The sequence below is a fragment of the Battus philenor genome, unplaced genomic scaffold, assembly GCF_028537555.1.
Source record: "Battus philenor isolate CCGP_79_NKW_IND1 unplaced genomic scaffold, ilBatPhil1.0.hap1 SCAF_12, whole genome shotgun sequence".
NCBI classification, from domain to species: Eukaryota; Metazoa; Arthropoda; class Insecta; order Lepidoptera; family Papilionidae; genus Battus; species Battus philenor.
Genome location: NW_027181674.1, coordinates 11,533,620 through 11,605,708, shown reverse-complemented (window position 1 = coordinate 11,605,708; position 72,089 = coordinate 11,533,620). Strand labels below are relative to the sequence as shown.

At 32.6% G+C, this 72,089-nt stretch overlaps 1 protein-coding gene across 1 annotated transcript; it reads left to right on the top strand.

Annotated features, from left to right (window-relative positions):
• The first annotated feature begins 47,981 nt into the window (after positions 1–47,981).
• 7B2 (Secretogranin_V domain-containing protein 7B2) lies at positions 47,982–52,563 on the top strand. Its single transcript, XM_068776780.1, has 5 exons — positions 47,982–48,065; positions 48,861–49,084; positions 50,043–50,200; positions 51,808–51,992; positions 52,489–52,563. Exons 1-5 carry the CDS (start codon positions 47,982–47,984, stop codon positions 52,561–52,563), a joined length of 726 nt encoding a protein of 241 aa, XP_068632881.1.
• The last annotated feature ends 19,526 nt before the right edge of the window (positions 52,564–72,089 follow it).

Genomic DNA, 72,089 nt, shown 5'->3' with positions numbered 1-72,089 from the left:
TTTTTGCTAGTACTCAATGAGAAAGATTCATTATCAGATACTGAATATCAAATATGGAAAAAGAAAACAATTATTGAATCTAACCTAATTATATGTTAATTATTAAAGAATGTTCTTCAAAATTGTGAAAACTTATCACCAAAATATATAAAAGTGCAATCTATGAACATTTGCCTTGGAATAGCAAACACTTTTGTAATTTTCATCAGTTTTGAAGCTCTGCTAAATAATAAAGAGTAACAAAGACTTGCTTTGTAAGATCCAGTGTTTTAGGATAAAAAAAAAATGGTCTTTTTGGTCTATGCTGAAGGCAATTGTTGCTGATATCTTTCACTTAGTATTGCACTATATATATATTTCTATTCTCCAGGAGTTCATGATCAAGCACAGCCCACTGAATAATCATTTACTCTCAAAACTTTAGCCATGTTAATTTCAATGAATTGAAAAGAATAAGTGTTCATAAGTTCTATTGTACTATTCATGATTAAGAGATCATTCAGTTATCTAATGGACAAATAGGTTGAGGATTCTCAAATTGGAGAAATAATTGCTCATGTTAAATGTGCGTTGGAATAATTTTTCCTTAAAAATGTCTACTTCTTAGTAATTTCCTTATTAGCTATTTTTTTCTCTTCCTATATTCCTTATAATCTACCAATACAAATATTATTGAGATATCTATTATGTAGTCAAAAAAGTGGCTAAGTATTATACCACATTTAATTTTTAACTAGTAAGACTAATTTATTCCAGTTGAAATGGATGCTATAAACTTTTTTGCATCTTAATGCCTTAAGTTATAGTTTTTGATGAGACCTTTTCATGTAATATAGCTTATGTTACTTATGTAATATAAGGTATAACAATATTTTTTGTACTTACCCTTTAAAGCTACTCTGGCAACAAAGATAAATAGATGTGAGAATTTATCACAATTTAAAATATTTTTATTGTCTCATTGTCGCCTTACGCACGATGTCCCTTTTATGAGTTTGTGGGAAACTACTAGCGCCATCTACTGGCGCAGGTCGAAACTACAGAGTTCTGACATCTTAAGAGTTCTATATTTTTATTTCTGTAAACAAATGTAATATTTTTTGTAATTTCATCAACAAATGTTCCTTTACCTTAGTATTAATTACTTTCACTTAGCTTAAACTTCTTTAAATAATTTTTTTGGCTCTCATAGAAGTCTCAGCTGGTAACATTATATTATTTAGACAGCGAGGAGTCTAGTTGAAGAAAGATAACCACAGGGTATAGCAAGACCTCAAGAAACCCGTTAAGCAAGTTGTTGGCCAAGGACATAATTCCCAGCAACTCTCTCTACAAAAAGAGAGGGAGAAACGTAACCATGATCAAAGCAAAACCTGTAGATATATTTTATAACTATGTCATAATAAAACAATTTAAAACAAAGAATTGAGCCATAATAATAATTAATGGTGCTAAACGACACTTAGAGCGAACAATTCTGTCAGGGTACTCTAGTTAGCTATTTGCTAAGAGTAAAATTTTATAACTGAGTGCCTAAAGCTTTGTTGCATGTGTTTCCTTACCTACTATCATATTTTGAATGGTAAGACATGGTCAAACACAAATTTGTGCTAAACATTTTGATTTTAATACAATATTTGTTATCAATGGCAAAAAGTATGAGATAATCATGTTAGATACTGTCTTAATCAAAGTAGTATATAAGTAATTATTTGGTTACATACCTCAGAAATTGAATTGCATTTATGTGCATACTCTTACAAGTCACTTTATATAGCTCCTTTAATGAGTTTATTCATTTATTTAGGTAAACCAGCAGTACACAAAAGTTAAAACATTAAAAGTTGTCATGCCATACAAGTCTTTGAATAAGTATGTCTGAAATATCTGTAAATAAGTAAAATAAAATCTTTTGTTAAGATAAATTTTGTTTACTTCTCAGTAAAAACTGTTTAGAACATTTACTAAGGAACTTCTGAGCTCATGTTTATATTTGAAAGAATTTTTTTAAATTTTTTTATTGAATTTTATTGAGTTAATATAAAAATATTACGGAACATATTACTCAATATACAGGATTTCAGAAAGAATATAACTAAAATGAAGTGAACTATAAACAATAACAACTTAAACAGTGACTGACTCTGACTTCCCAAGATTGCTCTCCATACTTAACAATTAAAATATACTATATTTCTATCATTTCTAACATTATACTTTACAGACTTCCATCCAGAATATTTTACTCTATAATTTTAATTATTGTCAACAGATTTTACCAAATATTCAAGGTAGTCAATATCCCATGTAGTATCAAATTTTATGTTACCCTAATTTTGATTAAATTACATCAAGAGCCAATTTGATATACAATTTAAATCAAAAAGTTTTCGAGTTGCAACCATGAACCGGTGGGCGCGGGATAGACCCCATTAGGTGGACCTGAGACATTGTTAAGCTGCAGGAAGTCTTTGGTGGCATGAAACCATTCATCATGACAATCTTTGGGTAGGTCTATGCCTTGCAGTGGGCGTCTATCGACTGAAAGCAAGAAGATATTAGATGAATAAATTATATACACCTCGATTTTTGAGACTTTAAATACATGAATGTAATATCGTTTCTCTTTTTTAACTAAATCCCTTTAAGTAAATCCAATAATGATAAAAATGCATTACCCCACTTGTCAATATTTTTTTAAGCTGGGAGTAGTAAGTTGCTGCGAACATTGTGAGCTTTCTGAAAAAAAAATGTTAGGCTTTTTAAATCACGACTAATAACAACATAAGGGATTACTTTAGCAGGAGAAAGAAGATATTTAAAAGAAAACATGTGACTTAGTTTTGTATAAATTGTTTACCAACTTGGGAAATAAAATTTAAAAACAAAACGAAAAGATTGTACTTAATAAGTCGAAGTTTTTCGTTTCTAGACAATATACAAGTTACTTAATTACTTACTAAAATTAAGTAGAAAAAACTAATCTGAAATTGTACTCTTTATCACGGTCAAACAACGAAATCGTAAAAAAGGCAAATTACAATTTCGAATATCTACCAAACAAACCAGATATGGTCGACATTTATAGACATAGAAATATGTCATACTTGACATTTATATCATAGACAAAAGAAATACCCAAGATAAACCGAATAACCTGATTAGCAACAAAAATTATTAAAATGACTTTACTATTATTCACTTTATTATATTCATATTTACAAACATTTATTATAGTTTCCTTTATTGTAATAATCGGGCAAAAATTATAAGTTTAAAATAAACAGTACCGGGCCGCTAAAAAAGTTTTGCACTAAAAAGTATTTTTAATCAATACTGGCTAGTTACAATATATAAAAAAATCGAATTTATAATTTTTTGCACATTACTTTACCAACATTATGTGTATTACGTTTCCCTTAAAATGTCGATTTCAAGAAGATCGAGTCAGTGAGAAACTTTTTGCAGACTATAAATGTGTTCTAAAAATTAATTAACAGGCAAGAAACATTATTTTTATATATTTTTTTAATTAATTTTTTTTAACATAAAGGTTTTAACAGGTCTAAATAGCAAACATCAGCACATCTATGTTAGGGAAGATAAAGGATTGCATAAGCATGTCTGTCTTGGTTTTGATCGGAAGAAAATTCTTTAGGCGATAGAGACTACGCAAGGCACCGGTTATATTTTAAGAAATATAATTCACCTGCGGACGCCAAGTTGGTATTAATTTGCAGTCCAAGATCCTTAATACACTGGCACCAATAATAACCACGTCAAACGTAAATCAGGATAAACTAGAAATATTCAGTTCAGTCAAAAGTCACGGGCTTCCTACAATTATGTCCTGAAATTTTGTGCGATTACCTGAAATATTGTATTTTTAAATATTTCAAACAACATGATATTATAAAAATTAAAGCAACTATTATGTGAGATTCAATAATGCTTTATAGAGTACAGAAATATCTTAATTTTCTTTAGCCTTAGTCAAATAAGTGACAAGGGCGTTGAAGACAAAGTGGGTGGTTATAGGGTGGGCGTTGAAATGTTTAGGCAGAGAACTCACGTCGAAACTATCTTTGTGTTTGTTTTATTGTTTTTTATTTTATGAAAATACATTAGCAACGGATATAGCACATTTTTATTATAATATTACTGCTAGGATTAGCTAAACTAATACACCGTTATTGTCACTCCTTTGATATTTATTGTCACTCATTGATAAAAATTGAAACTTAAAACCCCTAAAATGTCATAAAGTAACATATATATTACGTTACGTTATATATTTTACTTTATTGTTTATTACGATATTGCGCCTATAACCCGAGTGTTTGTTAGTATAAAGATCTTATATTTTTTTTCTATAAAAAGTTACATTTACTAATAACACTTACATAATGTATTTATATAATTATTACTGTGTATGCATAAATACATATACATAAATATTTACACCCTTAATTAAAAAAAAAAATTAAAATTGGTTGCAGATATACAGGAAATTAATTTTGAACTGTATAAATTACTATAAAAATAAATGTTTTTCGTTTTGTTTAATAAAGACAAAATAATTTTCATTTCAATTTCATTGAAAATTTTATTGGATTACCCCGTGTGGAGTGATAGCGTAGGGCAATCGATTACGAGCGCCATCTATCGGCAGCGTCCCAGTTAGCCATTTTCTGGTGAATTATTTTGTTTCTTTTACATTAACACAAATTCTAATGTTTTAATTTTTTCTATCACCTCACAAAGAATATTGAGCGGTCGGCGTCAGTGATTGTTCATCAGACCTTGGGCATGCATGTTGGGATGGTTTAGGTTCTGTCTTGTGATTCTCTTTGTTTGGCGATTTTTTCCTTCACCAGACACGAACCATGGAGGGTTTGAAATTATGCGCAGCTCTTTATCTTGGAAAAGCTTAGAGTAGGAAGACTTTCTCCATGGCTTTTGCGCGACCTTATAGTAAAAGAATTTACGTTCCAGTGGCAATTGGAACTTTCCTCCGATGTGCCAATAGGGTTCTTAAATCTTAAACCCTAGTTGTTACGTTTGGTGAATATATGCTTTTATTATATAATACGTTTTTAAATAAGTCTTTTGTCCAGGTGTTATCCGAGGCTAGTTTATAGAGACTGCTTGGGTTAATTCTACGTTATTTAATGTAACTGGAGAGCAATTTTATTATTCAAATGTGAATGTAACGTTCACCGGTTTGCCTACATTCGCGTTGATCCACCTTTTTTTTTAAACCAAATAGCTACATTGTTATGTCAGCACTGAAACCTGTTTTGCTGTATATGTTGGGTCACTATGTGAAGTTAAGATAGCAATTTCATCTGTGAAAGTTACAGTTGTAAATATTGGGCACGTTTGGAGATCTGTGTTGTAGAGTTGTTGTAAAAGACCGTTCCGACCATACTGCCTCGTGCAGACTACCCGATGCAGAGTTTAGTCATCTTAACAACGCGTTGAACCGCGAAATCTACCTCCATAATTATTGTTAGAGGCATAGAATTAAAAGAAGAAAGTTTGTTTCGTACAGTAAAATGTCTTTATAATACGAGTATAAGAATGTTTGTGTTCGATAGTACTTTGTGATAATTAAATTTGAAAAATTATTAAATCACGCTTCTAAAGATCGAAGAAAAGCTTATAGTTATTTAGGAAATCGCAAGTAAACATAGTTATACCTTATTGCCAATTAGAGGTCTAATAGAGGTCGTATAGCTGTGTATAATACCCCCTGTTGCTTGACTACGTTACAAAATATAGCTAGTATGTTACAGTAACTTAGAAACTGGTTATTTATACGAAATAAAACTAACGTAATTAACGAAAATTAAAGCTTAATGCCAATAACTTAAGTACGTAATTTGTCTATCAAATTTGAATCTAATGGAAGAATTTTACCTGCGTAGTTACCGTAAAGCGCATGCGCTGAAACATTGATCTCGCAGCAACTACCAGACAAGGTCCATTTGCCTGGCGGTACCGAATCGGTGAGTACTGTCGGCGTCAAGTTTCCTTGTTATTTTTTTGAATAATTTGTCTTTAAAAAACAAGTGCATGTACCTTGCGGTGGCCCTGATCATCATAATAGCGAGCTTGGTACGATTGCAGGTAAGTTTTTGTATGTCGCTTTATATGTCGATCTCTTTGTTTCCATAGCGTTAGTCAATTTTTTTTTTATACCAGTAATTATTATTTTTAATTTATTTATTATTTGCAAGGTTGCAGCTACCGCCTTTTGGTCAGATTCTTCGCCTTCGTTGTCTTCGAATACCAAAGGTATTTTTATTTTTTATTTATAATTTAATTTTTATACTTTTCTTTACTCGTCCATTTTAATTTTGTTGATATAAATTTTGTTCTATGATTTGAAATATTTATTTATTTTAAATAACAATTATTGGCGGTCCTTCAACAATGCGCAACAGGTCAAATTATGGGTATGTATACTCGTACACTATAAATAAACAGGTTGACGAAAAGACGGAACTAAATGTCTTCATGTTCAAAAAAATGTTTTTTGTTAAAAAGGAATAAGCAACAAAAGCCACGCCCTAAATTAATTTTGTAGTTATATATAGCCACATTCAGCGGTATTGATTATTTGTAAACGTTGATTGACGTGGTTGAAACTAGGTTCAAAGTTTTTTATCTTCGTGACAATTTTAGGGCTTATATCAATTTTTATCCACAATTATCATGTCTTGTCCATAATATATAGGTTATAACTTAAATTTATTGACTTAATTACCACATTTAGGTCCAAAAAGATATTTTTTACCATCAAAGGTATTGTGATTGTTCGTTGAAAATAAGAATATAGGAATGTTATCATAGACATACATATATATTTATGAAATAATTAAAAGTATTCTTGTATTGCAACAATTTTTAGAAGGCATTAAAACCCTAAAGTAAATTCAAATAATTGCAACATCTTGGAATCGAATATTATTATTTAAAAACATAATTATAAATTCAGAGATGGAGGCAGGAAGTCCTGTATAAAAAATAGGAAGTACAGTAATACATTCTATAACAATATATATTAGTTCCGCATTTCACATACGCAAGCCGGTGCTTTGCACGTGCTAATCTGCGCGTCATTTGCAGACACAGCCTCAGGCGTAGGGCAACGGGTGCGCCGTGGTACGTACGTAATAAAGACTTGCATGTTGACATGGAACTGCCAACAATCTGCCAGTTCCTCACACAGACATCAATTCATAACTTTGACTTTGCCGCTTGATACAAATCCATTGATTGTAGATGCCGTCACCTACAATATGATCACACCCGGTGCATTTAAACGTAGTACTGTCCTGAAACCGAGACACGTACTCGAATTTCCAGACAACGCGATGACTATAAGACAAGCCACGTACACTGCACATCGTCATCGTTGCTACTCGACTACTAACTGATCTACTCGGAAACGATCATACTAGATGGAAACGTTGCTAGAGCTTCTTCTACCTGGCGTTGACGCTTTCCAAAGTGGTAGTAGTGATATTAACCAAGCAATGGCAACCGACTAAGCCCAGGTTTTTCCCTTTCGGGCGCCTTTGTGTCGGAATGCTAAGCGAGGATTATCAACGACCGACGGCCCAAGTCACAGTCCCCTCGTGGGGGCCCTTAGTTATTTCATGAAGTTCCACCGAAGCGATCTAAAAGCTCGGCTTCCTACCAATTCGTTGAAATAGTATTACGTAACGGCCCGAGCCGAGACTGCCCCGAGAGACCACGAGTTTCGCTTCTTTATAAAAAATCTTAGGTTGCGCGCATTCTGAGCCCTGCCACTTTATACCTGCGAAATCTGTAAATGCCATTTGGGCAGCAACGAGAGTCCCTTATAAAAATTCCGCGTTATAGAAATGCGTCTTGTACGTTATTTCTCGTCAAAAGCGCTCAGACTTCTGTGACGCGTTATGTGCAAACGAAATTTTTTTAACTTTTTTCATTTAAGGAATACTAAGTCTTATATTACAAAAACAATGTTATGAAAATAGGTATGTGTGCATTTTATTAAATATAGAACATTTTAAATATAAAAAAATGCACGTAACTATTTACTTTTTTAATTATTAGTTAATTTCAAATAAATACATGATTCCAATAACAGCCCAATACAAGATAATTCACTGCACATGATTTCAGCATTTAAATTTTTTTTTCATATTTCTCTTTATATAACTTTCGTCTGTATAAATTATTATTTCACCATCTGATAAAATTCAGTACACCGTTCAACATTCACATTTCGGGAGAAGTATTTCAATTTTTTTATCCTTTTTTTATTTATTCAGGATATATATACATAGATCTTTGTAAACTTCAACCCTTTGTGTAATTTTTCGTATTGTTAACTTATTTGGCTGCAGATACTTTGCTGTTACCGTTGATGTATTACAATGTTTTCGCCGGCCGAAAATAAAAAAAAATGATTTAAGTAAAATGGAATTGACGGCTGAGATTTAATTATTTTATAAAAATTTTGAAAATGAAATTTTACACGGTTATGTAGATAAATATGCAATAAACGTCCTTAAAACAATGAAAACAAATTGTAGACATATAAGGAATTATTTTTGAATTGTATAAATCACTATGTTATAGCCCTATTACAGTGTTGTGTATGTAGCACAAAAAATAAAAATAAATACTTATTGTACCTTTTATTTAATATAGAAACAATAATAATTTTAATTGAAACTTATATTTCGTTGACTTTTATTCCTTAATTATGATATAACTAAGCGGTGCACTTATTTGCAATTATCCGACGTGCAAGGATAGCGCGAGATAATCGGCTACGAGCGCCATCTATTGGCGCCGTCCAAAGTAACCGCTTTTTGACATGTGTATACGTACAAGATGTCCTCCGCCCTCGTCGTGAGGCCACTGCCTATCGTGGCGGTAATTACATAAAATCAATTTTCGTAGTCTTTAACATGCTATGACATTTTATTTTGCGCACCGGGATAGATACGATGAAACCTCCTTTATTTGTGATCGAAAAATACATGGCATCATAGTGTTCGTATGAAAAGGGAAAACGATGCATTAAAAGAAAACATTTCAATAAATCCTGTCCGAACCGCACCAAGACCGATGTTGCGTGTAAAAGATGTTGTCGCGTTAAAAGATGACTTAGGACTTGCAGCTACAAGAGACAGCCACTAAAGCGATACGCAAAAGTAGGTAACAATATGCCCGTATTTATGCTAAAAGCTCTAAAGAAACTTCCTGATTAGTCAAGAGAGTACAACGTGGACAATATCCGATTTCAGTGATGGTTTGGCGGAGTGTTAGCTATGAAGGAGTGACTGAGCAATAATTTTGTGAAAAAGATATCTAAATATAGGGACAAGTTTTTCAAGATATGTTTCCTGAGAAACTAAGATAAGTGTCTTAGCAAAATCATCTCAATAACCAAGAATGGTCCTTTCAGCAATACTCGGCTCCAGGTCATAAAGCTCGCAATCATGGTTAGAAACGAACGTTTCGGACTTTGACTTTGGAATTGACATAGCTTTTTGATTATACTTGAATCTTATTTTCTTGATAAAGACCTGGTGATTTTTTGTGAAATTATTTTTTTTAGCTAATTATAAATATTTAAATATCATATTTATTGTTACTTATTATTTCTTTTGCCGTAGAAAAGTCTACGCCATAGCATTAAATATATTTATCAAATCTTTTTATAATACTGTAAAATTATCACCGATGCAAAGATTTTGGAATCATATTCGGTGTTTTCTACGTGACCGCTACAATACCGATATATGGACAAAAAACAAAGTAACAGTTAATATTTATTTTCTTGATTAGGTTATTTACGCCCTTAACATATGGGCGGTGTCTATCCCGGACAGAGGAAAGGCCTGTGGAAAGGGAACCTACCGCAATATCGATTTATATCCCGGTACTACCCTAACCTACGCAATCGTTTAATGGAGAGCATGCGCTTTTCAGATTTGATCTTAATAATGTTTATATCTTTTAAAATAAAACTCATTAAATATTTAAAATTAAAACTTACATAAATTATTAGTAGTAATAAAACTATTTTGTTAGTGTAAATTTCGACAATGGTAAAATAATTTAAAATAAGTAGTCGTTCACGTCGCTTGTTTAGTGGAAATTTTATTTACAAATTATGTGAAAATAAAATTTAAAAAACACACATTTTTCGAAAATTTTCACGAAAATAACAGAATAAAATATAGGATTTACTCTGATCCGTATCAATAAGCGTAGAGCGTTCTACGCCGTAGCATCATAGGTAAACAAATTACTTATGTATATCGTCTTCTGTTATTACAAATAATAGTTTAGGGCGTGTACGTATGAGACAGCTGGTCTTACTAATTAAATAAATATTTCTCAACTGAAAGGCGGAGCATCTAGTAAAATACTTGAAAAGATGAGAGCTACGATTTGGTTAGTTTAGCTAATAAGTACTTGGCTTGATGAAATGTGATATATGGTCTTTGTTTAAAAGGCGTAGATAAAACTATTTTAAAGAGAATTTAGTTGTTTTACCATATGTTAAAACATACGCATGTTTCTTCACTTTACAAATTCGTATTCAAATTACGTCACTGTATGTATAAAAAAGTATATATTAATATTTTTATGTAATGTTGGAATAAATATAATAACGTGTCATTTAAAGTAACTAGATTGTAGAAAGAACTCTAAAAAACTTAATTAAATTTTGAAAATTTATAGCAGAAAACTACTATAAAATAAATTAGTAAGGAAGATCATTTTTGTGAAGATGATATAAAAAAATTATAATAAACTTCGCAGTTTGAATCTCGTCCCCTCCCAGTTATCTCCCTTCCCGCTTGCCTATACCTGGTATTGATTTATTGCTGCGTCTACCTCCAGACTTGCGCCGTAGCTTCTCCGGGGATACGGGAATTTCGTTCTTTCCATCTTCGTCACCCGTGCCGGAAGGACCGATGTCGCACGTTATTTTTTATTTAATTACATTATTATACATTTTTTTAATTAGAAAATTGATCAACTATGTTTATATCTTTTGTAATGACAGCTTGTTTTCTGTACGCGATGTATAAAATAGTTCGCCTATAATTTATTATGCCTCATAGTGGTTAAGGTTTTTTTAATTTAATTTTTTTATTATTTTTGTGGACGCTTTAGTAATGCGACTTCGGCACTGACTGCGCTTAACCAGGTAAGTGTAGTATGTAATATCGGTACCCTGTTACTTATTTATTACATCCGTCAATTCTTCATTAATCGTGATTACTAACTCTAAAATAGCTTATTAAATTTCTTTGATTACATACCCAAAAAAATTTAAAAATTAGCGACTCTTCATTTATATATATCTGACAAAGAATATTTCAGATTAATTATTGCAGTAATTAAAAAAAAACTGTCAATCGAAAAGTCTTTGTGATAATTTGTAAACTTAAAAAATAAAATTTGCAGAATAATGCTTAGTATATTGTAATAGTACGCACGTACGCTCACCCATGATTGATAACAAACATTGACGGAGATTGTTATTTACAATTTAGAACGACTATATTTTGTGATGTATTCAAAATTATTTAACATTTCGCAATAATTTAGTGTTTTTAATACATCAACCTAAGCCAATTACATTTAAAAATGAACAAGTGAGGCAATATAACAGCAAAATACAAATGTGTTTGTTTGAATATAGGTTTTATTTCCAAATAAATTTCCCTAAAATATTTCTTTGTTGTCAAAAACTCATGACCTGCGCAATATGCGCATTCACCTCCTTTCATCAGGACTGACATCAGATGTCTTATTGATTTCTGGATGCTAAGAAAATTTTACTTTAAAATGAATGTCAAGCAAAAAACCTGCAAAACACATAAAACACATGCTTATATTTTGTTTTCCGTATAATTTTCCCTTAACCATTCCTTTGTTTATCTAAAATTTATGACCTGCACAATAAACGCATTTACTTACCCTTCAGGACTGACACTGAATGTGTTATTGATTTCCGGATGCTTCGGACTTGCGCGCTTTTGTTGTGTAGGTCATGTGAGGATATACGCAGTTTCCTTTGTGCTTAAAAGCGATGATCTGATGATGCAAAATTTTAATTTTTACATTTCAACATTAATATAATATATATGATAAGGAAGATATTCAGATCAATTTTTAGCTTAAATTTAGTGATTCCGATATTAAAACTGTCCCAGATATTAATCATAGGTGATATTTACTTTTATTGACTTTATTATATTTATATATTTTCATCCATGAATTGTTCTTAGTTTAATTTAATATTTTTTCAATGTATTATCGAGTATAGGTTAAAAATAAAAAACGGTAACTTTCTGATCATTAAATTCGTAAAATAACGACTAGAAAATTTATAAAATTAATATATAATTTTCAGTATATATGTATGTATTTTGTGTTTATTTATATTTATCGCGTTTCTATCAATACATAGTTGATCGCCTTTGTTATTTATCCAAAAGATAATTTCGTACATATGTATTTACTCATTAAGTACTGTATAAGAAAACTGAATGAAAAGATAAGCAACAAGTAATATGGCATGCCTATTAATGTTATAAATAAAAATGCCTTTTCGCGTCTTTATCTCCGGGATCGGTAAAGCTCCTATTGATTTAATGTGGAAGAGAGAAGGTGCAACACGAGCATGCGCTGTTGAAATTCTAGAACGTTGTGGAATAGACTTCCTTAACGGGGATTTTCCTCTGTGGGTGTATGCGTCCATCTGTAAAATACGAGTGTGAGCGGGATCAATGTTGATTCATCGCGGAGGCTGTACTCTGGTTTGAGACTTGGAGATAATTTTCGAAAGCAATTACTGAAAACTATTATTGCGTTGTATTTTTTTTTATTAGTATCCGTCCTTTGATTTACTTACATCGATATTACGAAATATATAACTTTTATCTATACAACGCAATCAAAAATTTAGTGTTTTTCAATCTCAGAGTTAATGCAGAAATTTATAATGTATCCTACATAAATAAACAATTAAGACTTTATACGGCACGGCGATAAATATATTAAAGACTATAATGTGAATTTGTTTTACTATTAAAAGAATTATACATTGTAATTTTTTTAATTAATAATTTTTTTAAATTAAAATATAATTACCTAATAATTAGAATAGATTGTTAATACAGCCTAAATATCTATTTATCTATTTCGGTGGTATGTTCCGGCTATCATCCTGTTCATCGGGTTACATTATTATGTTTATACTTAGTCTGGCCATAAATATTGTTATTAGTAAAAATAAACAAAATTTTATTTTTGAATTTAGAATCTGTAATTTTTATGATTGTTTTTATTTTTAATTTTACTTTTTTATTTCGTGCTAAAATATTCGAAGATATCATATCCAAAAGCAAAACATTTTATCTGGGGAGATGAAGGTAGCACACATAATCATGTCGCGTATCTTAAAAAATGACTTAGGACTTTTAACCTATAAGAAACTCATTGGACATTACTTTACTGATAATAAAAAATAGGGTGGTAAAATTAAAACAACTACTTAAGCGGTACGCAATGGAAGTGACGCAAAAATTTTATTCATTGATTAGAATTTTTTATAACTGAGGACTATTTACTAGACCGTAGTTATACTGTAAGCTCTAAAGAAATAGAGTACAACTTCGACATTATCCAACTTCAGTGTTGGTGTGATGGGGTGTCAGCTATGGGGAACCTATATGTTTGTTACTAAAATAACAGCACAAATATATCAATGTACCATTTTTAAAACGGTATTTAAGCCTTTTAATAACACCATGTTCAATAACCAAATGGTTCTTTCAGACAGACTCGGCGCTTTGCCCAATCTTGATTAAAAACGTACGTTGGAGACTTCATCAGGGCTAGAGAGTTGCTGTCACCTAGTCCTAATTTTAGTCAACTGTATTATGATTTTATTAGTTTTAGAGAGTAAGGCTTGATATATACGCCATGATAATTTAGTTTCCAAAATAATCCATACGGATGGCAGTGAAGAATTTTCAATAGAAATATACAATTTTTTTGTAACAATTTTTATGGCAAGACTAAGTATGTATGCGTGAGCTTTAGATTTTCCCACTATCGAACCAACCCTTTTCTCGAAAAGAGCTGTCACATACGTTGATTTTTGGCATTAATCGCGATGTATTCCTTTATTAACGTTTATGCTGTTATATAATTTACATATAGTGTGTGACGAATTCAACTAGACTGCCGTTACGCGCACTGTGGTTATTAGGAGGTATCAATAAATTATTCTAGACGAACTGCGTATTCTTAGAAACGTTCTAGAAAGTGGCTGAAATTGCGCCGAACTTATTCGTTTCCGCCCTGTAATCTTCCTTCTCCCAAAGCTGTATCGATTACTTGCATAGGCCGTAAAGGACATGCGCGTTAGATTTCTGGGGCTCTGGAACATTCTATGTCGCAGTTCTACGATGTACTAAGCTCGCGACGCACGCGAGATTAAAATGTTACAATAACTTTATCCTTAAATTTCATTAATGTGTGACATATCTTTTAATTTCCATTAGTTTCTGTTAAGTGTTTTTTGTGATCATTTGGATTTTGGTATTTTTATGTAAGTATTTAGCTTACATGTAATTTTACAGATATGTTGGTAATAATTTTTTACTATTTTATGAATAAAAAGTCATATTTGTTAATGTTATTAAAACAAAATGGTTCATGAAGTTATCTTCGTAGCATGCCTACGAACCGTAGCACGTGCTACGGTGTCACTGATTATTCTTAATTTTGAATATATCATCACACTAGCTATATTTAAAATAACTAAATTTATTTATTTATTAATAAATTGAAGGTACTTATTAAAAAAATTGGCAATATCACTCTTTTTATTAATTTTTACGTGACTGACTGACGCGCTTGTTTTACTCGACGCCATCTTTATTGATTTTAACTATAAATTGCTTAAGTTAGCTGATACATTTATGTAGTTTTTTTTTTTTGAGAATCTTAGCTTAGGATGAATCCCACAGTTTTTTTTCATTTAATGCTCATATTAAACATTACATGGCTACATATTTGAAATATTTCATGACTTATGCGCGGAAGTTTTTACCCATGTGCTAAACGTTTATTGATTTATGCTGATGGTAGCATTTTGAGGCATGCGCAGTGCCGTTCAATAGCTCTATGGGTTGCTTATGAATTAATAGTTTTAAAATCAGAGGCCGCTATTTTATTCATCTTGAAGATTTTAAAGAATTTTGTTATTGTTTTATTAGAACAGAAGTTGTATGCTAAGAAGTAATTTTTAAGTAATTTAAAAAAAAATTTTAAAAGGTTAAGATTTTACTTATTTTATATAGAGTACACATTTTAATATATTCATTTTTCGTAACACATCATATATGAATCGATTGTGATAATCATTATCAATGTAATGTAATATTATAATTACGTTGTCTTTTAATAACTTTAATTGCATTTATAATTTTAACGTCATCAGAGCATCGGTTAAGGGATTATTATTTATTGTATAGATTTTAAATCCCATACAGACTTACAATTTAGGAGGAATCAGCTCTAAATATGTGACAAAGTATAACTTTAAAGTGAATTAGCAAAAATAAATGAAATTTACTAAAAGAACACAATTTTGACTTACACAAGATAACAAAAAAAAGTCGTCTAGTAATTTCTTTCAAACGTAGTTTAGAATAAATACGACTATTGTGCAACAGCGCAGTGAGTTTCAGTATTGATTTTCATCGAGAGCTCTGACATGCGCGTTACATCCCCGCTATCCAGATTTCTTATTTCTGTATTCAGCAGTTTTAGGAAAGCAGCCAGTGGTTCCGCGCGTTTCTCTAAATAATTTAATTTTGATTATTTTTCTTTTTAAATAATAAAATAAACACAAACTTTTCTATGTTACATTTGTTCGTGTAATTTTAAGTTTTCGTTATGAAGTATCAATAAATTAGCGGTATGTATATTTGCAAATATTCATTACTATTATTATTATAAAAAAGAAATTTTTATAGATTAAAAATCAATGTAATTAGGTAACTATAACGTATTTCAAAATAAGACTTTTTAAATAAATTTACCAATAGAAAGAAATTGAAATTGCGCAATGAAATGCTGCATCCGTATCGATTTTCTAAGTTTGCATTCGGACCTGCGCACTACAACCCACGCGTTCTAACGAGTTACGTAACAGTTTTTAAAACGTAGTGACTGGTAGCATATGCAAATATAGTTAAAGGTTTTGCGTTTTTTTATTAATATCTTGCATTAAATAAATATAATTTATTTCGTGTAACTGTTTTAACAGTTTAGTTCTTTCGTTAATGTAGATAAAGAAATTCTTACGCATTGGGTTATAAGTATATTTCTGTTCATATTTGAGATAGTTATATCCTTATATAATACATTAATGTAAAAACATTACGTCATAATGAATGTATTATAAAAAATTGAATTATACACTATATATTTTCAAAAATCATAAAATAACATGAAACTCTTTCCTCCTTCTCTATTCGCTTTATCTTCCTCGATTTATCTATATTATTTTGGCGGATGGTTTGAATAAATGACAGGGTACACGATAATATACTTTTAAATATATTTGTACACTTAAAAATGATTACAGAGTTTGCTCTGATATAATTTCATTGAACAGCTGAATTCTAAAATTATTTAGTAGAAGTCAGGACTGAAAATATAGCCTTAGTGTCATGGAGATATAATTATGGTTTTTCTCAATAAATATAATTCTTGATTTGTCGTAAAAAATATGTAGCATTTATGAATATGTTTTTTGACAATATAACAGTATTTTTGAACCTATTTCAATATATATATTATTGTTGACTAGAATGTTAAAATTAATATCAATCAAACCTTCGAATGTATTGAGGAAATTCATAATTATGTACCCTCCAACTTTGTTCCACGCGTCGTACGATTATCGATTTACTTGAAAGGCTACATTCAGACATGCGTAATGTATTTCCAGGATCTCTACAACTGTCTCAGTCATTGCAAAATTTCCAAAATGTAACGCGCTTTTATTCGTAAATTATTTATCAATAAACGTTACTATTTTTATTGTCACATTACGCTACATGGCTATCCTCATATTATAGCAATATTTCCTACGTTACATTTGCTTTATATTTCAAAAATTAAAGAATACCAAGATTCAGACACGTCAAGTTATTAAGGCAGAATAAGTGATGCAGTGAGTCAATTTTTAATGCACAACTTGTACTTTCTGGAAAATTCTAAAATTACGTAATGCCGCCCCGACCCTGCTTACCACGCTATTTATAGATTTATTCTAGAGGCTGCCTCCAGACATGCGCAGTAGTATTTCCCGGGCCTTGAACGACTCATTATTTGCAGCGAACATCGCCCGGCAATAAACATCTCTAATTTCGATATCATTAACAATTTAAAAAAAAAGTATTTACAAATGAGTTACTAGTCACTAAATGCCATTAAATACGAGAGTATATATTTTTTACTAAATATCTCAATAAGTTGATTTAATAGGACTTGAGAATATATAATAATACGGAAATTAATTAGTAATATATAATTTTATCCTTTTTTTTATAAGAATCGTTGTTAACATACGATTTACAGATAAAACCCAAAATACGATTTTTAACTTCTACGTTTAAGTTAGTTCATCATAATCATCATTGCAGTCATAAAACGTCAATTGTCGGGCTTCTCTTATATTTTAAATATTTTAGTTACTAAACTAATTTGTAAAGTCATTGTTGTCTTAAGTGAGGAGTTACTTAGAAACAGACAAAAAGATTATAGTATAGGAATGCTAATTAAAAGCGGATAAATTATTGCATAGACGTTTAGCTGTATCGTATTAAATAGACATAATACATTAAACATCACCGTAGTAACCGTCCATCACTTCCTAGCTGCCGAAGACTAAAAGGCTTATTAATCTTTGTTACGTAATATAGTTAATATACGATACATCTCCTAGGTGATTTAAAGTTAGATGAGTTAGTAGAAAATTACGCGTATTGACTTAGTCCTATCTAATAACAATTTTCGCCAAAACAAGTAGTTGTTATATGGCTAAATTTCAGTGTCAGTTAATTTTTTCAAGAATATTGATGCATATTTCTGGAATATTGTAATATTACGTAATACTGAACTCATCTCCCCTACCCCTTTCAAATATCGGAACCGTAGGCAACATACTGTACAAATCAATAAACGTTAAAAACGCAAAAGATCAATCATACATTTCTCGGGCCCACAAGACTTATTTTGTCGCTGCATTGAAATGCAGTCGAATTGTGACGGAGGCTGCATCTGTAGTGCAGTGTCTTAATGTTCGTAATTCCAAATATATTCCTTATTTTTCATGCATGAATACAAAGAAACAGTCTTTAAGAATTAAAAAAATCAGTAGAAAATTAGAGTCAAATTTAAATTGACAGTAAATTTAATTATTATATTTATTATATTATAAAATTAATTGACAGTTAATTTAAACTATAATTGAATTTAAATAAATTTTGTAATTTAATTATAATCGAAGTTTGAAATTTCTAATTACAGAATTTAATTTTAATCAAAATAACATTTTTGTAGACGATAACTAATTCGGATTTTTCTAGAAATTTTCGTTATTGCACAATATTTTTATTTAAATCTAACTGCCAGCCTCGTATCGGGTCTTGGCGTATTGATTGACCGCTGGTTGTACTTGACGCGTTGCATATACGTGGCTCTAGGGCGGGGTCGTTCGATACAGTAGTCTAAATATGTACCGGTCGGCTTCTGTAAAACCTAATATACGTGATCTAAAAAAAAAAAATTCAATATTGTCTTCGTATGTGTTACCTTCTCCGGTGCCTGGGAAAGGTAAGGATCAGTCCACGTACATATAAAGCAATATGTATACCAATCATAGAACGATTTTGCGCCAACTATTCACATTTAACTCTTTTTAGTTCCATACAATGTTGAGCTTTTGCGAAGTATTTATTGCAGGTGCAATTTGTAAATATAATTAGTTTCTGTTTACATATGCACGTACATTGCATACTTAGGAATGTAGTTTTACTTTTAAATCATACAGGATCACAAACAATATTCATAAAAGTAAATAGTACTAGCAGGTACGGACTGTTTCTTTTTTAATATTATGGGTTAACATTTAGGCAGAAAACAGTCACCGCTTAATATTTTTTCATGAATAGTTGAATATATTTCTGGAATATTATATTAGAATAAATTATACTACTATTAAACGCTGGTCCCTCCCCCTATATACTCTGCCCCGCTGACCAAACGATTATTGATTTGTGCTGGAAACATATAATAACTCCGTATGTATATATCTATGAAATAACCAAAATAAAAAAAACTGATCTCCCCCCACTTACCACGCCCTGTTTTCCGAACGTTTATTGATTTGCAAGAGGCTGCATTCAGACATGCGCGCTGCATTTCCCGGGGCTCGAACGACCTACTTCATCGCTGCAACAAATCGCAACAGACGTTGGTTAGCAGTGTACATCATGGTTCATTATTATGTATAATTCTAAACAATTAGTTTCTAACAATGATTTGTTAGTGAAGATTCACCGTTAAATAGGTCAGTAAATATTTTTTACTAAACATTATAATTGTAACATTTTAAAACTGAAAATAACGCGTAAATAATACAATAATAATTAATTAAAATATATTTATTATCAATTAAAAGTTTATTCTTTACTTATTATAAAGTTTATATAATATAAAGTTTATTCTTTACGTAATAACGAGTTGGTAAAGTAATATCTTTCACTGCTTCATTTTGATAAGTAATTTTCTATTGGCTTCACCCTTAAAACATATTTCATAAATTATTACATTAATTTTTCAAAATAATAACACATAATACGGGTTAGATCCCATCTACCTATTTCCATAAGCTGTTGCTTGTTTTATGTATTAATTTCCGACGAATGCTGATTTGCACTGTGCATTGTCTCCAATGTCAATATAGGTAGATGCGTCAGTTGCAACATTATATTCTTTATTGTAAACGGAAAACATAAATTTTATCTTCTTTTATAAAGCTTTCTTCTAACACTGTTTATATGCGTTTAAAGGCGAAATTGAAACCCGTTTAAGTTAAAATATATGTATTTACTTTAAAAAGTCATTCAGTACTGTAGTCATTATTTATATATATATGTATATTACCATCGCAAATTTATAAAAGTATGTACTTTTTCTATAATAATGCAATATATTCTTTTAAATGCAGTTTTAGTTGCATGTCTCGTTCCTCCTGTCGTTTGTTGATATTAGGCAGAAATTAAATCTTGACATGCGCGCTGCAACTCCCAGGGCGGAGTCGATCGATGCAGAGGTATCATAATAATGAGGCTTCGCATCCTATTTTTTTTTTCAACATAGCTTACATTAGATAAATTATCTGAAGTAAAATTCATATTTTATTTTGTTAACAACGATTATTCGTGACGCCGCTCTTTCAAACGTTCGATTTGCAACCGCGATTGTTTTAAAGAATCGTAAAGATCAGTCCATGCACTAAACACGATGGATTCAGATTTTAATTACACAGATTTAATATATTTTCATTTATGAGCTTCTGCGAATGATTTCTTGCAGTAGGCATTTGTAAACATAAGTTAATTCTAATCAATTTTCTTTAAAATCGTAAACGAAAAATCGTAATATTAAACAATTAATTATATACCGTTTTCAATCAAATATTATAATATAAAGCCTTCCTTAAAGATCACTACGATAATCAGTCTTGCGCTGCTCGCATCCAAAGACTTTCCTCTAGCGTATCAACGCCGCGCTTACCAACTCGTTGTCGCCACACAATTTTTCGGCACTAGATATTTAAACCAATAATAATCCAAATTTAAATTCGTCAAATTATTACTTAACTAAAAATCATGACCAGAAAATTATATGTGGTTCAATATAAAAATATACAAAATTGAATAAAATAATATGAACGAAAATTCGGTATGTTTTAGGAAAATTTTAACATTATAAAATGATCACTTCTCTTCCCCATTTCTTGTTTACCCCGCCCTGCGGTCCGTTTATTGATTTATGGGAGAGGCTGCATCTAGACATGCGCGTTGCATTTCCCGAAGCTCGAAGGACCTATTTTATTGCCGCGCCACATTGCAGCAGCCTTCGGTCGGTAGCGCACGTCTCATTTCATAATCATTTTTAAAATTACAAAATGAGTTATTACTATTGATTTACCAGTTAGTGATCACCGTTAAATAGGTGAGTACATATTAAAAACGTTTCAACTAGAAAAAAAATAAACAAAAATTAATGCTTAAATTATTATAATTTAATTTTGAATTTATTAATAAATCGGCCACGATTTTGTCATTACCTTAGCGTAATATTGATAGTTATTATAATTTTTTTTTATTTACCTTTCAAACATATTTTTAATACTATTCAGTCAATAAGTAGAAAGCGTTGCTTTTATGTATATCCATAAAAGTCCTTTAGAACTATTACATAATACGGCTTAGATGGATCAAAGATCCATACCCTTCCACAGCTTATTGCTTGATTTTTGATTTTCGCCTGTTGGTGTATTGTGCATTGCTTTTCCCTGAATAGGACATTCATATTAGAATTTTGCGATCGAAAAATCCATCTGTATTTCATTGCAATATTTTCAAAGATCTATTAATAAAATTAAAGCTTATATTTAAAAATATATTTTAATATTTATATGTAAATATAAAATAAAAGTCTTTTAAAAATAAATAGACATTTATTTTTTCATTCGTAATAATTCATTGTTTAATTACATTTTAGAGTTTGTTAATTATATCAATAATGTTTTTTGAAATAAATGCAAAATTACATATTTACGTAAATTGTGTGCTTCAATATAAAGAATGTGAATTTTATATGGTTGCACAATGTTTTCTTACAAGTGCGTTTTAATAGCATCTATCCTTCTGTCGGTCGTTTGTCGATATAAGGAAAGTAGCTTTTCGAATTTCGTGGTTATGAAGATCAAGATTAGTGTAAAATATACATGAAACATATATGAGTATTAGTAATCAATTTAAAATTTTCACAACAAAATAATATTTTTCTTGAAACTTTTGTGACTGCGCAGTTTTTTAATTTCTATCTTACTGCGTATTCCGGTCATGCGGACATGCGCGCTGCATCTAATGAACTGTTGGGCGTGGTCACTCCATGCATTCGCAATGTGTGCCGATGGGGTTCACACGCCTAATTTTTTTATTGGAAAAATTTACGTTAAATATGACATCTAAATTTAAATTCATAATTTTATAACATAGATTTGTTAACAAAATTAGATACATTTTTAACATATTTATATATTTCGCACAAATGGTTTTCTGGGCAGAAATTAATAAATATGTGTGTGAAAATATGATTATTTTGTTTGTAAAAGTCGATGAAAATCGCGATGTGTAGGTAATCTATATTAAGCTGCAGCGAAGTTTTATTGTTATAATTATAGGTGTACCCTGATTCAATGCTACATAAATTAACACAGTGTCCCAAACTTAATTGAAATCAACTAATAAATAATAATTATACATAATAAATTGAAATTAAATTAAAAATTAATCGGTAAAATTCAAAGTCACAGTTCAAAGACTTTCATTTACATTAAAAATAATGAAGTCAAAAATATTTTTGTTTCATTAACTACACGATAGGGTTCTGGAAATTTCTGTTGTTATGTAATACCCCTCCGCTATTCACCTCCCCCGTCCCTCTCGATTCCAATTTTATTGATTCATGCTGGAGGCTGCATCTAGACATGCGCATTGCATTTTCCGGGGCCAGTCATACAATGCATAGACAAAATCAGGAATCCAAAGAAAATGTTTACGTTTGAAAATTATTACTTAGTGCTTTCGAAGAAAACTTGTTAGAATAAGAAATTTTGAGTAATGCGTAATAACCGTCTTTCCATTTAACAACGTTTTACGCGATCCGTAGCGATTTCGACCCCGCCCTTTGAACTTATAATGATATATCACGGAGTATGCATTTTATTATGTCCTCTTTTGAGTAGTTACTCTAATTCCGCGACCTCAATAATGTAATTATCTTGTCTTTTAAAACTTTCCTTCATCTGTTCCGGCTTTTCGTGAGATTTACGTGCCTCAGAAATATTTATGTTGACAGTGTTGCTGTGTTTATTTTATGATTTTACATAGTAATCGTTGAAATTCAGAATAGTTATTAATAAGTTAAGCAGAAGACATTGACCGGGAAATCTATACTTTTTATGAATAACTCCGTACGTATACATCTATGAAATAACAAAAATTAGCAAATGTGACCTCCCCCACTTGCCACGCCTTGTTGTCCCAGCGTTTATTGATTTGCAAGAGGCTGCATTCAGACATGCGCGCTGCATTTACCGGGGCTCGAAGGACCTACTTTATTGCTGCAGCAAATTGTAACAGCCATTGATCGGCGATACACGTCTCTCTTGATTATCAATAACAATATTAAAATACGAGTTATAACCCAATGATTTATTATTAGTCGCCGTTAACGTGACGTGTACATAATTTTTCGAAAAATGTTTCAACTATATTATTTTAAAACGGAAAGCAATGCCCAAATCATCAGTTAATTTAAATTTGAAACTAAATTGTTACTTATCCATCATTACTTGCGCTAGTTTACTTCTAAATAAAAGAATAAAAAAATGATTTTCAACCATGTCTTAACTTAAAACTAATAAAGGCATGTTATTATAATAATAACAACAACGGTACTCCTTAGCTACGTACGTTACAGTTTCATCTACGGATAAGGTAGTACGCTACAGCGCTGTTTTTCAATAACGGACTCTGACATTTGCATATTTTTATTTTTTATGGCCGGTCTTAAAAATTATGTACGTGAGTTTTCGATTTATATATTTCTCAAATATATTTAACAAATGATATCATCAAATAGTTCAATAGAGTTATTAATAATAGATCAAAATACTAGAATATTTTTAAGTAATACGTAGGATTTAGATATTTTATCTACCAATTCATAAGTTGTTCCATTTTTATTTACTACGTAAGTTGATTTGCGCATTGCATCTCCTGAGAAAAGACAAGATCGTTACTTGCAACTTTATATTTTCATTTTACGGTTGAAATTTTAGTTCTTTTTCCGTACTTTCAACTTGTATCTCTGTATACAATGATGAAATGAATTTTATTCATTGAATTAATTATTATGTAGTGCATGTGATACCTGTGCAAATTTACAAATGAAAAAGTTATGTAGTCGTTTATACAGCAGTCTATATGTTATTAACATTTTAAAATTGTTCCAAGCGTGAAAAGAAAAAAAACATAATTGTAAAATTTTATCGGCTTTCAAAGATCCTCTTTGTAATAAATTTGTAACTAAAATGAAACAACATATTTGATTCTAGAGTTTACGACGAATAATATATAAAGATACAATTAAGGGATTGCGCGGTGCCTTCCAACGAAATACATACATTCGTTCGAAGTGTACAAGTTGTTGGTATTCGTAAAGGTTTAATTTACTTTTTCATATATTCATATCAATATCCCTTTTGGATTCCTTGCATAAGTCAAAAGAAAAGTGCAGAATTTTTGTAACTTCGTTCATTGATATCCTTAATTAAATAATTATAACAAATCATTCCCTAGTGTATCCAAAAATCTTATTTGATTGTTTCATTTTCGTCTCTATATTCGCAGTGAATTTCTCAGAACTTGCACGATTGTGTTATGTTTTTTCAGTTAATTTAAAGTCTCAAGATCCGGCCTATGTCAAATAATCGTTTTCATACTTAAATATTTAAAACATAGAGATTAGATTTAGTACAAGTTTTCCCAATAAAAATTAGAATATTCATTTACTGATTGTTCTATAAATTTTCCCTCCACTTTGCCGCCATGTTACCGAGTATTGATTGATACCGTAGGCTGCATGTCGTCATGCGCGTTGCATTTCCCAGGCGGGGTCGCTCGATGCAACAATCGCAATATGTTCCAGGTCGGTTTAGCACGCTTTAGTGTTATTTAAATAAAGCTTAAATTAAAAGTTAACAATAATATTGACAGAAATTCAATATTTTTCGTTAAAAATATTTAGATCATTATAAAACTTGTGCGTGTTTGTTAATGTAGTAGTTAAAAATAAATGAGTGAGTTTTACTTAACAAGTGACTTAATTAATTTTTTTTACAAGTTTATTATGCTTAAACATATTGATCTATAGTTTAAATTGGAAATCATCACTTATATCATGATCTGTAATGATTAGAAAACTTTATTCTTTTAACATGTTTAAACTCTAAAGAGGACATGTAACTTTTATAATAATATGGTGTTAAAGTCATAGATGACTTTTATCGAAAGCAATTTTTTTATATTCATTAATTTCGGGAGATGGAGTCACTGGCTTTAATTTATCAATGTGACCATATGATTTTTACTTGTTGAACTGTTTTATCAGAATATAATCATTTCATCATTGAGCATGTCATTATATATTTCGGCCCCGCCTGTGGGACGTTAGTCTTTCCTTCCAGGTTCGGTTTATTAATATTAGCGTTGATATGTTAAATTTTATGTCAAAACAATGCTGAGCAATATTAAAACTTAACTAAAAATTTCGTTATTATAGCTACCAACATAGAAACTGAACAAGTAATAAGTGTTTTATCTATGATTCACTAAAAGTTTAATACATTTTTTTCTAAATTGCGTAATAAATTTATGTGTATCAAATTGCACAAAAGTATGTCACGATTAGATTGTTGTATTATATTTACCATACTAATCGGAGATTCTCGTTTACTTTTGATTTTTTTAAATTAACTTAATGAAAAGAAAACATAAAGATAAGTTCACATGCTCCTCCATTTTTCATTGCAATGGTATTCAAGTGCATCGTACTGATTGCGCGTTATATTGCCACCCCCACCTTTTGCGCGCCCTGTGACTGCATTAGATGCAACCGACATGCGCGTAGCATCTCCCAGAGTTCAGGGCGGGGCTCGTTCGACGCAGCATTCCCATTGTACCAATTAACACGTTCACTGCGGCTTGAGGTCGATTCAGCCTCATGGTAGACTTTGCACTGGTGTGGCGCGTAAAACTCGTGTTTTCTCTCTAGTGCGGCGGCTGTTTACACTCAACCGTATGAGGTATGACAAAGACAAATATAGTTTTCTTTATGTCTGCGAAGCATTGACTCAATATTGTAAAAAATATTGATGAACATGAGGCAGAAAAGGCCTCAACCGCACTACCAGGAAGTTCAGCTTGAGGCGGATTCGACCTCAACCGCACCAGCTGAAAGTTCTTCAAAATTGGGCCCGCAGTGAACGTGTTAAGTTCACATGTATTAAAATAGATATTTACAAAAATACTTAAATAATTTCGAGGATTATTTTTTACAATATTTTTTTCTTCTTTTAGATTACATTTCTGAGTATAATTACTTTTTTATATCGTGTATACGGATTTAATTTTCTTGAAAATTTAATCTTTTTATATTTAAAAAATCTACTAAGTTTAGTGTTAAAACTTTCAAGTTATTTAATTTTTTTTCTGTAAATGTCCTCATTATTACCCAGAATTTTTCAATCAGTCGGAAATATTATGACTTAAAGCTGAGTTAATTAAATCTAAGTGAATATATTTTACGCTTTCTAGTACTTACCTAGAATTAAAAATTAATAGAATGAAATTGCGTTTTTATTAGACAATCGCTTTATATATTTACGTTTAGTCAAAGTCTGATATTTTTTGGATTGGGTTTGATTTATAGGATTGTCTTCAAGATTTAGTAACAAATATAAAACAGTTTAAAAATGTCTTAATAAAAAAATTAAGACTCATTTTTTTATTATAAAGGTATTTTTAAAGGTGAGCTTCTGAAAAACTTACTCATTGAACTGCAGAACAGATATGCAGCATGATTAAATGTTAAAAATAAAGAAATCAGAAATGGTTAACGTCACGCCTGTTGCACGTTATTGATTTATCATCGGAGAAGCTGCACATTGGCATGCGCACTGCATTTCATAGGGCGACTTCAGGGAGTGGCCAATCGATACAGCCTACATTTTGGATTATGTATTTAAAAAGCTTGCTAATTGTGAATAAGTGCCCATTCGTCCGCTGTAATCCGTAAGTTTTTACAATTTAAAGTGATGAAAGATTCTTTATTTTTATCCTTACATACGTATATTATTATAAAATATTATTCTCATTTACTTTACTACTATTTTCTTGGTGGTAGCCAGCGATTTATTTTCCCGTACTCTCTACATTGCATCCAAGCAGTTAATCCTTTGTTCATTTATACTGGCCACATCTTTTAGGCGCGTTATAAACAAATGATGAACTGATGAACATGAGAGAAATGATGAACAAGATGTAATATAAAAGTAACAGTTCATATGTTTTAATTTGTGTAGTTTTCTGAAAATGCTATTTTTATGAATTTTTACGAACAAACAATGCCACGAATAATAATAATTATGAAACGAGGCTGATGAATATTAAACAAAAGTTTAGTAAAAGCTTTAGACATTATAAAATAAAATATTTCGGCCGATCAAAGTAGTGTATACTTTGGATCACTATCTAACGTTAACTGTCGATCGTTTTGTATTCTAATCAATGATTCATAAAAGTCATACTTTGTATAAAATACATAATGGAGTATATACTCACATTGACATATTTTATTTTTCTTTCATAAAATCAAAGTAAGTTTTATGTAAATGTATATGACATAGTTAGGTACAAGTTTTCTCCGCAACCCCCACTTGTAGAACGTTTATCGGATTTCCCCCCGTATTGGACGCCATGAGTGACTCCCAGGAATGACAATGTAATTTTACGTTTTTTTTTTTAATAATCAAAATCCTATTAGCGCTTAATCTAAACGAGTTTTGTAAGATAGTTATACATATAATGGTGTAAATAAATGTAATTTATTAACTGTCGATTAATAAATACAATGATTATCTAGTTATTTGTAAAGAAAAATATTTAAAACATAAGAATATGTTTAAGGAAATTAGAAAGTAATGTGTACAAATTACCAATACTCTGTCCATGTGTTTCATAATGTTATTATACTTGCATGCTTAAGTTTGAATTTATCGATATTAAAAAGCTTAATCAAAATGTGCTAAAAATAATCCTTGGCATACAAAAATAGCAACATGCTATGGTTAAAATGCAAGTCACTCCGTGGTTTCACAACAAAAAAGCTTTTTTAATATTTTCAAGAGGTAATTTTACATTTTCCACTAAACGTAGGTATAATTAGCGAAAAATTGTTATGAAATTCAATGTATCAAATTTAAAAACGTTTACTAAAATTAAAACACTTGTTGTTGAGATGCCCCAATATTTAAGAAACATTTTGAAAGTTTCAGATTTTTCCAGCATTGCAATATTCGCATATACTTACATAATGAATCCTTGCACCCACGCTTTGCCACCCCCTTTCATCCGGCCGGGCACCACCACCCGCCTGTTCGACCTCTATTGATTTATTGCGGGCGCGACATGCGCGCTGCATCCCCCGCGTCTCGACGATAAGGCCAGTCGTTGCAGCAGCTCCATCGGGTAACGATGAATGCCACCCATCTTGATGACATTCTGATATCACATATTGAAGTCTTAATTTTCTTCATTATTATCACCTTCACTGCGGATTATTTAATACATACGTACTGCGTTTGTGAATAAGTGCACATTGTTGCTGCTACAATTTGTGAGTATTTTGACTGTACAGTTTAGAGACTTTCTTTTAATTTAGTTTTCTTTTTAGTACTTGTACTGACAAACGTTTACTTTATTGCAAAATATTTTTCTTAGTTTATTTATAAAAACTTTACTATTGATAACTAGTGATCTCTCTATTTCCGTACCTCCTACACTCTAAGGCCGACATGTCCAGAATCTTCCTGTATAAGGCTCTCATTACTACCCCATTTCAAAAGACTCACTATTTAAAGAGTTCTCTTTGGAACGTTTAATAAATAGTTTGTTACGTGATATAAAATTTATTTGTTGTATTCATATGAATTGTTTATATTTTTTATTTTTAAACAATTATTCGTTATGCTCAAGCAATAAGATTTGCAAATTGTATTTTTGTTATAAAATATTCTGCATCGTAAAGTGATGCGCCTTTGAATATTCCTAATCTCAATTATTACGTGTCCCATCTACTCTTCTCAATTGTACCCCTCACAGATTTTACCTCTCTTTAGAGAATAAACTAAACTACTAATATTTTTCATCTATGGATAGAATAGAAGGCTCTCACACTCCAGTCTTCCTACGGTCTAATCGTTACCGTACGTGGGAGGAATGGGTACCTCCTTCGACCGAACGACCTTTGCCTGACCCTGATATCCGTCTATTACATTTATTGATTTATTACGAAGGCTACATCCCGACATGCGCGCTGTGTTTCCCGGGACTCGGAACATTTTCGATCGATCCAGCAGTTGCCAAAATACACCGGTCGGTATCGCACGTTTGACGGCTATCATCAATTCTTTAATTTTAATATTTTTTCTTTATAAAATACTCTAGTGCTAATTATACAACTATAAATTTTTGTGAAAGATTTACCTGACAATTAGTTCTATTGAATTTGTGAGTTTTTGTTTTAATATTCTTCTACGTATATATCTGCATTATGAAATTTGTATGATCACTATGGATAGATCTATTTTTCTTGTACATGTTTTAATTGAAATATTTTGCCTGTGTTAACTTCACCTGTGAGATCTGAATCTATTTGCAGAACTTGACCTTACGGCTTCGGCCCGTTACTCACTATTGAACTACTTCGTCTCACTCCTCCCCCTAATATCTCCTTGTCTCTTTCTTTCTGTTCCCACCAACTTGTATTGATTTATGTCGAAGATGTAAATTTGTGCAACACCTTTACCGGTTCAGTTATACTTTTGGACGGTAATACTTTGCAAACCAAATAACTAGATGTCTTTACTTTTAAATGAATTTCTTAAATTTACGTGACTTTATTTTAATTAACATTTAATATTCTTAATTGCTCATTATATTCACAATTTTAAATTTTCACATCATAGCGAATGTTAATTAATGCGAAAATGTATATATACTATACGAAAGCTCGAAGCATATTTTGTTTAAAAATTAAAACTTTGACGACAACAAAAGTATGTCCCTTTGACATTCCATAAATGCAATTTGTGGTATTTAACACAACGCTGTTTGCACTATCACTTTTAATAATATTCTCTAAATAAAAATGCAACAAAAAAGGGCGCATGTTTAAGTAAGAATTGTCAGCTGATTAAAGTAATATGATTTTTGTATCACTGTCCGTTGAGATGTAAATCATTGGATGTTTTGTATCCTACATCACGATGCCAATTACTGGATTACTTATTCGCAATTGCGAATTTTATTTTTTAAGCGCAAACTCAATGTTATATAATTTTAGAGATGTATTTCATGTTTCCCTTTGTTACCTTTGGGGAAAGTTAGGGGTAGATTTTATCCGCCTCCAACCTTTAAAACCTTTATCGATTTCCTATGAGACAGAATCACGTGAATTCCTTTTCTTGAGGCATATCTCTCAAGTTTGATACATGTATATGTCGAAATCGGCAATTGACTATGCATTTTTTCTTCTATTTCTTTTGTAACAATTTTAATTAGCTTCGGTTACTTATAAAAAATTAGAAATAACAATTTTCGTATGATAGTCAAACATATCCAGGTATAAATAGAGAAATAAATATGATTTATTCACTGACGGGTAAAAAATTGATGAATATCTAGTTAATTCAAAAAAAAAAATTAAAAATTACGATTATTCTCAAGAACAAGTAGAAAAACACTGGTCGTTAAATAAAGAACTATTGGGTGATATTTCCTTATAACATAAAAATCTACATCATGTAACTAATATTTCTATTATTTTACTTTACTTTCCATACTCTCCTAGAAATCTTATCTTCTCTAACCTTTGTTAATTAAAGCTCATAAACTCATATAAAATTAGCAACGTTCTATGGTAGTAAAGCAAGTCGCTCTGTGGTTTCATAACGAAATCGTTTTGTAGTATTTTCACAATGTCATTTAGACTTTTTACTAAACATTCGTCTTATAGGCAAAAAAAAATCGTTACGAAAGTTATTGCATCAAATTTAGAAACGTTTGTTAAAATTAAACATTGGTACTTGTTAAAGTTATGAAACCAATGACATGTACTTATATTTGTAATACATTAGAAATGTTCTAGATTATTCCAGCATTGCAATATTCGCATATACTTACGTAATGAATCCTTGCACCCACGCTTTGCCACCCTCTTTCATTCGGCCGGGCACCACCGCCCGCCTGTTCGACCTCTATTGATTTATTACGGGCGCGACATGCGCGCTGCATCCCCCGCATCTCGACGATAAGGCCAGTCGTTGCAGCAGCCGCATCGGGTAACGATGAATGCCACCGATCTTGTTGACATTCTGATATCACAAATTGAAGTCTTAATTTCCTTCCATGTTATCTTAATCACTGTGGACTATTTCATACGTACGCACAGCCTTTGTGAATAAGTGCTCATTGTTGCTGTTGTAATTTGTAAGTATTATTAACTTTTTTATTTACAATGTTTAATTAATTTACTTTTTTTAATATTTGTACTGACGTGCATTAAGTTTATTGTACAACATTATTGTTAGTTTCTTAACAAATATTTTCCTGGCGATAGCCATCATTCTCTTTTTTCCTTCCGTACTTCCTAAACATCACCAAGACCTTTGTTGATCTATCATATCCAAGTCAAATCAACTTGTTTTCTGCAATCATTACCGCTCCATTTCAAACAACTAACCGTTTAATGAGATCTCTTTGGGATTTATATTAAATAATACGTTCCGTGATACGAAATTTACTTACATTATGCTGGATTCTTATTAATCGTTTTTATTTTTTGATTCATAAACAATTGTTCACTTTGTGTAAGCCTTAACATTTGTGAATAGTATTTTTCGTATAAAATATTCTGCATCGTAAAGTGATAGTGAATTATTTAATAAAAAATATCTGATAAAGCGCCTTTAAATATCTATACCATTCTCAGTTATTACTGGTCCTATTTATTCTCGATAATTGCACCCTCAACATATTATACCTCTCTTCAGAGAAAAAACCTAATTTTTATTCTTTTCATCTGTTGGTGGAATGAAAACCCCCACACTCCAGCCTTTCTACCATCCGATCCTTTCCATGCGTGGGAGGAACGGCACCCCCCCCTCCCCCCACCTAACGACCTTCGCTCGACCTTTACACCTACCTTTTGAACGTTTATTGTTATATAACGGACGCAGGATTCTGATATGCGCGGTGCGTTTTCGACAGTTCCATTCTTGTAGAAGGATTTATTATTTTATTTTATAAATATATTTTCATATTAGCATAGTCCAGTAGTAAAGATGTGATAACGTTTTGTGAAGTACTTACCTGGCAATTAATTCTGTTGAATTTGCGAATATTTGTTTTAACGTTTCTCTTCTTTGCGGATTATACTCATGGTAATAAACCGAAAAAATTGAAATATAAAATAAAATTTCAGAAATGTAATAATTAAATTGTTAGTTCAAGCGCTGTAAATTCATATTATGGTTTAACAGCTGCATGAGTCAATGAATACTGAAATTTTATTATGTAATGAGTAAAAAACCAACATGTAAAAATTATATTTACATGTAAAAAAATTAATCTTTGGGAATTGTATATTGTATGAAGACACAAAACATATTCTGGCTAAAAGGAAAATTTAAACAAAGAGCTGCTTTAAGCTTTTGGAGTAATTAAGTAAAAACTTCGGCCAGTGATATGATTTTTGTGTCATCATCAGATGCGACATTAAAGATCGGTTGTTTTGTATTATTCTTCACGATGATAATTATTGAATTGCCTATTCACATTAGTATATTTTATTTTCTATCACAAAATCAATGTTAGATTACGATATTGTATTGATATAATTCTGATCGTATTTTGGTATCTTTGGACGAAATTTGGTACTGGTTTCTCCGCTACCAACCTGTACAATATTTATCGACTTCCCCCGGGACTGCAGTTCGCCATGTGCACTGTATTTCCCTGGACTCAGCACCCAGGAATAACAATGTACTTTGCCCTTTATTTCTTTTATAAAAATTAAAGACCATTTTGCGGTTTATCTAAAATATGCAGTTTCGTGTGAAAGTCTATATCTTAATATAGATTTCAAAATGTTCAGGAAAATTATGCAATTACGTAATATTAATTATGATGCTATGAAAGAAATGCGAGTCATTCTGTTGTTTTTAAACAATCACCATTTTTGTTAAGTACGATTTTATAGTGTTTTTATGATTACATTTTTTACTTAAGACTTGAAAAAATATAAAGAAAGTCATTGCAAAAAGATTAAAAACATTTGCTAAAGTTAGATAATGTATTTGTTAAGATTATGATACCTTTAAGAAGTCCCTATATTTGTGTAATATCAGGAATGTTCTGGATTTCTCCAGCATTGCAATATTCGCATATACCTACGTAATGAATCCTTGCACCCACGCTTTGCCACCCTCTTTCAACCGGCCGGGCACCACCGCCGGCCTGTTCGAGCTCTATTGATTTATTACGGGCGCGACATGCGCGCTGCATCCCCCGCGTCTCGACGATAAGGCCAGTCGTTGCAGCAGCCGCATCGGGTAACGATGAATGCCACCCATCTTGATAACATTCTGATATCACATATTGAAGTCTTAATTTTTTTCATTGTTATCACGTTCACTGCGGATTATTTGATACATACCTATTGCGTGTGTGAATAAGTGCACATTGTTGCTGCTGTAATTTGTAAGTATTTTAAATTTATTACTTACAGTGTGTGAATAATTTACTTCTTTTTTAAATATTTGTCCTTACATACGTTTAGTTTATTGTATAATGTTTTTATTAATTTCTTTACAAACTCTTTTCTGGTGATAGCCGACGTTCTTTTTTTTCCGTACCTCCTAACTCCACCTAGACAGATGATAAGCTTTTGCTGATCTATCATTTACAAGTCAAATCAACTTGTATTATGCAATTCAAACAACTAACCATTTAATGAGTTCTCTTTGGAATATTCATTAAATAGTTCGCTACGCGATACTAAATTTATTTGACATTTGTGAATAGTATTTTTTGTATGCAATATTTTGTATTTCATATATAACGGGTCCTATATATTCATGCCAAATGTATTCTCAACAGATTTTACCTTTCTTTAGAGAATAAACCTAACTTTTTAACCTTCCCATCTGTGGGTGGAATGGAACGCCTCCACACTTTACTCCCCACCGTCCGATCCTTTCCATGCGTAGGAGGAACGGGAGCGCCCCCACCTAACGACCTTCGCTCGACCTTTACACCCACCTTTTGAACGTTTATTGTTTTATAACGAATACTGCATCCCGACATGCGCAGTGCGTTACTGGAAGGTCAGAACAAATGCATCGATCGGTACGGCACTTCTTACGGCCATCTTCCATTCTTGTTTGAGGATTGATTAAAAAGATTTTCATTTCAGCATACTCTAGTATAAATGATATGATAACGTTTTGTGAAAGTCTTACCTGACAATTAATTCTGTTGAATTTTTGAATATTTGTTTTAACATTTCTCTTGATGATACTTATTGAGTTATATTAGGAAAATTGCCAAAAAAGCCTAAAAATTTCAGAAATGTACATTTGACAGTCTGCAACAAATTTAAAGAGCTTGTTAGTTCACGCGCTGTAAATTCATATAGTGGTTTATTAGCTGTATAGGTCATTATTTAGCGAAAAGTAAATTAATTTCTTTATTTTACATTTCATAAATAATGAAGCGATTACTCTGAAATATGTTATATTTGTTGATTTTTCTATAGAAATGCGTCGGTCGAATAAATTGGAGTACAAATTCGATCGGGAGAGTTTGAACTAAAATAGTTAGTTATGTACCATTACCTTAAATTTTTTAAAACTAACATAAACACTATGTATTAAAATTGATTATTGTTTACTATTTCCCAAGGTCACACGCGCATTATACTGCCAGAAGCTAATTCAGATTGATCATTATAACAGAGTAATTATAAACACGTGTAAAAGTGTGCTTAGACCTTGTGTTGCCAAATGATTTAAACATTCACCCCCTTTATAGCCCGGTTTTACACCTGTAACCAATCAACTCGTACAGCGGTCGTGATTGAAAATAACATTAGTTGCAAAAGGTTATTAATCAATTTGAAGCATCCTTTGAAATTATCGAGTAAAATTATACATCGCGCACAATTATTAATTCTAATTTAGTCTCGAAGTTCTTCTAAAGATCATTTTTATTGAACCTAATAATATTCTGCCATCAAAGGCGTTCAGATGTTTCTCGAAAATTTCACGATTACATAACCCACGCGTTTTCTTCTACCTCGGCCCGCGACGCGACCCTGCCTGTTGCGCGTGTATTGATTGATAGCGTAGGCTGCACCGGACATGCGCGCTGCATCTCCCGGGCTCCAGGGCGGGGTCGTTCGATACTGCACTCGCAATTTGTAACATTATTACATTGCTAATTATTTTGTATTGCTTTCGTGATTTTATTTTATTCGTAAAATCAGTTGTATGTTTTAGAAAATACCAATTCTTACTTTGAAATAATACGAAACATTTTTAACTACATTACAATGAAAAGATAATAAGTTTATAAGTTTTATTTATAGATTAGTTCTCGATTATTACGCAATAATATTGCTTGTTATAATATTCCATCCTCCCTAGAAGTATATATATTTATTTATCCCATTGCAATCCCTAATAGGCGATGCGCTTTTCGGCCCTCAATGAATACTAAAATTTTTTTAGTAATTAGATTTCATAAACTATTAAATCATATCGCATTATGAAATTCTAATAAAAATAAAAAAAACTTTTGAAAAAATCTTTGCGAATTGTATATTGGATGACTACACAAAACATGTTATGAATGAAAGTAAAATCTAAATGAAAAGAGCTTTAGGCGCATTAAGTAAAAATATCGGCCAGTTAAAGTGATATGATTTTTGTAACACTATAAGTTGCGACGTTAAGTTAGTTTGTGTCTCTTACGATGCTAATTATTGGATTGCTTATTCACATTACAATATTTTATTTTCTATTACAAAATCAAAGTTAGATTACGTAATTATATATATATTATTCATATCGTTCTTTGATATCTATGGATGAAATTAGGTACTGATTTCTCCTCCACCCACCTGTACAACATTTATCGATTTCCCCCGGGACTACAGCTTGCCATGTACACTACATTTCCCGGGGCACAACACCCAATAATGACAATGCACTTTTTCATTTATTTGTTTTTTTTTTTAAATCCGTTTTGCGATTATTTTAAAATATGAAAGTCCTACATATTATAACATAAATTTTAAAACGTTCAAGAAAATTAGACCATTACGTAATACTAATTATCATGATATGTAAAAGAATTGCGAGTTACTCACTTGTTACGTAACAATAATAATTGTTATAGAGTGCAATTTTGTATGATTTCAAAGATCTAGTTTCATATTTCTCACTTAAAACTTGAAAAAATAATACATGAAAGTTTAAAAAAAATGCTAATATTAAGATACTGTATTTGCAAAATAACGATACAAATAAGTAATAATTATATTTGTGTAATATCAGGAATGTTCTGGATTTTTCCAGCATCGCAATATTAGCATATACTTACGTAATGAATCCTTGCACCCACGCTTTGCCACCCCCTTTCATCCGGCCGGGCACCACCACCCGCCTGTTCGACCTCTATTGATTTATTGCGGGCGCGACATGCGCGCTGCATCCCACGCGTCTCGACGATAAGGCCAGTCGTTGCAGCAGCCGCATCGGGTAACGATGAATGCCACCCATCTTGATAACACTCGGTTATCTCATATTGAAATCTTAACTCTCTTCCTTGTTATCACAATAATTGCCGACTTTTTAATTATTTTAATTGTTTTATTCTGTCATACCTACCGCGTGTGTGGATAAGTGCACATTGTTGCTGCTCTAGTTTGTGAGTATTTTTAACTATACTATTTTAAAAAAGTTTAAATAATTTAGATTTATTTATAATTTTTTTACTGACAGACATTTAATTATTGTATAACGTGATTGTTAGTTTCTTTACAAACATTTTCCTGGTGATAACCATCATTATTTTTTCCGTACCTCCTAAACATCATTAAGATATATGATATCCTTTAGTGATCTATCATATTCAAGTCAAATCAACTTGTTTTTTGCAATCATTACCGCTCCATTTCAAACAACTAACCGTTTAATGAGATCTCTTTGGGATTTATATTAAATAATACGTTCCGTGATACGAAATTTACTTACATTATGCTGGATTCTTAATAATCGTTTTTATTTTTTGATTCATAAACAATTGTTCACTTGGTGTAAGCCTTAACATTTGTGAATAGTATTTTTCGTATAAAATATTCTGCATCGTAAAGTGATAGTGAATTATTTAATAAAAAATATCTGATAAAGCGCCTTTAAATATCTATACCATTCTCAGTTATTATTGGTCCTATTTATTCTCGATAATTGCACCCTCAACAGATTATACCTCTCTTTAGAGAAAAAACCTAATTTTTATTCTTTTCATCTGGGGGTGGAATGAAATACCCCCACACTCCACCCTCCCCTCCGTCCGATCTTTCCCATGCGTGGGAGGAACGGGAGCCTCCCCTCACCTAACGACCTTGGCTCGACCTTAACACCCACCTTTAGAACGTTTATTGTTATATAAAGAACGCAGCATCCCAACATGCGCGGTGCATTTCTGAAAGCTCAGAACAAATGCTTCGACCGGTATGGCATTTCTAAGGGCTATCTTCCATTCTTGTATGAGGATCGATTAATTAGATTATTATTTCAGCATACTCTCCCTAGTAGTAATAATATGATAACGTTTTTGAAAGGCTTACCTGACAAATTAATTCTGCTGAATTTGTGAATATTTGTTTTAACATTTCTTTACTTTACGGATTTTATTTATAAAATGAAATTGAGAAAAAGATAAAAAGAAGAAGAAAAACACACATCGCGCACAAATATTAATTCTAACACAGTCTTGAAGTTCTTCTAAAGATCATTTTTATTGAATTTAATAATAATTTGCCACCAAATGCGTTCAGACGTTTCTGAAAAATTTCGCCATTACATAGTCTACGCGTTCCCTTCTACCTTGGCCCGGCGATGCGACCCTGCTTGTTGCGTGTGTATTGATTAATAGCGTGGGCTGCATCGGACTTGCGCTCTGCATCTCCCGGGCTCCTGGGCGGGATCGTTCGATACTGAACTCTCAATATATATTTTGTATTGCGTTAGTGATTTTATTTTATTTGTAAAATCAGTTTAATGTTTTGAAAAAAAAACAATTCTGACTTTGAATCAATACGAAAAACAAATTGTTGCCCATGCATTTGTAACAGTTAAAAATAATAAATCTACGAGTTTTCATAAAAAAATATTGATTCTTGATTCAATATTACATAATATTATAGCTTGTTTTAATATCCCAATCTCCCTAGAAGTGTATATATTTATTTATCCTAATATTGTAATCCCTAATGCGCGATGCGCTATTCGGCTATACTGCTCAATGAATACTGAAGTTTTAGTTAGTAATTAGTTTTCGAAAATTCTTTAATTCATATTACATCGTGAAATACTAATATAACCAAAGATTTATACGTAATTTATAAAAAAAATCAACATGTAAAAATAACATTTACGAAAAAAAAATTATTTTTGCGATATATATATTGTACGAAGCTACAAAACATATTCTGTCTGAAAATACAATTTAAACGAAAAGCTGCTTTAAGCTGTAGGCGTAAGAAAGCGACGTTACGTTGTTTTGTATTATTCACGATACTAATTATTGGGTTGCTTGTTCACATGGGCATATTTTATTGTCTATTACAAAATCTTAGTTAAGTTATGTAATTTAATAGATGTATTTCACATTGTTCATTGGTATCCATAGAAGAAGTTTATCTATTTCCCCCGGGACTCAGCACCCAGGAATAATAGTGCACTTTGCTCTTTATTTCTTTTATAAAAATTAAAGACCATTTTGCGGTTAATCTAAAATATGCAGTTTCTTGTGAAAGTTACACTTATGTCATAATATAGATTTCAAAATGTTCAGGAAAATTATGCAATTACGTAATATTAATTATGATGCTATGAAAGAAATGCGAGTCGTTCTGTTGTTTTGAAATAATCACCATTTTGGTTAAGTACGATTTTGTAGTGTTTTTATGATTACATTTTTTACTTAAGACTTGAAAAAATAAAACAAAAGTCATTGCAAAAAGATTAAAAACTTTTGCTAAAATAAGATATTTTATTTGTAAAGATTATAATGATTATTATATTATATACCTTTGAGAAGTCCTTATATTTGTGTAATATCAGGAAAGTTCTGGATTTCTCTAGCATTGCAATATTCGCATCTACCTACGTAATGTATCGTTGCACCCACGCTTTGCCACCCCCTTTCAACTGGCCGGGCTCCACCGCCCACCTGTTCGAGCTCTATTGATTTATTGCGGGTGCGGCATGCGCGCTGCATCCCCCGCGTTCTATCTCGAGGATAGGGTCAGTCGTTGCAGCAGCAGCATCGGGTGACGATGGACGTTACGTTTATTCTTATGTTTATACATTTTATTTTACTTTTTCTAATAGCACTTATCATGATTGCCGTTAAGTATACTTTGGATCGTATGTCCCCAACGTCCAGCGATTGCGAATAAGTGCTTTTTCCTGTTATATTAGCCTGTAAGTATTTTTAACTTAATTACTTTCAATTTTTAAAAAATAATTATTTTATTTCTTCTAGTTTACATTATTAAATAATAATATTTTATTATTATTTTCCAAACATTTTTCGGGTTAACCAAGCAGTTAACACTTTATTGATTTATACTGGACACAAAAAATGCATTAACAGTATTAGGCAACCATTACTGCACCATTTCGAACGACTAATCATTTCGTGTGTGTTTCCTGGGGCTCAGGACACTGTTGGTCGATCCAGTAGTTGCACACCGGTCAGTACCGCACGTCTGACGCCCATCCTCCATTTTTTTATGAGGATTGATAAAATAGATTTTAATTTCAACATACTCGAGTGTTAATGATTATAACGTTTTGTAAAAGACTTATCTGACGATTAATGTTGTTGAATTTGTGAGTACTTCTTTTAAAATTGTTCTACTTGTAATTGTACTTATGTATGGAATTTTATTTGTTCATTATGAATCTCTTAATTTTTACTTCTACCTATTATTCTTAAGAAGAATTCTTTTGCCTGTATTAACTCCGACTTTCACATGCGAACCTATTTTTTGCATTTTACTTTGGGCCTGCGCCCGTTTTTCCCCCTTCATCTACTTCGACCCCTCCCCTTCATATCCTTGGCCCGCCCCCACTGTACACTCTCAGCTTTTATTGATTATTATCAGATGATATAACCTTGTATATTTACTTTACTGAGGTCAGTGATAATTTTAAGTGTTAGTTGGTACTTCACAAACGAAATAAGATAAAATAGGCTATCTATTATTTTTTGATAATTGTGACATCACATCATCATCACTCCACATTAACGGGCCTTGGTCTTCGCCTCAGAACTTTAAAGACCCAGTAGCTATTTATTCTATACTTATGTGACCTGCACACTGCCACAATACAGTGAAAGTATAGTGCCATGCAACTTTAGTGTCGATAGTATTTTTAAATTTTTGGTTTTGCATATAATCTAATATGATACATATTTGTTTTGCAAATTATCGCGTTAAAATTTATTTAAGCCGATTGTTTACAGAATGAGTCATTTTTTTCTATTGTGGTCTGCTGACTGCCATAATAAAGTTAAAATATAGTTCGATGCAACTTTGTTGCCTATATTACTTCCTATGGCACATCTTTGTTTTTATAATTTTCGTTTTACAATCTTTATGGAACTAATTATTAATAAAATAAACTTACACTATTTTTTTATAAAATCTCAGGGAGATTAGATGTCACTACTTTTAAAATTATTGCATGAATATACGTGAATTGGTTTAGATTAATATCGCAAATTGTGTTATTTAGTAAAGCGGCCTTATGTTAACACACGGAGAATATACTGGATGTAATCCACAACATGGTCCCGGTGTATTTTAGAATTTCAAACTCAGAATACGCCGATTTCATTACAATGTTTATTGCTTGAGAGCATTGGCGATGCTATATAATTCATGTAGTGTTTGCAAGAGCCGGGAATCAAATCAACGAACGATTGTAAATCGGCGTCAATAACCACTATACCACTACTAATTATATTATATATATATATATATATATTAATTATTAAAAATTTTTAGGATCCTCTCAATTCTTTAGTAATAGAATTAATGCTAGTGAATGCCATCGTTTAAAAGTAAACTTTTTAGGCCGGAACGTGAGGTAGTCGTTAACTCATTAATAATTCAGTCACGGAAAACACAGGTCCGGGATGATCGATACCGCGCTGTTGTACACATCCGGGACACAGTCGCCAATATGTCGCACACGTTTCAACACGATTCAAATAATAATACTAACTTACTTTATAACGGAAAATCAACTAGAAAAGTCGAGTTGGCAAACGATCTTCCTCATTATGACATTAATTCGATGGCAATTATAAAAAGTATCTCTGATAGTTTCTTTCATTTCTGACGATTTATCACCTGTTCAACTAACTTTTTCAAATGGTTGAGTTCCCAAGATGTATTGCAGCACTTATTGCTAGCTCTATTTTCTACGATACGAAGTCTCTTTTTTTCCACTTTCTCAATTACTATTATCGAATTACCATTCGACGTTATTGTCTTTCATCTTTTAAGTAACTGTGAATGTATGGCATAGGCTTCATCTTCGTTAATATAACTTATTTCATTACGTAGACACTTCAAATGTAGGTTTTCGATATAAAATACAATTAGTTTATTTACATTTTTTTCCATATTACTTATGTATCTCTATGTTATGTAACTTTTAGCAACATGTAAATAGTATCAATATTTGCTTTGTAGTAGTATATGTTTTTAAAGTACGATGTCAGCTTTGCCGACATCATACTTTAATAACATAATTTCGTTGGTTTGGTAATAACGGCATATTTGTAATGCAGCTTCGATGTTTCGGTGTCAATCTTCTTATAGCCAATTAACACTGTTTAATGTTTCAGCTAGGCATACTTTTTTCTGAGGCAACGGTGCATTGTTATTTATATTCACCAACATGATTTAAAAGAAATATTTTGCCTTAAACAATAAAAATATTATTATTAAGTGTTTTTAAATACGTGTTTTCACTAATGTAAAAATCGACGTTATACATGCTTATAAGTCAGCGGGTAGTCAGTTAAAAAGAAATGATTAAAACCCAATTATAATCGTTGATTTAATAACACGAAGTTTGTTAAATAAGTAACGATTATGTCATGACATAAGTACAAATTACAATGGAGCCGACAATTCTCCGCAACGATATTGTGGGTGTTTAAGGAAAGCAAACTTGAAATTATCTTGGAGGGAAGACCCGTTCGTAAACATTGATTGATCAAACCATTACTCGAGTGTCCTTATTAATTATAATTTTCCTTAACAATTGCGGACGCTTTGATGTATTTAAAGCTTCGAATAGTATTGTATGTATTACATCAGGAGTACGTGAGGTGACTTATGACTAATCTCTATGATACAATGACCATGCCTTTAGGATTACATATTCTAAATACAATTCCGAAAACTAGGAAGGTACTAATGATACATCTAATTGTTAGTCTTATATTTGTTTGTGCAATCCGGTAATATTGCATGTGATGTAACCGCCTGCGTCGAGGTTCCCGAGGGAGCCCTCGAGCTAAGTCACGTCACCGAGATTAAGGCTGAAACGTCTTCCACGTACTGCTTTCCGTTAATTTGTTTATGTGACGGTTAAAACGTTTTTTTTTTTTTTTATTACTCCTACAATCCCCCTTCCATTGAAAGTAAAAGATCAGATCAAGCTATAATAATTTACGTCAGAATATTAAAATATTTTTTGGGTATATATTTGGTCTTTGTATCGAAACAGGCGCTGTATATCACATTACATTTTCGAAAACTACAGTACTAATTTTTTCTATAATAGCTACTATCTAGTTAAGAAGGAAACTTAGTTATTACATATATAGTACATGTATGGAAGATTTATTACCACTGTTTTAAAGATCAATGTATATTTGTACCTACTTAGATGCCGGGATGTTTTTCTACCATGTATACTCATAATTTTTTTATTCTTCTAAAAAAATGTTAATATCTACTATCAAGAAAGCCAGTGTGAAAATTAAATTTATGGATGGTTCAAGTTATCGTTTGCGATATGTTTTAGTAGGTTGAATTTTTTTAGTTTCAATCGTACATCGATATATGATGATCTTTGCCTCAAATGATTTTTTTTTGTAGGAACATATAAAAGTTATTGTAGCTTTTACGAAATAAACTTACTTAAACAGCCGACCGTACTTAGCTGAAGGTACAGTAGAAACTAATATGCATCGTTCATATTAAGATATAGCTCTGTTCTTTTAACATAGTGTTTATTAATTTTCGACATTTATTTATTGAACTTTCTTTTTTGATCGCTTCTCCGTATTGTATCCTATACCCAGTGTGGGTTGAACTAACATAACTTATTAAATTTTAGTCATATCAAGTATTTATGCATCAATTTAAAAGAAAATTTTAAAGAAATTTAAAATTGAAATGCATCACACTTTAAAAATGGTTGTTACAATTATTGTTCATAATTGATATACAAATTGATTAGGTTATTATAGACATGTTTCACTGATAAAGCTTTGTGTTAACAGCCATAAAATAAAATAGTGAAAGCTAATATTAAAACTGACCGCGTCCTGCTATTTATCGATTTGTTTACATCACAAAAGTTATCGTCAAAGCTCAGATAGACATATGTTAAATAAATTTCAAAGTAACAGGCATATTACACAACTATCTTCGGAGGCATATCACGTTATCTCCTCCACTTTGTTTAGTTCCGTCGATATAAAATTAGAATTACGTTATATTACCGTGGCGCCCCCGCTTCTATGAACAGGTTTTTATTGGACTATAGTGACGCGCGTACTGCATATAAAAATTATATCGATTAAAATGATCATAGACTATTTTATTTTTCTTTTAAATCGATACTAATAAAACTATTTATTATTATTAATTTTTTGTTAACTTAATTGTAATAATAATATTCTTCATCATCAGCTGGACATAGCTATCCAACATTTCCAATGGGACCCGTTGGAAACTGCCTGCATCAAACATATTCCGTGGACGATAACACGGATATCTCTTCATGTTATGGATGGATGTTCTAAGCTGCCCTTACCGATCTGTAGACTTTACTCCAGAACCCTAAGACTTTAGGAGCCATTTGTTCCGACGCGATATGGTCTTCCCACTGTCACTTCAACTTGCCAATTCACTGGGATATGGCCTCTTTTGTCCTGATTCGATTTCGTAGAGAAATCCCAAGTATCTCTTTTTATGGTTCGATAACTGATTATTAGTTTGCCAATGAGGCTTAGAGCTACATTACATCTGTCAATAATTTACACAGTTAAAAGACGTTTTAAATTTTGGACGATCAATAAGCCCGCTTCACAAAATTATTAAATTTATTTACGTAACGACATCTTTTTGTTTCTAACATTGATCTTCGTCGTCACCAAAATCCTTAATGGTTATTTATTTATTGTTATTTATGTCTACGTAACGACGCGTTAACGGCGATATTGTTTTATTAAAATGGTTTTATGACGTTATCGACATTGGATGTGGATTGCGTGAAGGCATGAGCGGCAGCGGGCGCGGGAGGACGCGCCGACAGATCGTCCGCCCACGCCTGGCGCCCGCGCCTCTCGTCTGCCCTGCGCATAGAGTAATGACGTAATAGAGCGATACAATTTCATTTAAATGTATTTTAAGAACATTTTTATACATATTTTAAAATCGAATCTCTACTTTTAAACTGGTTTTCGACAATTATACTTAATATAATAAGGCACCTTATTAAAATAATTTTTAAAAAACTAATTTACTTATTATTTATATAGATAGACATTAATGCTTAATTTAATCGTAAATGATTGATGTACATATTTCTATTTTTATTAATGTAGCCAGGGTGGGGGAATTTTTATATAGATAAAAACACCTTATATATTCTAACATCATATCCTGGTAAAGGGAGCTTTCACAAACGTTTTCAACATTCTTACCCAATCACTGCCTCTTTGGAAACACAAACGATCATAAAAAGAAGGCTTTTCGAAAAAACCCTGACCCTATCTTGTAAGCTAAAGGCAAGACACTTCACACACACACTGCTTCTTCTTGGAGTAACCGTGGATGATCAGGTTAATCAATCGTCGATCTCAATAAAGCAATTTAATACCGTTATTTAATTTATACTAACCTAATAAAATTATATATTTATTATACCTTGTCCAATAGATAGGATTTTTATAAACTTTTTTTAAGTTAAGAGTTTCATTAATTGTTAAATATTGTGTTACGTCTGTATATTAAGAAGTCTGTGAGAGTAGAAAGCTTCAATGAACGCTGGTGAATGGACAGTGAATCTGTGAAATAATGCGAACCTACGAGTAGTCTAGCGACTCTCGTCCTCTCGTCACAGGAACCGGTACCTTATCTACACTTGGCGGGATCCTACGCACCGAGACGATGCCGATATTGCTATACTTTTATACCTTTGCGTGAATAAACTCAAGCCACTTTGCCTTTAGGAGATAAATATCTCAGGATCAAACACTCCAAAGCAAATCTATCCATTTTTATCATTATATACTATAAGTTTGTGTACATAAATCATATTTTAGAGATGTTAGATTAAAATCTGTAATTACGCGAAAAGTATATTTGTAGTTAAAGGTTTTTACAAAATAACATAATTTTATGATTAAATCTCTATTACTGTAATTTTAAATGCATAATATCATAACTGCACCTTCAAAGCTATAAACAATGCACTTAAATAGATTACCGGTCCTCTTAGCATAAACGTTGTTTGATTACTTTATTTAATTGTTTCACAAAAGATTAAGTAAATAGTTACAGAAACAAATATGTATACAGTAATACCCCGCTTTACGCGAGGGATACGTTCCAAAAAAAATCGCGTTAACTGAAATTCGCGTATAACGAGGTTTATGATTAAACATAGTCAAAAATTATTACAAAAAAATACAAATCATTTTAATCAATCCCTTTAATTCTAGGAACACTTTATGCAACACATACTCTTATTTTTTACGGAAAAATACATCTATTGTCTTTTGGGTAACGTTTTGTTTACGTTCTTGTAAAATACGTTCATAACACCCAACACTGTTTTTAATTGTTTGACAGATGGTCAAGACACCATAGAGAAGTTGATGATTACATTATATTTATATGCACTCTTTCGCGTAATTCGAGGCATTTGAGCGCGAAATTTGCAATTCGCGTTATAGTGAAACCACGTATAACGGGGTCGCGTAAAGCGGGGTAATACTGTACATAACATATTGAATTTTATGAGGCTTTTTATAGTAAAATTTTTAGTTTTTAGTTAATATATCTAGAGTACATTAAATTTGATACACCATATGTACACTGTTATGTTCGTACTTTTGTACCTAAACGACGATCACAATTGTGAGCAAATATAATGAATGTCTCTATTAAATTTTTCAGTTTCTGTTAACATAAAATGACCCTGGAAAAATTCAAGTATGGACTCGAACATTTTCTAAATTTAATTAATTTTTTTACAGTCTAATTTTTTATTTCTCATCATTAAGATGATTCGTTAAGTATTCAAAGGAAGCCGATTCTTAAAGCGTTTGATGCTATCTCATCTCTTACACCCACATGGGCCAATTCAATGGAAACGAACGTTTTTTTTTTACATTTAACAACACAATAATATTATGTCATGTTAAGTCATGTCAATATAAACGCTCCGTTTACAGTGTTGGCATTCTTAACTTACTTTTGGTCCAGCATGAGATGATTGACGTAAGATACAAGTCAGAATGATTGTTTCTTGTTTTTTTGTAAATACGATACTTTTATAAACATAACGATACATCATAGATTTAAACGATAAAATACGTATAAAGTCTAGCTACCAACTTGGAAGGAAACGGTTAAGGGCTATTTTCTTGACGAATGTTTTTGTTTATTTTGTTCTTCTCTCAGATAAGATTGAAAAGTTGTTAAAATTATCATCAGTATAAGTATCAGAACTAAAATCATATATTCCAATACATTTATTATTATTATATACAAATAAATGTATGTACATATATGCGTATGTAAGATATTCTAAATTATCTTATACAATATACTTCTTCTATTTATATGTTTTAGACCATCCATTGTAATTTATATATGTTATCATAACTCTTTGAATTTCTTTAACGTAATTTGTGGTATACATGTTTGACGAACAGTTTTAAACAAATGAACATGATGTCTAAAATATCGAATGTCGATTTCTACAATAAAAATTTGCGTTTTTTCTAAAAATTTAATTTGATTAATTAAAAAGATTAGAATAAAATTTTATTACAAACACTTTCAAGCTGAACATTTTAATTAACTTCACTCTCTATTGTTGCAGATTCGCAATGGGCCACCGAGGAGTTCTGGTTTTGGCGATAAGCATCGTCGGGGCCATGGGGTTTATCCCCCATGGTTCTATTGGGGAAAAGGTTAGACAATTTTAAGAGTGTTAGCTATTGTATAGTATTTAAATAATAATAATAAATAATACATTAACTTTGTAAAGAAACTAACTGCCTCCCGTTTGATAATAAGCATTTTTCTTATAATCTGTTATCCTTAGGTCACCTTTACTAAGCAAAAAGAATATACCTTACAAATTTCTAACCTCGTAATCTTGTGAAAAAAAAATCAAAAAAATCTAAAAAAAATCTTGTGAACGTAACCACAATAAAAACTCAATGACTTTGCGCGGGATCTTCTCAACTCGGTGTACCTTTGGAACTCCTGTAGCTTTTACATTAACTACATCTTTACTGGAAAGCACGATCTGTTAGTAATTTCTATTAATTTGGGATGTTCTGACAATTTTTTCAAGACTACACTTGTGTTTGTAACTACTTATCACGACATTATTAATGATCCTATGGGGATATTAATATACATAAATTAAAATAAATGAATGCTATCACCCAAGTTATGAAACGTAATATTTTGTGTACCGCGGTGACGAGAAGATTAAAGTTTATTCACATTATTTCCCACTTAATAACATATACAGCCACTTTCGTGCAAAAAGAATATTGCCAAAAAAGTTTAGATACTCAAAAGAGCCTTCCTTATTATAATGTTCATTATAATTTCCGCCATAGTACGTCGTCTGTAGAACATAAGTTTCCTCGATAAATGTAATGACTTTCTATAACTCTAATTAATCACCCACCTACACAGAAATAAAGTATTTGTTATGGTATAGTAAATATATAATATGTTTTTGTCCATAGGATCCTATACTAACCGAAGCTTTGCTTCGTGAGGTAGTCGAGCGTATGGGCAAGGATTTCAACGAAGCGGCGTCCACGTACCTCGAGTTCCCAGCCAGCGACCGGCACCTGGCCATGATGGCGCGTGCCAGCAAAGAGCTGGAGCACGAGCAGCTGGACTACGACTCGCTGATCGACGGCAACCCCAGCCCCAGCCTGCGCGACCAAGAATATTTGCAGCACAGGTGCTTAGCAAACTTCAATCAATCAAAAACTAGCCGCAATTTAAAAAAAAAACTTTGACACAGATAGTATTGAGTATAACGTATTGCAAAAAAAATGAATAAACATGTAGTTCTATCACTCTCTTATAGTACAAAGAAGATTTGTTCAGTGACGGAAATACCGAAAAACAGATCAAATTACATAGAGTGGTACTAAAAAGTGCTATGTAACTGCGATATTATGTGAAAACATTCCAGTACTTTTGATAACCGGTATCAAAATTAGACCATGATATTATACTCTGTAGAAGTGTCGTATAACCCCTCCATTGCTCCCGCAGCGAACGAATATCGGATGTGGGTTTAAACCTCATAAAAGATAGCCAAAAACCTTACCTTAGCCAATGTCTTGACACTTTAGACTAGACAATTATAGAATGTTACCATTTCCATTAATTGCTGAAATAAGGTCATAATTTAAGTTTTATTACATTAAGACATAAAGAGATTTATTAATGTTTAATAATATATTTATTAATATTTAATAATAAAGAATTAAATTTAATGACACCTTAACAAGATTAATCCAAAAAAAGAGATCCATTGCACTAAACATGCCTTTTTCATATATACAATTAAATTTAAGTCTTTCAGTTAGTGCGGTAAAGATCGATAAGTTCAAATTAACTTAAATCTTTTTTTTTTAAGTTCCACAGTTTTCGTAGTCTCTTTACAAAATGTATACCTAGAGGCAGTATCGAATCTAACTGTATTGAATATGTTAAAAATCGTGAATCCAAGGATCAAGTTCTTTTCGGGCTTGTTAATTTCTTCCCATAGCTTTCTTTTCTTCTACTATTGAACTTATTTTTGAAATAGATCAAATGAGTATACTTTTAAATTATAATTAACTGAATAAAAAATTATAATTTTTACTGTAGTTTATAAAAACTAAAACTATCTTCTGTCTTCGAAACAGCTCGTTGTGGGGACATCAGTACGTAACCGGAGGAGCCGGAGAGGGTGAACAGCGGCTCCAGCCCTCCGGTCACCTCCCGAACCGTCAGAGGATTAAGACCGACGCGGTGCTGCCGGCCTATTGCAACCCGCCAAACCCTTGTCCTGTGGGCTATACTGGTAAGTTTCTTAATGGTATCATTTTATATCGATTTACTAATATATATATAATAATTTTTTATTAATTATCCGCTATATAGAAAAGAAAAAGTTTTTAATTTACAAGTAAAAAATAAGGGTTGATCGTAGAGGGGTGAAAATTTAGGGTTGTATGTATTTTAGTATGCTATTTTAGTATCATAAAAAACATAGAAACAAATAATTTTGTCTAAAAAATTAAAAAAAAAATTAGGGGTGGACCACCCTTAACATTTAGGGGGATGAAAAATAGATGTTGTCCGATTCTCCACCCTGGCCGATATGTACGCTAAGATTCAAGAAAACGGGTCGAGCCGTTCCGGAGGAGTTCAATCACGCACACCGTGACATGAGAATTTTATATATTAGATTAATTTATCCCATTCAAATCTTTTATTAAGTCTCTACATGGTCGGTAATAATCATATAAAGATTGTAGTAGCCTTGTAGTTTTTTACTGTTGATATACAAGTCTCTTAGACAATGGCTGTAAAAAGGAGACGAATTGACGTCCTGCAAATAAGTTAATTATAGAATTAATATTTACTAATTCTTTAAAAAAAATTATTCTATAGCATACCGGTTCTCTTTCACTGTTTGCTTTCCCCAATCATGAAAAGCGATCATCTCATAAAATGTTTGAAGTTTTTTTTATTAATTCTTTAATTCAAATAACCTCCTAATTTATATCATTTACGTGGATCACTTACATTAAAAAAAACCCGGAGGAACGCAATTTATCAGAAATTAGAATTTTTTGAGCTCTCGTATAAAGACAATTTAAAATAAATCTTCGTGGATTTCAAACGCGTCTTCACTGTTATAAATATTCTTTATACAATAATAAAAGCAGTTAATTCCCGAGCAGTATTATTACTTTAAATACCTTTACACTGTTGGTAGCGTTTTTTAATTGCATAATAATTTTAAAGCTTATTTTGAAATCGTATACAAATACTTCAGGGAAGATATTAAGTTTATGGAGTAAGGATTTTATGACACTATAATGAAACCCGCATCCTATGAGCAAGGCTCCTGCGCTGTGATAATTCCTGACGATTCAAATATTCAATTTGAATAACAATGATTAATCTGTTAAAGAAAACGGTTCAATTGTCCTTCACTAAGATAACAAAAAAAATGCGCTTAAGCCTAATTTTTTATGGTAGAGCTTTGAGTGACGCTAGCTCATGTAGCATAGCTCATGTTTGATTTGTACATTGATATGTAATAGTAAAAAGTAAGAAAAGGACCAATATATAGATACTTCCGCCAATGGAGTAGTAATCGTGCACTATATTGCACCGCTCGCCAGCTCGCTGATAAATGCGCAGCATATTACATATTGACTAAATAGTAAAAAGATTCTGAAATAATAAGAAAAGAATAATGTTTTGTTTATTATTGAAAAAAAAATATATTTTTGGTGTCATTGCTAAAATTTATCGCTTTTTACTTAGTGTAAGTAATAACATTGTTATAAATTTTAACATGTTTAGCGTCTTTCAGCTGTTAGATTGCTTGCGAAATAAATCTATGTATTTTTTATAACTAGGTATCATATTAAAGAGAATTTTCGTTTAATTTAGAAGAGCAAGGCTGTATCAGTGAGTTTGAGAACACAGCCGCATTCAGCCGCGAATACCAGCTTGCTCAGCGCTGCATGTGTGACGGGGAGCACATGTTCAGCTGCCCTCCAGATAGCCCCAACGACCTTGATCTCCGCTTCTCCGATCACCACAAGAACTTGGTCGCGAAGAAGTATAAACCAGACGTGAGTAATTAAATAATTAATTTTAACAAAACACATTGTTTATCAATTAGAACATTGTTTTTCAAAGAGAATAGATGTCACAGGGATATGACGGTGCAACATATCACAATGTCAACAAATTTCCAAATCGTATAACTTTACAAAATGCAACTGTTAATTGACCGTCTCAATACGCATATCCATTTAAATCGAATGTAGTTCTTACACTCAGAGATGTAGTGAAATAAACCTTGCAAAATATGATACCTGTATGCGCGGTTAAGGTACATTTGTATTGCATATTTTTTTTACTAATAATTGTCAACGCTTTATCTAATTCAAACTAAAGATGGTAATTTTTTTTAATTAATTCTTTTATATACTTTAAATTGAAAAACGAAGTTCTGATTGAAATTTTGTTTTAGTTAGTCTACAATAACCCCAGTCAACTAGCTGGTTAAATTCGATGCTTCCAAAACGCTAGAAATAATTAAGTAAGGCGGTTGTAAAATTTCAGATAGAAAACCCGTACCTGACGGGAGAACGTCTGCCGATCGCGGCCAAGAAAGGATTCGATGTCCACGTATATTAAACATAGAACCTCTATTTAGATTCAATATCTATTATAGATCACTCTGAATAATGAGGAGTCAAAGTATTTTCTTCAAGATTTCGACAGTTTTAACCTTTTATCTATACATTAAGTAGAAATCATTGCAACCTCATTTCAGTGTAAATGTATGGCGTAGACGTAAGACGTTGGTTAAAGCACAAACTGTAACATCTTGGTACGATGATCACTTTGTGGTATTATTATTTTGTGCAATTATAAGTTCTCGTTAATTCTTCGACCATTTAGGCGACTTTATATTTTGTAAATAAATCTCACATAACGATATAAAAATTTCCCCATAAGAAGTATTATCATATTTGAAATACTAAAAATGATCCATCTATAAATAATAATAATAAGTAGAAAACAGAAGTACATACTTTAGCAACGACCTTTTATTATTAATTATACTTTCGATCAAAACGCAACAGTAACAAGCATTATTAATTCTTGAAAATATATTATAATATATATGTAAATACTTTATTGAATCCTAATTAATTTGTGTTAAATTAAAAAAAAAATTGTACGCAGTCTTGTTGATTCCTTTGAGTAATTTAAGAAAATGCTATCAGTAAACATTCACAATGCATTTCCTAGCTGTAAAGTAACATTATAGATCGTTAAAAGTTAAATTTGAAGTTACCTTTACGACTTTAGTAATTATAAATTTGTACTTTAAGTCTATTTTGTTTTTACATTTCTTTCTTTATTTCAAATATTTTGTTTTGAAATTTAAACAAAGCTGTGAATTTTGTTAGATGTAAATATATTCGTTAAATTAGTTCCGTTCTTCAAAATTACTTTAGTGTGTGTTCACGTTAAGGCTTTTATAAAACTTACTTTAAGTGAACAGGCGACTATTTACTACTTTGCGGTAAAATAGTTAAAGAACAGTCAATAAAACGAGTATAATGTACATAATAGTGATAGAATTACGATTAACATATAACACGAAGATAAGACGTAACATAAATATGGGTAAGAATACACACCCATTAAGGAATAGTTTTACTAAAGATATATTTTCGATATTAATTTTAAGTAACATAATATCCAAGTTAATCTTACGCAGTAAATCTCAATCATTACATATTCATTCGCTTAATCATCATCCACTATTTTTTTTTATTTAATTTATATTTGATGGATATGCCCGAATGAATAACAACATCTAACATGAATAAGAAAATAATTAAAAGGAGGCATTAATAACAATAGTATTCTCTTGAGATTAGTATTAAAAACAAACTAACCCATTGGAAGAGTATCAGTATAAATACCGAACATAGACTGTACGTAAATGACTTGGATGAAAAAGATTAGATCAAAAAAAGAGCATGATATCAAAAAACGTCAACAGTAAAATTAAATTTATGACTGTTATAAAATAAACAGAAAATTCAAAACCTACATCAATTTGAAATAACTCAAATATGCATCGCAGTTGTCTTTTCTAAGACTTACTAAAATTTATATTTTTTTTACTAATTTCTTTTTCACTTTTGTATTTCTTTTAGTTCTTCTACTTCGTGTCTCTGACACATATGTTATTCTAACAAATTATCTTTTTTTTATAACTTATATAAAGTTAAATATTGTCACATGTAAAGGCTTCAGAATGTTATAATTACCACTTGCTGTAACTTGACATTGCTCACCACATCGAACCACGGCTATATTTGCTTTTTTGTAATCAAATCGTTTTTTGCCATTCAAATCATCATTACATCGTAAAGAATAAGTCATCCATACATCGATTTCTTTCGCAGTGCTAACACATTGTCATTTCATAAATCTCGTGAATGGTAAAGTTCAAAAACTAGGATAAGTCAATATTTTTATTTCCAGCACATTTTAATGCCTTATGGCGTAATTCAAAACTAGATCTAATTACATTAAAAGTCATCCAAAAAGTACGATTTTAAAGGAGTTTTAGTGTAAATATTAAGAAAAAGGAGGACGCACGAGGCCAGAAAAGTAGCTATAGTTAAAAATAAAACTTGCCGTAAGTTGTAAAATAAGTTTTTAATAATTGAATTAACGTATTTTTTTTATATTTCTTATATTATACTTCGTTCTTTTCAATGTTCGTGCTTACTTTAGACATAGTTTAACTTGACAATTATTTGATGAGCTCCCACTGGACTTTTTTTTGGACCCGACTGTCACTGCTATCCAAATAGCATTTGAATATTCCATGGGTTTGGAATGGTAGGGCGTAAAGTACTCCTAGCCTAAGGCCTCCGCTATTGACTTCCCCGGGAGCCTCAGTAGGTCGGGCTCTGTGGAGCCTCGTTAACTTAAGAAAAGAAATTATGCTTTGGATACATCGCACTACACGTAAAAGAAACATCTACTCAAAGGGTCTGTGGTCACCGGCTTACCTTTTACTATAGTTTTTTTTTTTTGTGGTAGCTTACTTCAGGTTTATTTTATTTTGAAAGTATTGCTTAGTTTAATCGTGATATCTTTAGATATGCCTAGGTTAAAAAATAATCATCGACTCCAAAAAATAATCATAAATATTTTAAGAAATGTACATCACAATATAGACATCCGAAATAAATGCGAAATAGTAGTTATGTAAATATATTAATAATTATTTATAATCTTAATTAATCTAAATCTAAATTAGAGATCGGTAAGGTGGAACGGAAAATAAAGAATATATTCTAAACTATAGTTACGTACTGTACAAAACTACTTGTAAGTTCGGTCATAATATCATTATAGTATGTACATAATTAGAGGTCAATACAAAAAATTCTTAAATCGTTGTCACTGTCATAGTTTAAAGGTTTTCGTTGCACTGACTAGGGTTCGAATAACATTAATAAACACGATTACATCTGAGCAGAAACAGAGATAGCTAGTAGGTCGCGGGTCCGATCCACATCAAAGTCTCATAACATCATCTGCTACTCAAAAACAACAAAAAATACATTTCGAGAAAACCAGTTTAATCTACAATCACAAATAAATAAATTAAGTGACTTACCAGCGTATGTTACGAACCGTACCATCTTTGAGTAGGATAAATCTCTTACAACCTGTAACTAATATAAAGTTCAATAGTATCTTAGTCAGTGTAATTAAGACTCGAATGAAACCAGCAAGTCTTCCGTATTAGATGTATTTGTATAATTATTAAAAATTATTATAATTTAAGTCGCATAAACAAATTTATTCCTCCAAAATTCAATACATTTTGTGATTACCTGTTTTTGATGAAAAAGTCAACCATTTTACACCAACGGTTAGAATCGTATTAACACCGTTTAAAGCATCTAATTTATTAGAACACTTCAAAGAATCATACAAACTTGTTTAAATCAAATACAAAAATAATCAATCATTCACAACGGATAATTTAAGGGAAAAAGTTAATTTTTTTTTCTCCGTTTTTAGATGATCTTCCATTGTGATTAGCTAATATAAGCCACCAGATGCTGCATTTTAATACAAAAGGCCAGCTTTTTGACCAAAGAAACATCTAATCAAATAAATATAATTTCTACCAATCAGTGAAATCGTGAAACTAGTCAAAGAACATCTATGTTTCAATCACTTGATTCATAATTACGAAAATATCCCGATAAAAGGAAAATTTAAGAAAACTACAAGAAATTAAAAAAAAAATATTAATATTTTGTTTGAAAGTCAATAAATATACAGTATAAATAGGTGATAGTATTTAATGTGTAATAGCTTTTCATTATTTTTATTGTTTTTAATTTAGAACAAAAAGCATTGACTGTGATTATCAAAAACATATAATTAGAACTATAAATTTTAACGCACAAAGTTTGATGTAATTGTAACAACATGTATTACCAATCACCACAACACAATCTTATTTGTATAGCACATCTGCAGTTGATTCGAATAAATTAATCCATGATAATTGTTCACCTAAACTTCGTCTGTGATACTTAGGAACGTATTTAACATCTATAGGAACATAATGAAGAGATAATAATAACATGTACCCGAATAACATGATTCTACAGCCTGAAACGAATACAAAATATTTCTGGCATATTACAACTAAACATGCAAAAGGCTTAACAATTTAAAATTTAAAGGAACTAAGCTTTGAATTAATTCAGCCTTAAAAAAAATTAATGAACAACCAGTTAACACTAAACATATAGACACAACTGCCGCCGCGTGGTGCCGGCATTAGAATACAAAGTGGCACCACTCCATCTCTTCCCGTGGATGTCGTAAGAGGCGACTAAGGGACCCGCATCACGACCATCTAGTGCTGTTACCTCCGTTAACTATATAAACAACTTTAAGCAATAAGAAGCGGGACTTATTGCATCAACTCCAAGTTACAGGGCAAAGAACAAACATTAAAAACGGAGGTTCTTTTTTTATGAACATTAAATGAGTCTAGAAATACCTTTTACCGTTGGTGTAAATAAGTAATAGTAATAAGTTAATTAAGTGTATTAAGTATTTGTGGAGAAGCTAGAGCAAACAGACGCACATCGTTACCCATCGTCTTAGATAAATTTCATCTTTGTTAGTAACCTGTCAGGATGCTCGCATGAATCACAACTGCCTTAAACTTGAGTATTATTTACCGCTGTAACACGAACTCCTTAATTAATTTCCCAATCGGATTTTCACATAGGTTATTTTTTTTAACATTACTTCATGGTCCATTATTTTATGAACTATTAATATATATCGTTACAATATATATTTACTTTCTTGACAAGTATTTATGTATAGTATTTGCTTCATAACCGCATCCTTCATTTCTGCCGACGTACAAGAATTTAACTAGTAACTTAACTTTAGATTGGACTTATTGCGGCAATCGTCGTAATGTGTAGGATAAGTTCTCTCGTATGTCATGTTATGCAGATAAAGTCTAGTCAACTCTTATAACTAGTCATTTAAAAATAATTATAAGTCTAATTATAAGTAATGTAAAAAAATCGGTGAACGCGACGTGTAAATCTAGTCAAAAGCAGTAGTTTGTACATACATAGCATTAAGATAAAAACATAATATATTTATTTTTATAAAAAAATATAAAAAGACCAAAAATTTTATCTTAAGAACTGTGTGTGAACGTTTATAACTTCAGCAATTCCGATACCAGCGCAAAAACCTTACCAGACGTATTAAACAGTGCCATACATAGGTTCCATTCCAATAAACACGCTATAGCCTATTATATAAAAATACGATATTGAAAATACTTGAAACCATTGTAAACAAGACGAACTAAGACCGTGCCTATTGTACAGATCTTTAGCAAGAACTTATGTACGTACAAAAAAAATGAAAGACCAGTCAACTACACTAATTGCAATATATAAAAAGATCTATTCTGCCATGGAAGTAATTGATAATTGCTTGAATAAGAATATAGAGTCAATAGACATTAATTGTCAACAAAATAGCAACAGGCGCCCACACAGTTATTATTTTCATTTCCGTTTGTATGTAAAAGTCTGTTACCTGTCTTTTATATTTATAACATGCTATTTCTACCCAAACAACACAAAACACTTATTAACCTATCGAACACGGCACAAAATATAAAATAAACAAGACTGTCAGATTTGATAATTCATTTTTATATATTTGTTAATTAATACGATATAAAATCCTAACGAAGACAACATTACCTTATTACAACTTATACAGTTTTGTCACTAAAACATTTAGTACGAATTTTAAAATAGAGTACAAGATACAAAAACAGCTTTTAACGGAAACAATATTTCGTCACTGCTTCTTGAAAAACCGGAGATTCTAAAAAAATTGAGATATCTGGATACAAGATTTTATGAAGCTACAACAAAAAAAACTTTTCAAAAACACACATTCTGTTACTTGGCCGTACTAAAACGAAGAGCAGTGAACAAAAAATCACAAGAAAATCGAAAGAAAAAGCAATAACAGACCACGAATACCTTTCACAAAATGCCTTCACCTTATATAATAACACCTACGTTTTGACTGATTACGCGATCAGTAAATTAGGTTTTGGCAGTTGGGTCGCATAATCATGCGACTGCAACTGATACACGAGAATGGTCGGAGAAGAGAGATCCTTTCTACGATATGTACACCGCACATTTGAAGTCCTCGAATATAGAGCAGAATAAAAAGGCGACCAGAGCACATTAATAAATTAATCAATCAATAAGTACCGCCGACAGGTTATTTACATGCAAACCTTAAGCCTCAATTCCATACTTAATTCTTCAATTTAATTACACCAAATAGGCTTCAATAAGAACAATTTTAGTCATAACATCTGCGTTAACTTAAAAATGACAAAATGTAGACATACGAACATCCCAGAAATCATACCGTCATTGACTAGATTGCGCCTACATTTGTCATTGTTGACCATAAAGATTGGCTCTCTGCTATCCGACCATTCTCGTTTATTCATCCCTATATTTTATAATGATTTGTTATGCGTTAAACTATATATGTCATCTTGTAATTCCGAATTGTTGAGTTGTTTCGTTTAAAAAAGATACCATCTCTGCTTACAAGAAGCAAAACAAGGATGTATACCGAGTTCAGTTAATAAACGATAGCGATGACGACCCGTTACACAGTGTGCGATTTTCAAGTATCTTAAAACAATACCAATACCTAAAAGATTAATACCATCAAGATTATATTATTCCCGGGTTAATCATTTTTACACTTTCAAGATTCAATAAAATAACTTTTTTTTATCATTTCCTCACACTAGGAAATAAGTTAAAAATACTAAAATGTTACTATTGAATAAATAAATCGAATATAAAAACTAACAACTACTGGTGGTAGGTCTTTATTGCCAAAGGCCGTCTAGGTAGGTACCACCGCGGCGACAACATCAGACATGAAACGGCAGTGCGCAAGTATTGCTGTATTCCAGTTTGAGCGCCGTAGCTAGTGACATTACTGGGCAAATGAGACACACCACCGCAAGTCTCAGGGTGACAAGTGCAAGCATCTTCTTAGAACATTAAAACAATTTCAAATAAGATGAACTAAAATGTCTTGCCGTTTTCCAAAAACATCAGAATCAAAATAGTTTTTGCGCTGTTGGCTGGTGGTCAGTAAATTTAAAGAATAAGGAGTAGTATGTACCATGATCTCTGCCTTGAGGAAAGCAAAGCTTGGATGCCATTTCGAATCCGATTTGATGAGGAATGCCAATGTGATCCGCCGGGCCAAATGTTATAGATTTGGTATGCTCTTGTTTTTCTCACAAATCTTAGGCACGGCAAGGTTAATTTGTGAGGATTTGTTAATTTAGATATTGAGAGCACACTTCTCTGATACTTAGCCAACAATCGCAAAATATTTAAGAGATACACGTCGATACATAAGCAATACAGTTCATAAAACTTGTTTAAGTTTTTCGCAAAATTATTACTCACGCTAATAATTTCGCGAAACACGGACTAAAGAACATCTCTTATCGGAACAGATGCTTACATCGAAAATAATAAACAACAGCACGTAGAATTTCAAATATTTTTTTATACTTATTTTTCCTTATGATATAATATGAGAAAATAACCATCATTACTAAGTGTATCAAATTTGCGTCAGCGTCGGGACGTTCAGCACTCTCAGTAAGTCTTGCGTCGTTTGCTGGTGGTCAGTGAAATTTAAGTATTGAACCGACCATCTTCTGCCTTGACGGGATCACGGGGTGGACACCATTTCGAATCCGCTTGATGAGAGATATAGGTGTCGATCCGCCAAACCAATTTTTATCGGTTGGGTGTGCTCTTGGTTCCGTCACAAATCTTGGGCAACGCGTGGTAAATTTGTGAGGATTTGTTAATTTGGGTATAAGAAGCACATTTCACCGATCATTAGCAAACAACCGCACAAGATTCGCAAACTAGGCACATCTATTAATACGGAATTTTGTACACAAAACTTGGACTAACCGATGCTAAGAATTCTAAGAAACAACTAGGGAATATGAACACCTTTTTTACAAAGAAATGCTTACACAGAAAATTGTTATCAAAGTTACAGTGTTTCAAAATATTATTTCTTTTACTTATTTTTCCTTATGACATAATATGAGAAAATAACCATCATTACTATGTGTATCAAATTTGCGTCAGCGTCGGGACGTTCAGCACTCTCAGTAAGTCTTGCGTCGTTTGCTGGTGGTCAGTGAAATTTAAGTATTGAACCGACCATCTTCTGCCTTGACGGGATCACGGGGTGGACACCATTTCGAATCCGCTTGATGAGAGATATCGGTGTCGATCCGCCAAACCAATTTTTATCGGTTGGGTGTGCTCTTGGTTCCGTCACAAATCTTGGGCAACGCCTGGTTAATTTGTGAGGATTTGTTAATTTGGGTATAAGAAGCACATTTCACCGATCATTAGCAAACAGCCACAAAAGGTTCGGAAACTAGGCACCTCTATTAATAAGGAATTAGTATAAAACCTAGGATTTACTAATGCCGATAATTCTGCAAAACATCGACTAAGAAACATCAGTTTCACAACAAATTTCTTACATAGGAAATGGCTATCAAAGTTACACATTGTTTCAATATATTTTTTATACTTATTTTTCCTTATGATATAATATGAGAAAATAACCATCATTACTAAGTGTATCAAATTTGCGTCAGCATCGGGGCGTTCAGCACTCTCAGTAAGTCTTGCGTCGTTTGCTGGTGGTCAGTGAAATTTAAGTATTGAACCGACCATCTTCTGCCTTGACGGGATCACAGGGTGGACACCATTTCGAATCCGCTTGATGAGAGATATCGGTGTCGATCCGCCAAACCAATTTTTATCGGTTGGGTGTGCTCTTGGTTCCGTCACAAATCTTGGGCAACGCGTGGTAAATTTGTGAGGATTTGTTAATTTGGGTATAAGAAGCACATTTCATCGATCATTAGCAAACAACCGCACAAGGTTCGCAAACCAGGCACATCTATTAATACGGAATTTTGTACACAAAACTTGGACTAACCGATGCTAAGAATTCTAAGAAACAACTAGGGAATATGAACACCTTTTTTACAAAGAAATGCTTACACAGAAAATTGTTATCAAAGTTACAGTGTTTCAAAATATTATTTCTTTTACTTATTTTTCCTTATGACATAATATGAGAAAATAACCACATTACTATGTGTATCAAATTTGCGTCAGCGTCGGGACATTCAGCACTCTCAGTAAGTCTTGCGTCGTTTGCTGGTGGTCAGTGAAATTTAAGTATTGAACCGACCATCTTCTGCCTTGACGGGATCACGGGGTGGACACCATTTCGAATCCGCTTGATGAGAGATATCGGTGTCGATCCGCCAAACCAATTTTTATCGGTTGGGTGTGCTCTTGGTTCCGTCACAAATCTTGGGCAACGCGTGGTAAATTTGTGAGGATTTGTTAATTTGGGTATAAGAAGCACATTTCATCGATCATTAGCAAACAACCGCACAAGGTTCGCAAACCAGGCACATCTATTAATACGGAATTTTGTACACAAAACTTGGACTAACCGATGCTAAGAATTCTAAGAAACAACTAGGGAATATGAACACCTTTTTTACAAAGAAATGCTTACACAGAAAATTGTTATCAAAGTTACAGTGTTTCAAAATATTATTTCTTTTACTTATTTTTCCTTATGACATAATATGAGAAAATAACCACATTACTATGTGTATCAAATTTGCGTCAGCGTCGGGACATTCAGCACTCTCAGTAAGTCTTGCGTCGTTTGCTGGTGGTCAGTGAAATTTAAGTATTGAACCGACCATCTTCTGCCTTGACGGGATCACGGGGTGGACACCATTTCGAATCCGCTTGATGAGAGATATCGGTGTCGATCCGCCAAACCAATTTTTATCGGTTGGGTGTGCTCTTGGTTCCGTCACAAATCTTGGGCAACGCGTGGTAAATTTGTGAGGATTTGTTAATTTGGGTATAAGAAGCACATTTCATCGATCATTAGCAAACAACCGCACAAGGTTCGCAAACCAGGCACATCTATTAATACGGAATTTTGTACACAAAACTTGGACTAACCGATGCTAAGAATTCTAAGAAACAACTAGGGAATATAAACACCTTTTTTACAAAGAAATGCTTACAAAGGAAATGGTTATCAAAGTTACAGTGTTTCAAAATATTATTTCTTTTACTTATTTTTCCTTATTATATAATATGAGAAAATAACCATCATTACTAAGTGTATCAAATTTGCGTCAGCGTCGGGACGTTCAGCACTCTCAGTAAGTCTTGCGTCGTTTGCTGGTGGTCAGTGAAATTTAAGTATTGAACCGACCATCTTCTGCCTTGACGGGATCACGGGGTGGACACCATTTCGAATCCGCTTGATGAGAGATATCGGTGTCGATCCGCCAAACCAATTTTTATCGGTTGGGTGTGCTCTTGGTTCCGTCACAAATCTTGGGCAACGCGTGGTAAATTTGTGAGGATTTGTTAATTTGGGTATAAGAAGCACATTTCATCGATCATTAGCAAACAACCGCACAAGGTTCGCAAACTAGGCACATCTATTAATACGGAATTTTGTACACAAAACTTGGACTAACCGATGCCAAGAATTCTAAGAAACAACTATGGAATATGAACACCTTTTTTACAAAGAAATGCTTACACAGAAAATTGTTATCAAAGTTACAGTGTTTCAAAACATTATTTCTTTTACTTATTTTTCCTTATGACATAATATGAGAAAATAACCATCATTACTATGTGTATCAAATTTGCGTCAGCGTCGGGACGTTCAGCACTCTCAGTAAGTCTTGCGTCGTTTGCTGGTGGTCAGTGAAATTTAAGTATTGAACCGACCATCTTCTGCCTTGACGGGATCACGGGGTGGACACCATTTCGAATCCGCTTGATGAGAGATATCGGTGTCGATCCGCCAAACCAATTTTTATCGGTTGGGTGTGCTCTTGGTTCCGTCACAAATCTTGGGCAACGCGTGGTAAATTTGTGAGGATTTGTTAATTTGGGTATAAGAAGCACATTTCATCGATCATTAGCAAACAACCGCACAAGGTTCGCAAACCAGGCACATCTATTAATACGGAATTTTGTACACAAAACTTGGACTAACCGATGCTAAGAATTCTAAGAAACAACTAGGGAATATAAACACCTTTTTTACAAAGAAATGCTTACAAAGGAAATGGTTATCAAAGTTACAGTGTTTCAAAATATTATTTCTTTTACTTATTTTTCCTTATTATATAATATGAGAAAATAACCATCATTACTAAGTGTATCAAATTTGCGTCAGCGTCGGGACGTTCAGCACTCTCAGTAAGTCTTGCGTCGTTTGCTGGTGGTCAGTGAAATTTAAGTATTGAACCGACCATCTTCTGCCTTGACGGGATCACGGGGTGGACACCATTTCGAATCCGCTTGATGAGAGATATCGGTGTCGATCCGCCAAACCAATTTTTATCGGTTGGGTGTGCTCTTGGTTCCGTCACAAATCTTGGGCAACGCGTGGTAAATTTGTGAGGATTTGTTAATTTGGGTATAAGAAGCACATTTCATCGATCATTAGCAAACAACCGCACAAGGTTCGCAAACCAGGCACATCTATTAATACGGAATTTTGTACACAAAACTTGGACTAACCGATGCTAAGAATTCTAAGAAACAACTAGGGAATATAAACACCTTTTTTACAAAGAAATGCTTACAAAGGAAATGGTTATCAAAGTTACAGTGTTTCAAAATATTATTTCTTTTACTTATTTTTCCTTATTATATAATATGAGAAAATAACCATCATTACTAAGTGTATCAAATTTGCGTCAGCGTCGGGACGTTCAGCACTCTCAGTAAGTCTTGCGTCGTTTGCTGGTGGTCAGTGAAATTTAAGTATTGAACCGACCATCTTCTGCCTTGACGGGATCACGGGGTGGACACCATTTCGAATCCGCTTGATGAGAGATATCGGTGTCGATCCGCCAAACCAATTTTTATCGGTTGGGTGTGCTCTTGGTTCCGTCACAAATCTTGGGCAACGCGTGGTAAATTTGTGAGGATTTGTTAATTTGGGTATAAGAAGCACATTTCACCGATCATTAGCAAACAACCACACAAGGTTCGCAAACTAGGCACATCTATTAATACGGAATTTTGTACACAAAACTTGGACTAACCGATGCCAAGAATTCTAAGAAACAACTATGGAATATGAACACCTTTTTTACAAAGAAATGCTTACACAGAAAATTGTTATCAAAGTTACAGTGTTTCAAAACATTATTTCTTTTACTTATTTTTCCTTATGACATAATATGAGAAAATAACCATCATTACTATGTGTATCAAATTTGCGTCAGCGTCGGGACGTTCAGCACTCTCAGTAAGTCTTGCGTCGTTTGCTGGTGGTCAGTGAAATTTAAGTATTGAACCGACCATCTTCTGCCTTGACGGGATCACGGGGTGGACACCATTTCGAATCCGCTTGATGAGAGATATCGGTGTCGATCCGCCAAACCAATTTTTATCGGTTGGGTGTGCTCTTGGTTCCGTCACAAATCTTGGGCAACGCGTGGTAAATTTGTGAGGATTTGTTAATTTGGGTATAAGAAGCACATTTCATCGATCATTAGCAAACAACCGCACAAGGTTCGCAAACCAGGCACATCTATTAATACGGAATTTTGTACACAAAACTTGGACTAACCGATGCTAAGAATTCTAAGAAACAACTAGGGAATATAAACACCTTTTTTACAAAGAAATGCTTACAAAGGAAATGGTTATCAAAGTTACAGTGTTTCAAAATATTATTTCTTTTACTTATTTTTCCTTATTATATAATATGAGAAAATAACCATCATTACTAAGTGTATCAAATTTGCGTCAGCGTCGGGACGTTCAGCACTCTCAGTAAGTCTTGCGTCGTTTGCTGGTGGTCAGTGAAATTTAAGTATTGAACCGACCATCTTCTGCCTTGACGGGATCACGGGGTGGACACCATTTCGAATCCGCTTGATGAGAGATATCGGTGTCGATCCGCCAAACCAATTTTTATCGGTTGGGTGTGCTCTTGGTTCCGTCACAAATCTTGGGCAACGCGTGGTAAATTTGTGAGGATTTGTTAATTTGGGTATAAGAAGCACATTTCATCGATCATTAGCAAACAACCGCACAAGGTTCGCAAACCAGGCACATCTATTAATACGGAATTTTGTACACAAAACTTGGACTAACCGATGCTAAGAATTCTAAGAAACAACTAGGGAATATAAACACCTTTTTTACAAAGAAATGCTTACAAAGGAAATGGTTATCAAAGTTACAGTGTTTCAAAATATTATTTCTTTTACTTATTTTTCCTTATTATATAATATGAGAAAATAACCATCATTACTAAGTGTATCAAATTTGCGTCAGCGTCGGGACGTTCAGCACTCTCAGTAAGTCTTGCGTCGTTTGCTGGTGGTCAGTGAAATTTAAGTATTGAACCGACCATCTTCTGCCTTGACGGGATCACGGGGTGGACACCATTTCGAATCCGCTTGATGAGAGATATCGGTGTCGATCCGCCAAACCAATTTTTATCGGTTGGGTGTGCTCTTGGTTCCGTCACAAATCTTGGGCAACGCGTGGTAAATTTGTGAGGATTTGTTAATTTGGGTATAAGAAGCACATTTCATCGATCATTAGCAAACAACCGCACAAGGTTCGCAAACCAGGCACATCTATTAATACGGAATTTTGTACACAAAACTTGGACTAACCGATGCTAAGAATTCTAAGAAACAACTAGGGAATATAAACACCTTTTTTACAAAGAAATGCTTACAAAGGAAATGGTTATCAAAGTTACAGTGTTTCAAAATATTATTTCTTTTACTTATTTTTCCTTATTATATAATATGAGAAAATAACCATCATTACTAAGTGTATCAAATTTGCGTCAGCGTCGGGACGTTCAGCACTCTCAGTAAGTCTTGCGTCGTTTGCTGGTGGTCAGTGAAATTTAAGTATTGAACCGACCATCTTCTGCCTTGACGGGATCACGGGGTGGACACCATTTCGAATCCGCTTGATGAGAGATATCGGTGTCGATCCGCCAAACCAATTTTTATCGGTTGGGTGTGCTCTTGGTTCCGTCACAAATCTTGGGCAACGCGTGGTAAATTTGTGAGGATTTGTTAATTTGGGTATAAGAAGCACATTTCATCGATCATTAGCAAACAACCGCACAAGGTTCGCAAACTAGGCACATCTATTAATACGGAATTTTGTACACAAAACTTGGACTAACCGATGCCAAGAATTCTAAGAAACAACTATGGAATATGAACACCTTTTTTACAAAGAAATGCTTACACAGAAAATTGTTATCAAAGTTACAGTGTTTCAAAACATTATTTCTTTTACTTATTTTTCCTTATGACATAATATGAGAAAATAACCATCATTACTATGTGTATCAAATTTGCGTCAGCGTCGGGACGTTCAGCACTCTCAGTAAGTCTTGCGTCGTTTGCTGGTGGTCAGTGAAATTTAAGTATTGAACCGACCATCTTCTGCCTTGACGGGATCACGGGGTGGACACCATTTCGAATCCGCTTGATGAGAGATATCGGTGTCGATCCGCCAAACCAATTTTTATCGGTTGGGTGTGCTCTTGGTTCCGTCACAAATCTTGGGCAACGCGTGGTAAATTTGTGAGGATTTGTTAATTTGGGTATAAGAAGCACATTTCATCGATCATTAGCAAACAACCGCACAAGGTTCGCAAACCAGGCACATCTATTAATACGGAATTTTGTACACAAAACTTGGACTAACCGATGCTAAGAATTCTAAGAAACAACTAGGGAATATAAACACCTTTTTTACAAAGAAATGCTTACAAAGGAAATGGTTATCAAAGTTACAGTGTTTCAAAATATTATTTCTTTTACTTATTTTTCCTTATTATATAATATGAGAAAATAACCATCATTACTAAGTGTATCAAATTTGCGTCAGCGTCGGGACGTTCAGCACTCTCAGTAAGTCTTGCGTCGTTTGCTGGTGGTCAGTGAAATTTAAGTATTGAACCGACCATCTTCTGCCTTGACGGGATCACGGGGTGGACACCATTTCGAATCCGCTTGATGAGAGATATCGGTGTCGATCCGCCAAACCAATTTTTATCGGTTGGGTGTGCTCTTGGTTCCGTCACAAATCTTGGGCAACGCGTGGTAAATTTGTGAGGATTTGTTAATTTGGGTATAAGAAGCACATTTCATCGATCATTAGCAAACAACCGCACAAGGTTCGCAAACCAGGCACATCTATTAATACGGAATTTTGTACACAAAACTTGGACTAACCGATGCTAAGAATTCTAAGAAACAACTAGGGAATATAAACACCTTTTTTACAAAGAAATGCTTACAAAGGAAATGGTTATCAAAGTTACAGTGTTTCAAAATATTATTTCTTTTACTTATTTTAGCTCATTATATAATATGAGAAAATAACCATCATTACTAAGTGTATCAAATTTGCGTCAGCGTCGGGACGTTCAGCACTCTCAGTAAGTCTTGCGTCGTTTGCTGGTGGTCAGTGAAATTTAAGTATTGAACCGACCATCTTCTGCCTTGACGGGATCACGGGGTGGACACCATTTCGAATCCGCTTGATGAGAGATATCGGTGTCGATCCGCCAAACCAATTTTTATCGGTTGGGTGTGCTCTTGGTTCCGTCACAAATCTTGGGCAACGCGTGGTAAATTTGTGAGGATTTGTTAATTTGGGTATAAGAAGCACATTTCACCGATCATTAGCAAACAGCCACAAAAGGTTCGTAAACTAGGCACCTCTATTAATAAGGAATTAGTATAAAAACTAGGATTTACTAATGCCGATAATTCTGCAAAACATCGACTAAGAAACATCAGTTTCACAACAAATTTCTTACATAGGAAATGGCTATCAAAGTTACACAGTGTTTCAATATATTATTTATTTTACTTATTTTTCCGTATGATATAATATGAGAAAATAACCATCATTACTATGTGTATCAAATTTGCGTCAGCGTCGGGACGTTCAGCACTCTCAGTAAGACTTGCGTCGTTTGCTGGTGGTCAGTGAAATTTAAGTATTGAACTGACCATCTTCTGCCTTGACGGGAGCAAAGCTTGGACACCATTTCGAATCCGCTGGATGAGAGATAACGGTGTCGATCCGCCAAACCAACTTTTATCGATTGGGTGTGCTCTTGGTTCCGTCACAAATCTTGAGCAACGCGTGGTATATTTGTGAGGATTTGTTGCTTTGGATATTAAGAGCATATTTCAATGATTTATAGCAAACAGCTGCAAAATGTTCACAAGCTAGACGTGTCTATTGATTGAGAAAGTTATACAAAAACAAAGATTTACGGATACCCGTAATCCTGCGAACCACTGACTAGGGAACCTCTGTTTTACCAAGAAGTGTTTACCAGGGAATAAATACGAAAAATGCACAGTATTTTAAAACGTTTCTTCTTTGACTTATTTTTTTATCTTCTAGAACGTAACATCGCATCAATTATCACTGAGTGTATGAATCTTACAGCAGCGTCAGAACAATTCTGTGATTTCAGTAAAATTTTGCATTGTTTTCTGATGTTCGGTGAAATTTGAGTATTGCACCAACCATCCTCTGCGTGGACATAAAAGAAGCTTCGAAGCTTTTTCGAGTCCATTTGATGTGAGATTCCTGTATCAATCAGCCAAACTAATTATTATTTCTTTGGTGTACTCTTGTTTCCATCACATATCTTGGGCACCGCGAGGTAATTTTGTAAGAATTTATTAACTTGAAATTGGAGTACATTTCATTAATCCTAGCCAACAATCGCAAATTTTCTGATAACTAAGCATCTCTATCTTTTGACAATATTTTACGAAAAACTAGTTTTTACGTAAATTAAAAATCCGAGAAAGTCTAAGAAACACCCATTTTCAGAATGGTGCTTACGAAGGAAATATTTGCCAAAAATATACTTCGTATGAAACCTCTTTTCTTACACCTAATTTTAAATATTCTTTCTCTTTTACTCCTCGAAATATCTACAAAGTGATTTAACACAATATTCAGTCTCGATCGGAAAGTGCTGATTTCTATACCACCACTTTTGCGTTCATAAGAATATTGCTCCGCCATGACAGCGCGCCCCCACTCTCCGCGAAGAGAGACTTTGTAACCGACACAGCTATTAAATTTTATGTCATTCAGATCAGGTAATGCTTAACAGCACTACATGAGAATAGTGTGACATGATATAGTACAGTTTTCATTGCGAAAAAATCTAATCTCAAACCTCAATAAGTTGTAAGTACAAGAAATTAAAAAAATAACTAGAAAATTTAAGAGATTATCGTCACTGCAAATAGACAAAAATTAAGATAATTAAATAAACTGTGCAAACAACAGTAATACAAAATATTAATAATACCTCCATTGATTATAAAATTTTAGATCTTGTTTAAAATTAAATTAATGGACAATAAATATGATAATATTTAAAAAACAAGCTATGACATGTACTGGTGGTAGGTCTTTTATGCCAAAGGCCGCCTAGGTAGGTACCACCACGGCGACTTTATCAAACATGAAACGGCTGTGCGCAAGCATTGCTGTATTTCAGTTTGAGCGCCGTAGCTAGTGACATTACTGGGCAAATGGGACATACTACCACAAGTCTCAAGGTGACAACTGCAAGCATGTTCTCAGAACTTATTTTCACATATTTCTCTTTCAAACCATGTGAACAACTTGCCAGTCTTGTCGTTTTCTAAAAACATCTGAATCAAAATAGCTTTCGCGCTGTTGGCTGGTGGTCGGTAAAATTTAAATATTGGACGCTCGATGTCTGTCTTGAGAAAAGCAAAGTTTGGATGCCATATCGAATCCGGTTTGATGAGAAATGGCGATGGCAATCCACCAAGTCAAATGTTAATGGTTAAGTGTGCTCTTGTTTCTATCACAACTCTTAGGCAAGGCAAGGTAATTTTGTTAGGATTTTGTTAATTTGTATATTACGAGCACTTTTTACCAATCCTTAGCCAACAATCGCAACATATTCACGAACTACGCACATCAGTACATAGCTAGTATTGTAAAAAACAACTAGTTTTATTAACGCCACTAATTTTGCGAAACACGAACCAGCGACTGTTATGGCCAAGTAGTTATATAGGAAATATTAACCACAGATCAACAATGTTTCAAAATCTTTCTTCTTCCACTTATTTTTTCTTATTAAACAAAATGGGATCCTTACCTATTCCTAAATATATCAAATTTGTGGTAGCGTCGGAACGTTCAGAACCTTTAGTTAATCTTGCGTTCTTTACTGGTGGTCAGTGAAATTTAAGTATGGAACCGACCATCTTCTGCCTTGACGGGATCACGGGGTGGACACCATTTCGAATCCGCTTGATGAGAGATATCGGTGTCGATCCGCCAAACCAATTTTTATCGGTTGGGTGTGCTCTTGGTTCCGTCACAAATCTTGGGCAACGCGTGGTAAATTTGTGAGGATTTGTTAATTTGGGTATAAGAAGCACATTTCACCGATCATTAGCAAACAACCACACAAGGTTCGCAAACTAGGCACATCTGTTAATACGGAATTTTGTACACAATACTTGGACTAACCGATGCTAAGAATTCTAAGAAACAACTAGGGAATATAAACACCTTTTTTACAAAGAAATGTTTACACAGGAAATTGTTATCAAAGTTACAGTGTTTCAAAATATTATTTCTTTTACTTATTTTTCCTTATGATATAATATGAGAAAATAACCATCATTACTAAGTGTATCAAATTTGCGTCAGCGTCGGGACGTTCAGCACTCTCAGTAAGTCTTGCGTCGTTTGCTGGTGGTCAGTGAAATTTAAGTATTGAACCGACCATCTTCTGCCTTGACGGGATCACGGGGTGGACACCATTTCGAATCCGCTTGATGAGAGATATCGGTGTCGATCCGCCAAACCAATTTTTATCGGTTGGGTGTGCTCTTGGTTCCGTCACAAATCTTGGGCAACGCGTGGTAAATTTGTGAGGATTTGTTAATTTGGGTATAAGAAGCACATTTCACCGATCATTAGCAAACAGCCACAAAAGGTTCGTAAACTAGGCACCTCTATTAATAAGGAATTAGTATAAAAACTAGGATTTACTAATGCCGATAATTCTGCAAAACATCGACTAAGAAACATCAGTTTCACAACAAATTTCTTACATAGGAAATGGCTATCAAAGTTACACAGTGTTTCAATATATTTTTTATACTTATTTTTCCTTATGATATAATATGAGAAAATAACCATCATTACTAAGTGTATCAAATTTGCGTCAGCGTCGGGGCGTTCAGCACTCTCAGTAAGTCTTGCGTCGTTTGCTGGTGGTCAGTGAAATTTAAGTATTGAACCGACCATCTTCTGCCTTGACGGGATCACAGGGTGGACACCATTTCGAATCCG

Bases quoted from the DNA above. Each gene is read 5' to 3' on its own strand.
- 7B2 (XM_068776780.1), top strand. From the start codon at position 47,982: ATGGGCCACCGAGGAGTTCTGGTTTTGGCGATAAGCATCGTCGGGGCC. The intron at 48,066-48,860 runs GTTAGACAATTT...TTTTGTCCATAG, and splicing joins ATGGTTCTATTGGGGAAAAG to GATCCTATACTAACCGAAGC. The intron at 50,201-51,807 runs GTAAGTTTCTTA...CGTTTAATTTAG, and splicing joins TTGTCCTGTGGGCTATACTG to AAGAGCAAGGCTGTATCAGT.